This window comes from Capsicum annuum, chromosome 3 (genome assembly GCF_002878395.1).
Source record: "Capsicum annuum cultivar UCD-10X-F1 chromosome 3, UCD10Xv1.1, whole genome shotgun sequence".
NCBI classification, from domain to species: Eukaryota; Viridiplantae; Streptophyta; class Magnoliopsida; order Solanales; family Solanaceae; genus Capsicum; species Capsicum annuum.
In genome coordinates, this window is record NC_061113.1 from 11,407,926 (window position 1) to 11,480,014 (window position 72,089).

The 72,089-nt window shown below is 34.5% G+C and overlaps 3 protein-coding genes across 3 annotated transcripts; 2 read left to right on the forward strand and 1 right to left on the reverse strand.

The window, feature by feature from the left end:
- The first annotated feature begins 16,530 nt into the window (after positions 1-16,530).
- On the forward strand, positions 16,531-27,776 carry LOC107864235 (pre-mRNA-processing factor 19). The gene is made up of 18 exons (XM_016710561.2): positions 16,531-16,785; positions 16,893-16,978; positions 19,215-19,286; positions 19,388-19,450; positions 20,095-20,181; positions 21,576-21,717; positions 21,933-22,054; positions 22,230-22,346; positions 23,320-23,415; positions 23,567-23,626; positions 24,612-24,686; positions 25,547-25,651; positions 25,752-25,868; positions 25,987-26,064; positions 26,178-26,274; positions 26,793-26,844; positions 27,106-27,176; positions 27,282-27,776. The coding sequence occupies exons 1-18, from the start codon at positions 16,773-16,775 to the stop codon at positions 27,392-27,394; spliced, it is 1,566 nt and encodes a 521-aa protein (XP_016566047.2). The 5' UTR covers positions 16,531-16,772; the 3' UTR covers positions 27,395-27,776.
- Positions 27,777-29,415: 1,639 nt separating this feature from the next.
- Positions 29,416-36,002, reverse strand: LOC107864234 (oxidation resistance protein 1). The gene is made up of 8 exons (XM_016710560.2): positions 35,201-36,002; positions 33,308-33,792; positions 33,138-33,210; positions 32,931-33,011; positions 32,609-32,672; positions 30,816-30,903; positions 30,651-30,735; positions 29,416-29,746 (listed from the first exon to the last, which is right to left on the reverse strand). The coding sequence occupies exons 1-8, from the start codon at positions 35,285-35,287 to the stop codon at positions 29,696-29,698; spliced, it is 1,014 nt and encodes a 337-aa protein (XP_016566046.1). The 5' UTR covers positions 35,288-36,002; the 3' UTR covers positions 29,416-29,695.
- Positions 36,003-47,940: 11,938 nt separating this feature from the next.
- Positions 47,941-52,164, forward strand: LOC107866476 (putative disease resistance protein RGA1). Its single transcript, XM_047409043.1, has 2 exons — positions 47,941-51,371; positions 51,744-52,164. Exon 1 carries the CDS (start codon positions 50,156-50,158, stop codon positions 51,131-51,133), a length of 978 nt encoding a protein of 325 aa, XP_047264999.1. The 5' UTR covers positions 47,941-50,155; the 3' UTR covers positions 51,134-51,371; positions 51,744-52,164.
- The last annotated feature ends 19,925 nt before the right edge of the window (positions 52,165-72,089 follow it).

The window sequence follows — 72,089 nt, forward strand, 5'->3', positions numbered from 1 at the left end:
TAGTTATTAAACGATGACTTTAGTTTACTATAGAGTCATCAACATATTGTTTTAGTTCGGTAAATATAAAATCTTTTTCCTTAGGATCCTATTAAATAGTTATAGAGAATGTTAACTAAAAAATTCGTTAAAATCCTTAGTTTTTTCCTAGAAGGATTATCTACAAATTAGTCATTCACTTTATTTGTATCAAACCAAAATTAAAACACACATAGATGTTATATGTAGAAATTTTTCCCCTCAAATTTTGCCACTTCTTAGACCTATAAATCCACTTATCTCATAAATGAGCCTAATAGAACTAAAGTTTAATGTTCGATTTTGAATTAGAGTCGTTAACAGATAATGAATTGACGTCGATTATAATATAATCTCAAAGTTAATAATAGGGGTCCGATTCCTGCTATTCACTCTATTTTTGAAGCTATAAGAGCATATTATTGAAGATATATAAGAAGTTTAAAGTTAAATAATTTTTAAACATTGTATAAAAAATAACTTGTTCTTTTTAAAAATGATAATATGGATAAAATTGTCAAATGATACGGAACAAAAATCATATTAACTCAACGCTTCATCGTGAAATTTACATGATTAAGGTGAGAATACATGCATTCATTGGATTGTCTATGATTGATATAAAGTTATAAACATACATCAAAATTGAATAAATATTTACATTCCATGAAACATTATCATGAGAGGAAGCAAAAATGTCAAAGCATAATAAGACATAATAAACATCATCCCTAGGACTAGCATATAAGTTTCTTATTCTTTGATATTATCAGTCTTACAAATAAAAGGTATCAAATTACGTATCTACCTTAAACATCATCTTCATAAGTGTAACATGTTCAATGAATCTCAAATATTTTATTTTGTGGAACCTACGAAAATTCACAGTTGTTATTCTTCGGGTACATAGAGAATAAACTGGCTCTTGTATGTACAATAGCTAGTTCGCAAACCACATGGAAGATCAGATATAAACTGGGTGTTAACTTCTTCAAATTTAAATAGGTTTGTACCATACTAAGGTCTTGTAGTTCAAGATAAAAAGAGACCATCTTAAATAATTCGTTATTCCAAAAGTCTAGCCAACACTTTGGAATAAAATACCTAGTCCTAACTAGGTTACTTTGCATGAAAAATCACCTTTATAGGTAGTGCAGAGTGGCAGGCAAAACACACCCCACCCCCTATTCCCCCTACCCCATCGACATCCAGGAGCGGAGCCAGCCTTTGGATATGGGGTTCATCCGAACCCTTTTTGGCTGAAAATTATACTATATAAGTATATATATATATAACTAAAATTATTTTTATGTATATATAATAGATTCGAACCTCCTTCGATTAGTTTTTTTTTTAAATTTTAAACCGCTTTAGTGAAAATTCTGGTTCCGCCTCTGTCCCCACCCCCGAAAACAGAAAGAAGAAGATAAGAAATTGCTTGAAATTAACAAGAAAATCTCGAGCTATAAGGTACCAAAGAGGTTATTTTACTCTTTATCTAACCGAAAATAAGCGAGGCGTGTGGATTCAGAATTTGAATATTATGGGATCGAATTAGAAATTTTTGCCATCACTCATATGCTTTACTAGATCCGAAATCTATATCTTATACTTGGGAAGTTGTTTAATACCTATACACACGGTTTGAGCTAAAATTATTGAATTTGAATGAAATCATGTTTTATACACTAGATTCGCCCTACGAACAGATATATATTGTCGTTTAGAATCACGCCCAAGAGTGTGGCCTGACTATCAATGATTTTGATTGGGAACCACGCAGATATGAACTTCGAGCTTTAAAATCGAGCTAAGGCGCATGTGATTTTCCATTTATTCAAGTCTTAGTGGGTAGAGTTACTAGATAATTTATGTTGGTGTGAGAGGTAACGTTACCAAATATAGTTGTTTAAAAAAAGGGATGGTCTTGTACCCTTTAAAATATCCCTTAAAATTAATCAAGGTGTGTGCAGGTTGATCCGGACATGTAAAAAAAAAACATAGTTGTTCAAAAAAGGGATGGTCTTGTATCCTCATTGTCTATTGTTTAGGCTTATAATTTGGTTCATGTAATTCATAATAATACTAAAAATAGCAAGCAAACCTTTATAGGGACATCTTCCTTTTTACTAATTATGGAAAGATTCTAGCTCTTCCAATAGCTTGATGAAGTATATAAATCTGAGCAATATATAATAACTAGGAATCAAGACTAAGGTTGTACATGTTTGTTCTTTTTATCATTGATGAGATGGTTGTAAACTGTATAACCAAAGGTTTTGTTGTATGTGTTGTTTATGTCAAAGACTTTTATGAGCACTATTTCATCACACATGGCTGCATCAATGCCAAGAAGTATATGGAGGTGGGCATCAAGACTCTTGCTTTAGGGGGTAACAACAATGAATTATTCTAACATGAAATGACACTAAAGGCATTCTGGTGGTTTAAACCTCCCGTTATGCGTAAGGTCCGGGGAAGGTCTTGATTATAGGGGTCTATTGAATGCAACCTTATCTTGCATTTCTATAAGAGATCATTTTCAAGGCTTGAACCCGTGACATTCTGATCACATGACAACAACTTAACCAGTTATTGTTGTTGTTGTTAAACCCGTAGCGTTCTGATCACATGATAACAACTTAACCAGTTATTCTAAGACCCTTCTAACATGAAATGACACTATGATTCATTAATTCAATATTGAGGTTTGTTGTTATTTTTGATACGATGGAGCACCACCCAATGAGATTAGAGCCTGAATTATTCATCAAAGCCCTATACCCTACAGACTGATTTCTTCTCATGGGCTAAGTCGGTCCAAAGATATTCTTAGCGTAATTTTGATTTTAGTCAAACTAAGTAGTGACGTTCTCTTAATAAGTCTCACATTATTTAGAGTATCCAACACATACTTTGTATATGTAGTTTTTATTTTTATTTTAAATCTCTCTCTCAAACTAAATATCACATGTCGCAATCGTCACCGGGCTTTATGAGTTATTTATAATCGGCATAGACTTATGATGTTCATATTGGTCTATTATACGCGCGTCTCCCATTGGTCCTTTCCTTTTTATAGGTTAGGACTTGGAAAATGAACCTAGCCCAATGTACAATGCTTATAACTTCCCTGTTTGGTGTATATAAAAGAAGATAATTCTTGTATTACAATGGAAAAACTTTGAAGCTTCCTATCTTAAGAAAAATGAAAATCATAAGAATGGATTCACATACAATATTGGAAATACACAAAAGCCTATTATAATTTGCCTCATGTATTAATATAGAGAGATATAAAAAGGGTAGTCTGGTACACTAAAGTTTTTGCTATGCGCGCGGGGTTTGAAAAAGGTCAAACTACAAGGATTTATTGTACACAATGTTACTCCACAGTTCTGTAAGAGATTGTTTCCAATAAGCTTAAACCCCTGACCTCCTAACTAGGGGCGGCTCAAACATATGTGTGGCCTAAGGCCATAATCAAATGGAGGCCTCATATTTTTCAAGAAAAATAATAAAAATTATAAGGTTAATTTTTAAAATTATATAATCTACTTTTTTAATAATTCTTTTTAATTAATTATATGATCAACACGTTTAATATTTAATACTCTAGATATATCAAATTTCTTTTAATAATTCTTTTTCTTTATGTAAAAAAATAGTTTTTATACAGATAATATTTATTATTTTGTAAAAACATTCTAAAATATATTATTACTTAAAGAACTGAACCCCTTCAAATTTGGAGGCCAAACGCGATCGTCTTTTTTCTAAAAGGATTGAGCCGCCCCTGCTCCTATTTAACACATTATAACAACTTTACCAGTTACTTGGTACTCAAAGGCTTCCTTTGATATAGACAATTTATATATTGAAAAATTCGTTTGTATGGAAATAGTAATGTGTACAGGTTACTTAGCTAAATTAGTGTAGACAAAAAATAAAAATAAAATTGCCCACTATTGTATGGATCGGATGAAATTTTGGCTGAACAAGATTTGGTGCCTCTAATCACATCTTGGAGAAAAGTAAAATTCTAATTAAGCTGTTGATTCTATTTAATTTAGAATATCAGACAGACTTAATTAGCTTTATTCCTTATGCTCCCTAATTCTAAAAGAAATTTTAAAAGGTCTCAAATGGACTTAAACAATTGAATCAAAGATGATTTTACTACGTATCAAAGCCTTAGATATTGTTTAAAGTATCATTGATCTATTGGAGTCTAGAGACAATCAAGTCTTCTTTGACCTTTGGATTCTGCTTTTCCATATAGGAGTATCATTATGGTTTTACTATCAACCTGAATTATGATGATGGGATGATTTAAATTTGCTCATTCTTAAATAAAACATTTGTTAGGTTTTTGTCCTAATTTTTTTACCAAAATTAAATTTTACTTTTTCTTATAAGAAAAAATAAAAGTAACCATAAATACTTTTATCGAAAATATAAAACTTTTTTATATTTGGCACCTCCTTTTAAGAGGAAAGGTTTTGAAACTCTATAAAATATGATACAAGAATAATCACGGATATGAACTTATGAGAGTGCATGTTGGGTCCGAGACTCGGTGTGTGCAATTGAAGAGCCAAAGAGGACCTAATTATGCACCAAAAAACTGTCCAAGCACTACACTTGGCTACACTTGATGGGCGCCCATCACTTAAGGGTCTTTTGGTCATTTTAGTTTCTATTATGTAATACACTATATAAAAAACAATGTAGGGTTTCATTAGTTAGTTTTTTGGAAGATATTTGTGAGTGTAGAACTCTTGTAACAAGCTCTCTCTAGTAGAGAAGAGTGCCCACCCAAAACTAGGATAAGAAACTAGTGTGGATTCACTAGTGATTGTGTTTTGCTTGGAAACATCAATGCTTGAGAGGTGAAATCCGATCTTGTGTCACGTAAGAGGTAGGTTTTTGTTGTGTGTGGTGTTAAGGGTCCTAGAGTTATTCAAAATCTAGGGTTCTTAAGATTATACCATCAATTGTCTATCCATTTATCCCTTTACTTTTATTGTAATCTTGTTAGTCTTTGTAACTTGTAACTGTTTGTTCTTGTTCCTAGTGAAACCGTGATTTGTTGTTAACTTCTTGTTGTTGTTATCTCCTTGTTCTTAACGCTTCGTGTATATTTGGTGTCAAAAATACCATTATATCTTGTATTATTGTTGGTGGTAGTGAATCCGAGAGTAGTCACCAAAGAGGTCCTCGATTTTCTTGAATTTGTTGATACGAGCCAAATGGTCATCTATGCTTTTGAAGACGCCATTGGATGCCAACGCATAAAGACTCAAGACTTGGTCATCTCGAGGACACAAGAATATGCACGGAGGACCCGTTTTGAACATAACATAAGGCCCGTGTGTGGAAGATTGCATGGGGGCTTACCTTTGATGCCAACCCGAGACTACAAGTGTTGAAGAATGACCCCAAGTTTGTGGAGCATTGAATAAGAACCCTTCATTGAGGGTGTTTTGGGGATCACACTTTGTTAGAAAGACACTTCATGGCCACCCCTTTCATTAAGGGTATTGTGGTCATTTTTGTTATGTAATAAGCTAGCCTCTATATAGTCTTCTATTAAGTCATTTGCTCTTTAGTTTTGGAAGGATAAATATATGAAAGTCTTATTCTCTCTTTGAGAGTGTAACACCCTTGGTGTAGGGCTTGGATAAGCCATTAGTGTAGAGCTTAGAAAAGCCAATATTATTCTTTGCTTGGAAACGATGGATCTTGAGGTGAGTTGATTCCCTTGGCCGTTACCGTAAGAACTTGGTACTTCTTAACTTGTTTTGTAGAGGTTTTAGAGTTTTGATACACTCTTTAGTTGCTACCTAATGGGTTTTCTTTGTGTCAAGTTAGCTATCTTTTACTCCTTTTAAGTTTATATTTGCTTCTCGTATCGTATTGTTGTTTTGTTGTTGCGGGTAAAGGCTTGTGATTGTGGGTTGTTTGCAGACTATTTTGGTATTGTAGATACCATTTGGTATCATTTAGTATCAGAGCAAGGATTGACTTTGTTCCGTTTTTGTGTTTAACTAAAATTTGAGAATTAGATTTAGGAGATTTTAGTGTATTTTGTTTGTTTCTAGTGTTAGGTTCTTGTTCCCTAACACTAAGTGAGTCTAGATCTTGAATTTGAGCTTAATCCGGGTGACTTTGAGTTGTTCACCATTGTTGAGTTTAAGGTTGAAGAAACTAGTAAGCTGAAGCTCGAAATTGGAAGGGTGGTTGTTGATATTGTGGCTTGAAAAACACATGGTTGTGTTGTGGAGTTTAAAATGAGCAAAAGGAATCTGAAACCATTCAATTTGGAGTTCATTTGGTTTAGTTTCAATCTTTTGGTGTTCTTGTTGTTCTTCATGTTCACCATTTATTGTTGAACAAGAACATTCAATAGGTGTGGCTTGATCATAAAGAGTGTAGTCTTTTGTTAGTCTTGAAACACATCCCAAAGAACATACAAAAGAAGAAAAGGGACAGTAGAACTTTCAAAAAGACTCATTACCAAAAAGGAGTAAGGGCACATACCAAGACAAACAAAAGAGGAAAGGAGACAAAGGCTTTAAAAAAGGTGTCTTGCCAAAAAGGTGCAAGGAAAGTCAAAGTCTTTTGAATTTTGAAAAAGGCTCTAAGTCTTGTGCTTTCCCTCCTTTAGCTGACTTTTCACTCTCCCAAATTAAAAATTTGACCAATCCAAAATGTAAACTGCCTTGTCACCAAAATTGTCATGTCACCAAACTGCCATGTCATCAACGTTCCAAAAAAACTTGAAGCTTAAATTTCAGATTTTAAAATTTCTTTTCCTTGTTTCGTTAGTTTCATTTCTTGATTCTAGTACTAATTAGCAACTAGTAATCACCTACTAGATTGTGAATTAGTTTCTGAATCCGTTTTTGTCGTGTCTTTGTTAGTTGTGTGTTTTTCTCATTTTTAATTCGTCGTAACTTTTTATTTCAAGTTTGTAAGTAGAATTTTTTTATTTTGTGTCTTGAGTCGATCAAACAAGAATCTATTCCGGCCGCTAAGTAGAATTGACATTTTATTGACTACCGGAGTATAAGCAACTTTCAATATTCGCCGCTCCAAGTGTGAGGATCACAAAAGTGAGTGTCTACGAGTGTTTGTGAGGAGTTTTTACTACTAATCTTATTTATTTTCTTTTATTTGTTGTTGTCTTTTTTTTGGTTAGGTACCATGGCTGTCCATAATTTCAAGGCCATGTGTAATCGCATCCATGACGATCTTGAAGATATGTAGCGGCACATTGAAATTATACGCCAATTGTTACCCAAACTCCTCCCTCAAAATCCAATTGTCCAAACAACTTGTGATGAGAGCTTCTCCAAGGAAGTTGCTGCCCAAGCTTGTGATGGACTTTCACACCGAAGTAAAGATGAACATACTCATGAATGTCAAGGTAAAATAGCTAATTCTTACACTTTTGTACATGTGAATGATAATTGTGTGACTAGTAGCCCATTGAGTGTGAGTTGTAGCTTCCTTATATGTGAGTTTATTGTTTCTTTACAACTTGATGATGATGTACTTGTTGTGAGTATGGATACACTAGTTGATCCTATTGATGACCAAATCGACCCTTCTTGTAAGATCGATTTATATCCACCTGGTGTTAAAATCATTGTGTTGAATGAAAGTACATCGTCTTGTAAAATTTATGTTGATCAACTTTTTTGTGAAAATTGCCCACCACTCAAGGATGTGTGTGATGTGATTAATGAATCTCAAGTGTGTGATGATGTTGAAAATATTGATCAAAGGAATAGGAGTGAACCCGTGAGCTTGCCCTTTGATTCTAATATTTGCTTGGCTCGTAGGGACAATCATATGCTTGAATCATCTTTAAAATTTGATAATGAACTTTTAGAGAGTGAACTTACTTGTTCCAAATCTGCCCGCGGGATAGATCATGCTCTCTTTAGGTATAATATCTTGTTTGAAGATGGTATAATCACTCCCAATGAACCTAGTGGTGAGAATGATGGTATAGCTTGTCTTGAAGGCTATAGCCTATATGCTAACCCACTATGGAGTGACAACATTCCTCCTAAAGATGGAAATCTCTTTTTGCAAGATGAAAGTACTCTTAAGGGTAAGGAATGTATAGTCCTTCTTGACAACCCGAGGGCAAAGGTGTCATTGATTCCTTAGGGTAATGTTTCTAAATGTGCATCCTTGCTTGATACACTTTTGCTTAAATTGCATCCCAACTTGTAGATGTCAAGTTGTCCATTTGTTTGAACAAAAGAGAATGTGTGCTTAAATGCTTTGTCTTCACCCGCGCATGTCTTTACACTTGATTCTTTCCTATACTACCTTTTTTCCTATGATGACATCCATGCTAGTTTTGGGTTTACATTAAGTAAAGGTATAGGTCTTGTTGGTTGGTCCACTTGTTTGAATGACAAAGTTATGTGGGATTGGAGGACTTTGATACCAATAGTGGCACTACGTTTGATGAGGCCACTTAAAGAAGTAATGAAACAATTGTGCTTTATGGTTCCTAAGACAAGGGTAGCCTTACTCTTTGGACTTAGTGATACCATTACGACCTTTGTAGTTTCTTTATCTTTTGATACTTGTCAAGTATGTATCACCTTGGTTATATCTAATACAAAGGATTCATGGTTATATCTCAAGTATGTATCACCTTGGCATGATGATGTTATTTGTTGTACTAACCTTAACCCTTATGCCATGAGGAAATTGTGCTTGTTCGTCCTTTCTTTAGTTTTACAAGGTATGGATTCGAGGTTGAATCCTTTTCAAGAAGGGGAGGATGATACGAGCCAAATGGCCATCTATACTTTTGAAGACGTCATTAGATGTCAATGCATAAAGACTCAAGACTTGGTCATCTCGAGGACACAAGAACATGCATGGAGGACCCGTTTTGAACATGACATAAGGCAAACCCATATGTGAAAGATTGCGTGGGGGCTTACCTTTGAAGCCAACCCGAGACTACAAGTGTTGAAGAATAACCCCACGGTTGTGGAGCATTGAATAAGAACCCTTCATGAAGGGTGTTTTGGGGGTCACACTTTGTTAGAAAGACACTTCATGGCCCCCCCCTTTCATTAAAGGTATTGTGGTTATTTTTGTTATGTAATAAGCTAGTTTTGGAAGGATAAATATATGAAAGTCTTATTCTCTCTTTGAGAGTGTAACACCCTTGGTGTAGGGCTTAGAAAAGCCAATATTTGAAAATGGTGGATCTTGAGGTGAGTTGATTCCCTTGACGGTCACCATAAGAACTTGGTACTTGTTAACTTGTTTTGTAGAGGTTTTAGAGTTTTGATACACTCTTTAGTTGCTACCTAATGGGTTTTCTTTGTGTCAAGTTAGCTATCTTTTACTCCTTTTAAGTTTATATTTGCTTCTCGTATCGTATAGTTGTCTTGTTGTTGCGGGTAAAGGCTTGTGATTGTGGGTTGTTTGAGGACTATTTTGCTGTTGTAGATACCATTTGGTATCATTTGTGGACTAATTTTGGTGTTTCGTGTTTCCTTATTTCTATCGTATCATTTGGTATCAGAGCATGGCTTGATCTTGTTCCCACAAGATCAATCTTGGGTTCGTAAACTTGAAAATAAAAAAAATGTTGAAAAACTGAAAATTCCATAAAAAGGTGCAATCTGTCCGTTTTTTGTTCTTAGCTGAGAAATTGTTGTTCTTGTTGTTGTAGTCTTGGCCGAATTATGGAGTCTAGGTTTAGGGATTTTTTTTTTTTTGTTTCTATTGTTAGTTTTCTTGTTCACTAACACTTTGAGTCTAGATCTAAACTTTAGCTTGAACTTGTTGAAGTTGTTGTTATCAACCCAAAAGTGGCTGTGAGTTAAAGTTGTTGTGCTTGGCCATATGGTGACATTTTTGTGGACTTGGGCTGGACGTTGTTGGTGTTGTTGTTGTTCTTGAAAAGTTGTTATTGTGTTCTTGTTGTTCATCACAACCTTCACCCATTGTTAAGACCCAAATACCACACTAAAAGGACTTGGCCATTTGTTAGAGGTTTTATAGTTGACCTTGTTGTTGTGAAATTGTTGTTGTTCTTGGAGATTGTTGTTGGTTGTTCTTGTTGTGGTTGTTGTGTTCTTGAAATTCTTCACCATATTCATCACCTTGTTAACATTAAAGTGAACTTTAGATCTTAGAAAGGTGAAAGACAAGGTGTAGTACTTGTTAAGTATTGAAAGACCCCAAACCACCAAAAGACTTTACATCAAATCTTAACCACTTTCCATAAAACAAGGGTCCATGTTTTAAGGAGAAGTACAAGTCTAGTCAAAGACTTTTGAATCTTGAAATTTGAATTGAAAAAGGAGCTCCAAAGACTAGTTTGTATTTCCCTCCACTGAACAATTTCCACCAAAGTCCAAATTGTGAATTAAAATTTGTCAAGAACCTAACCACTAGTGGACTGCCACGTCACTAATTACTGTTCACACGATAAATTTTAAGGTTAAATTTTGATCTTCTAGTTTTCATTTGTTGTTCTTTAGTCTCATTTGTTGATTCCATTACTAATTTACAAGCTAATACTAGATTGTAAGTTAATTTTGAAACTGTTCTTCGTGTTAACTTTCCTTTGTGTGTCTTAATTCTTTTGAGTCATTGTAATACATCATTGTGTTTTTCTTACTCTTTAGAGTCATTGTATTCACTTCTCAACACCTCTCAAAGTACAAACAAGCTTACAACACTTGTTAGATTGAGTGTGAGGGATATGAGAGACAAGAAATGAAAAGAGAGAGTGGGGATATTTTTGTACAACTAACGTGTTTTTTTTGTTTTGTAGGTAACTTCTTGGCCATAATGGAAACCATTTTGGCCCACCTTGATTCTATTTCCTGAGACATAGATAGGGCGAATCCGGTTCTTGAAAAATTAGGCTCGAATATGTCTACTATACTTGAGAGGTTGGATCGAGTGGAGAGTCGAAGGAACTTTCATGTTTCTACTCCCGAAACTTTACCTCAAATGATCAATCCTCCAAGATCACCACCAAATGACATAGACATAAGTCAAGCCATTAAATATCCTCAAACCCGAGACCTAAATAAGTCACTTCCCCCTCAGTTCGATCAAGTCCAACAAGAAGGACTTGGAAGTCAATTTTCTCCCATCCAAGCTCCGCAACCGAAGCTCCACTTTACCAAATCATTCCTCTCAACAGAAACTCCACTTCACGAAAGCCGACATATCCATGTAGATGAATATGGTAGAAAGGAACATGAAAGACATAGAGTCTACAATGATGCTTATATGATGGTAGAAAAGTTGAGGGAAAGGCGTAGAGATCCACAAGGAACCCACTACCAAGAAAAGAGGTAGGATGTGTTTCAAATAAGATTGAAGACAAGGCTTAAGATGAAAAGAAATCCGAGGTTCAAAATGAAGATGTTGACCGAGACTTGTGTTATTGAGCTATCGGGTTCCTCATGTTTTTTGCGGACTATTTTATGCCATCTCATGTTTTCCAGGCTTTTTTAAGTAGTTTCTTTTGAAATGGCCGATTGAACAAGGTGAAGACGTGAATTTATGGGCAAATTCCTCTCAAGATGGAGAAGATGATACAAGAATAATCATGGATATAAACTTATGGGAGTGCATGTTGGGTCCGAGACTCGGTGTGTGTAATTGAAGAGCCAAAGAGGACCTAATTATGCACCAAAAAATCGTCCAAGCACTACACTTGGCTACACTTGATGGGCTCCCATCACTTAATGGCCTTTTGGTTATTTTAGTTTCTATTATGTAATACACTATATAAAGAACAATGTAGGGTTTCATTAGTTAGTTTTTGAAAGATATTTGTGAGTGTAGAACTCTTGTAACAAGCTCTCTATAGTAGAGAGGAGTGCCCACCCGAAACTAGGACAAGAAACTAGTGTGGATTCACTAGTGATTGTGTTTTGTTTGGAAACGTTGATGCTTGAAAGGTGAAATTTGATCTTGTGTCATGTAAGAGATAGGTTTTTGTTGTGTGTGGTGTTAAGGGTCCTAGAGTTATCCAAATTCTAGGGTTCTTAAGATTATACCATCAATTATCTATCTATCTATCCCTTTACTTCTATTGTAATCTTGTTAGCGTTTGTAACTTGTAACCGTTTGTTCTTGTTACTAGTGAAACTATGACTTTTTGTTAACTTGTTGTCGTTGTTGTTGTTCTTATCTCCTTATTCTTAAATGTTTCGTGTCTGTTTGGTGTCAAATACACCATTATATCTTGTATTCTTGTCGTTGGTAGTGAATTCGAGAGTGGTCACCAAAGAGGTCCTCGATTTTCTTGAATTTGTGGACTGATTTTGGTGTATGTTTTATGCTTCCTTGTTTCTATCGTATCAAAATAGAACACCCTCCCTTCTCGTATAATAACACAATATAATCCACAATGTAATCTTCAAAGAGTCTTGTTTAGGGGGAGATTTCTCCCAATAGGTTTTATTTTTTTTTCAATATTTGTTTTCAATATGTAGGTGGTTTGACCAAATCATATCAATAATATATCCTTTTTAGTATTATTTTATGTTGTCATCTGAATTATCATTGTCTTGATTTGCAAACTATGAGCTTCCAAATGACGCTCTCTCAATTTGAAACCCAACAAGTGGTATTAGAAATCATGGTTCAATGGTCCAATAGTATTTCGAACCCAATAAGTGGTATCAGAGATCATGGTTCAATGGTCCAATGGTTCAGACTGAGGACATGTTAAGATCAAAGTTGCAACAATTTGATGATAATAAAGATCTTTGTTTAGCCACATGTGGAGAAAAGTTTCTAATAAATTTTCAACAATCCTGCTGCTAATCCATTTTTAAAACAAAAATAAATTTTCAACTCATGTTTATAGGCTCCAACTTCTAACCCTTGCTAACTTTTATGCTTGAGCTCCTTTCAACTCGTGCATATACTTTTAATGCATGAGCTTCAATTATAACGTGTGCTCACTTTCAATATACAAGGCTCCATTTTCAACCTTGTTTACTTATAACACAAGACTCTAATAATATCAATCCATGCTTTTATTTTTAATGCATAGCGCTCTAATTTTTAATCCATATCAACTTTTAATCATGATAAGTAGCAGTGATGTATGAAAACATGTGAAGAAGGTGGATTAAGTGAAGAAAATCAAGCCAAAAATGAGAGATTTGTTAGGGTTTTTGCCCTGACTTTCTTACCAAAATTAAGTTTTACTTTTTCTTGTAAGAAAAATAAAAGTAACCATAAATACTTTTATGGAAGATATAAATATTTTCATATTTGGCTAACCTCTTTCTAAGAGGAAAGATTTTGGAACTCTATAAATAGAAGACCCCTTCTCATATAATAACACAATAGAATTCACAATGTAGTCTTCAAAGAGTCTTGTTTAGGGAGATATTTCTTCCAATATGTTTTAAGTTTTTTCAATATCAGTTTTCAATATGTAAGTCGTTTGACCAAACCATATCAATAATATGTCTTTTTTAGTATTGTTTTATGTTGTCATCTGAATTATCACTGTCTTGATTTGCAAACTATGAGCTTCCGCATGACGCCCTCTCAATTTCGAACCCAATAAATTTTATGGTTCAAACCACTAAAAATGAAAAAAGATTCTGCTAGAGGTGCCTTATCCAAAAATGGATTGACAATACACGAATTTAAATTTAGTCGAATCTTAATACAAATATTAAATACCAAATAATAAACCTAAAAGGTACGATAAAGTAGGAGGGCGGTTTGATACGCAAACTAAATTATTCTGGAATTATAGTCATGAGATTATAATTCGTGAACTAATTTATATAATATGGGAGGTGGGATAGTACAATCCCATGTTGGATGAGATAACCTGGGATCTCCCAAGATTAAGTAGGCGTTTGACCAAGAGAATTTTGTGTACTTTTTTTCAAAATCTTATTTCACTTTGGTGAAGATAGTAGTGTTTGGACAAAGTGAAATTGTTTTTGAAAAGTGAAAACAAGGAAAAATATGTTTTCACTTCTTTCACTCCTATTTCTCTCACAATTTTTTTTTTTTAAAACTTCAATTATATTCATGGCAAAACACAACATCAACTCCAACTTCGAAAAATTATTATTTTCATGGCCAAAGGGGGCCTAAATTTGGTATTAAATTTTATCCATATTTGATTGATGGTATAAATTAACTCGGAATAAATTTATACCTTCAACCAAATATGATATAAATTTGGTGTGAGGTCTAAGGTATTATAGTCTCCTATTAAAATACAAGATTATTTTATCTTGCATTTGACTGGAGATATTAATTTGTTTCAGAATTTATTTTATGTATAAATAACATAAATCCCATCATTTTGAAACATAATTACCTTGTCTCCCTTTTTTCAATTAAAACTTCTCTCTCCGAATTCTTATACATAAATTCTCGATCATAGACATTACTACTTGTGTATACGAACTAACTGATTTAACTTTAATGAAGAAAATAAAATATCTGCCTTAAAGTTATAACACAATTAACACTATATTTATGTAATTGTGATTAATGGATCACTTAAATTCAGTAACAGCTTTTCAATTTCAAAATTTCGAAACAACAAATCAATTTCAACGATCAGAATTAGAAATTGGGGAATCTCGGATTGATTTCGACAATTGCATTTCCCTGTAATAATATACATTGCATTCTAATATTAGTTTAATATGCACCAAAACTTAAACAAAATTTTTCAAAACTTGCAAACATAAAATCATGCTTAATATTCATGCCTAATATTCTTTCATATACAAAACAATTCTATGTATATAGGCTGAAATAAACACATCTTAGCTTGTCTAATAGAGCCATATAATACCGTTGATGCATAACATATACATAACTCTGTAATATATTTGTTCTGAAAATACAACAGTCCAACAGTGTCTGTTTCAACTATATACATAACAAAATTATGTATATGAGTTGATATACATAACTTTGTTATGTATAACGCTGTTAATGCATAACATATACATAACTTCATAAATTATATATTTGTTTCACCACGTAAATATAACAAATTTAAAGTATATGAGCTCATATACATAATAATGTCATGTATATGGGATGAAGCAACAACTTTCATACATATGTATATGGTATGATATAAAAAACCTCGGCAATGTCAAATTTCATACATATACATACCTTCTTTTTCTTCTTTTTTTTTTTCTTTTCTTCTGGCAAGAATGATATCACCAGCAGCGATTCGGATTTTTTTGTGCATGTTACCACGTATAAGACAAAGACGTTTAGTACTATCAATACACATAACTACTATCTTATAAGAAACGAATGAAACAAAAATGTTACTATCTTATTCCGTCGTACATCTATACACTCAGAAAAATCAAATTTAAAGACTGAGCGCAAAAACTTCTCTGTGCAAAAGTTGTAATATCATAACTTGTCTAATTGTACTATTTCGCCAATTGGCACTCTCCAGTGAAGGTCAACCCCTTATCAATCATGGAGTAACATTTTATAGATATCGCTAAACAAAAGGAGCAATACATTAGGAAAAAATTATAAAAAAAATCACAACTTTACAAATCGGCCATGGAGGCTGATTGGTGCGGGGTGGTGGGGGTGGGGGGAGGAGTTTCAGATAGGATTTAAGGTTGTTTTTTTGTAGGTTTTTTTATGAATTAGAAATAAGAATTTGAGGTTCCGTGATTGTAGACATCTTTTAAGGAAATAAAAGCGTAAGAAGTGGAAGGTAAAGTTATGTATGGATTATAGAGAGAGAAATTGTAAATATGAAATATTTGTAATTAGTTTAAAGATTTGGAATATTGTGTAATAAAAGAAAGTAAAGTCGTGTTTTTTTTTTTGTAATTTATACATCCACCACCGTAGTGATGAAATATGTAATTCCATATATATAGTGGGATAACTAGTTTCGGAATAACTTGCTCCAACCAAACGACCCTTATAAGTCGTTTGATTGGGAAAGAGTTGTCCCACTATTAGCCATTCTGACATTAGTTATCCCACCATGTATATGAGATAACTTATCCCATTACTATGATATAAATGATGAGATAAATAATTTCGAACTAGCTAATACCTCCAATCAATAGTGGAATAAAATAATTCTTCATTTTATCTCGGGACTATTTATATCTTATTCATCACACTGAACAACCCCTCGGGGGTCGTTTGGTGTGAGGTATAAGGTATAATAATTCGAGGATAAAATGCAGTATTATTTTATCTCATATTTGGTTGGAAGTACTAGTTAGTTCCAGAATTATTTATCTCACCACCTATACCTTAGTGATGCGATAAGTTATTCCATATAAATGGTGGAATAACTCTTCAGAGTAGCTAGTTTTGAGATTAATTATTTTGAAATAACTTATTCCCAATCAAACGATCCCTTAATACCAAACTTAATTCTAAAATATCGCACCTTATCCGTGTATCAAACCACCCTAAACAACCAATATCTAAGATGACTCTTTTTTGGTCAAATTGGTTTAGATTTTATTGTTGTAAAAATAAAAAAGATTAACCTTTTGAAAAAAGATTGGATCGGGTCGGGTCGGGTCGGGTCGGGTCGGATCATACCATATCCTAATCCCTGTAATATCCGAAACCCTCAAAAACAAAAAAAAAAATCCCCTAACTGTGCATCAGCTCCTTTTAGCTGCTTAAACCCTAACTCGCTACCTCTTTCCCCTTTTCATCTCTCTCCATCTACAATGAACTGTTCAAGTAAGCTTGTCTCTCTCTAACTATTTTTTTTTTCTATATGCATATTTTTCCATTATATACATCTATTTTTCTTTGTTTTTTTTTTTTTGCAAATTTTTTGGTTACAGTTTCCGGTGAGGTGCCGGAGGATCCAGTGGTTTCAAAGAAATCCGGACTCCTTTTCGAGAGGCGATTAATCGAAAGACACATCTCTGTAAGTTCATTTTCCGGTTTTTTTTTTTTTTTTTTAAAATTATTTATGGATTTAAATTGTATACAATTTGGATAAGTATAGGGATTTAAATTAGTAGCAAAAACACAAGATTTATAGAGATATAAGCTGTAAAAACAGCAGGACAGTCAGAAAATCGAGGCTTAAGAGACAACAAGTAGTAATATAGAAAACTAAGAATGGTATTTTTCTTAATAAAATTATATACATTGGATAAGTATATGAATTTGTACAAGTAGTAGAAACACAATATTTATGGAGATATAAGCAGTGAAAACCGAGGCGTAAGAGACAACAAGTAGTAGTAATAGAAAACTAAGAATGAGTTTTTTTTTTTTTTTTTTTAAATTATATACTTTGGACAAGTATTTGAATTTGTATAAGTAGGAAAAACACTACATTTATGGAGATATAAGCTGTAAAAACAGTAGGATAGTAAGAAAATCGAGGCGTAAGGAATTTCAAGTAGTAATAATAGAAAACTAAGAATGGACTTTTTAAAATTATATACTTTGGACAACTATACGAATTTGTACAAATTACAACAACATATCTAGTATAGTCGCGCAAGTGGGATCCGGAGAGGATAGAGTGCATGTAGACCTTATCAGGCCAGGTAGTGAGGTTGTTTTCGGTATATCCTTAGCTCAGGGAAACCAAAAAAAAATACATTTATGGAGACATAAGTAGTAATAACAGCAGGATAGTAAGAAAAACGAGGCATAAGAGACAATCAGTAGTAGTAGAAAACCAAGCACCCAAGGGTGTGGTCTAGTGGTCAATGAAGTGGGTTGCGAGCCTGAGGTCTTAGGGTCAAATCTCAGCAGAGATGAAAAAACACCAGGTGATTGTTTCCATCTTTCCCAGCCTAGGTGGACATAGTTACCTGATAGCTGCTGTCGGCTATGTTGCTCGGACTCTTTCAAAATGTCAACGGGTGCATGTCGGATCCTCCAAAAATTGTGTATTTTTGTAGGATCAGACACGGATGCGGCAACATTTTTGGAGAATCGGAGCAACTTAGGTTGCCGGTGAATCCAATGGATTTAGTTGAGGTGCGCAAAAGATGACTCGGACACCATAGTAATAAAAAAATTAGTATTAGAAAATTAAGCGAGAAATTCAGCAATCGTAAGCACCCAAGGGTGTGGGTTACTGCAATGAAGTGGGTTGAGTACCATGAGGTCTTTCTTCCCATTTGTTCTAGCATTGGTGGACAACGTCACCTCGTTCTTGATGCTAGGGGAATAAAAAAAATACAGAAGTAGTAAATAATAGAAATACTGAAAATAATACTAGTACTACTAGCATGAGAAACAAGAGACAAGACGCGAAACTATTTACTACTAGCCTTTTACCTGAATGCTGGACCTCCTCCTCCTTCTACAAACTTCAAAGTATAGTTTTTATAATTTGTTAAAAAGGTAACATTTGTATTATAAACCAGTACTTAGGTAGTACTGAAAACCCCCCTGTTATATACCTTCCTTTATAGGTGGCAAACTATACCTTTGTTTTATTCACCATCTTCTGTAGGTTATCAATCCATGCTCGCTATAGAGAGTTATCTGTAATTTATGTTAAAGTGACTAATAGCTTAAATTTTTTCTACGTTGTCAGAATATTAACCTTATCTTTTAATGGTATGTACAGTGTGTGTTCTTTTTCTTGTAGGATTTTAATTTGATTTGTGTGGTTGATTTTGTGGTCAATTTTGTAGAGAAAAATGTTGCATGTCCGAGCTTGTGTGATGTAAATTGTAAATATAGGAAGGTCTGAAGGAGAAACTTTGAAACTACTTTATTAACGAAAATTAAACCGCTGTGCCTCAATTTAGGGTCGTCATGATTCCTCCATATTCATTCTGTTCAATTGGGTTCTGTTTCATTCAAAACTTAACTGTATATTTATCCAGTGCAGAATTGAAACTGGTCACTATCCCCTCCCCGACCCCCGTTTTGCTCCTCTCCTAATGTGTTCCATAATAGTTAATAGAAACTTAAGCTGCGCAAACCCAGGCTTAATCAAGAAGTGAAAATATTGAGCAAAAAGACTAACATTCATTTAGCTTTCTTGCGGGGTGATTTTCCTTGTTGTCTGGAGGGAGATATTACCATCTTTTTGGGGTTAAGTGGTATATTTTGATCTCTAGCTGAAGGCTGCATTTTCTCAATTTTACATTCGTTTCTTAGTCTTTTCGCCCTTTTGGTTTGTGCAGGATTTTGGTAAATGTCCTGTTACTGGAGAGCCATTGACAGTGGATGACATTATCCCTGTTAAAACTGGCAAGGTAATACTGTTTTAAAATTTACAATGTGCAGGATTAGCTTTATCGCATGATCTCAAATGGGTTTATATCATGGAGCTTACTATTGTTGGTACTTGTTGCAGATAGTTAAACCCCGACCTGTACAGGCTGCTAGCATTCCTGGGATGTTGGGAATGTTTCAAATAGTACGTGTTTTTTGTTCTTTGATTTTCTGCTTCCCATTTCTAAGGTTTGTTTTCAACTTCATTAATGTGTAAAGCTGAGGAGCCGGGCTACTCAATTTTCATTTTGCTACATTATGTTTCTTAGCCATAATCCTTGAAATAGTCTGAAGCACTTCTGCGAAGATTTACCTTTATGTGTTCTGGTGGAAAATTAAGCAAATTTCTCATGGTATTTTCCGTAGCTCTAGAAGTTACTTTTTTTAATTAAAGGGATTGGACAAGCATTTGTTTTAGTTCATTGTTCAAGTAGATTGTGGCATGCCTCCCAGTTTAACATCATCATCTCGAAATTTATGCTCATAACTTAGTCTTAATGTCCCAAATAATGCCTTTGACATCATTACATATGATAAAGCAAATTCAGCAGCATAAATTTTAGCTTATTCTTGATCTTTTACTCTTTAGTATAACTGTTTGTTTATCAAGTAGTACTTTTTAAAAAAACCTTTGCGTGTTGTGGATGCTAAATTGGATTACCATTTTTCTTGGAGCATCTGTTCATTTGATGCTTCTGTAGTCTGTGGATGCTAAATTGGATTACCATTTGTCTTGGAGCATCTGTTCATTTGATGCTTTTGTGGTCTTACTTTTCTTTTATCTTGTAGGAATGGGATGGTCTGATGCTATCAAATTTTTCATTGGAACAACAATTGCATACTGCTAGGCAAGAGCTGAGCCATGCTTTATATCAGGTAGAAGTGGCCTACATATTCTTAAGCATCTACAACTCTTTATTCTAGAGAGTCATCCTTGAGGTCATCTTTGATAGCATGAAACTTTGAGTGCATCCTCAGGCTGTGGACATTAAGGCAGCCTTATGTACTATTGATGAAAGAGGAGAGAGGAAGTACAAGTTGAAGATTCTGAAAGCTAGGTCTTACAAAGCATGAATAGTACTTTTTTTGGTTGACTGAGAAATCTGTCTGGATTGTACAAATCCATGTATATTTATGATCTTGAATATAATGTATCAAAAAGACCCATTCCACCAGCTTTACAGATTATTCATGCAGCAAATATCTGAAATCATTCAACATCAAATGAAGATCTAAAGGAAATATTGCTGCAGTTCCAGATAAATATAAAATAGAATCAAAACATCTAAATATTAAATGGAAAGAAAGAAACCGGAGAATCTTTGAAGGGAAAGAATGTACTATTGAAAATATTAAATGGAAAGTTATCACTTCCTTAGGTTTTTGGTGTAAAGAACAAGATATAGATGATGAGATCCAATTAGTGGACTTTATAGGAGCTGTGTAAGTATTTCTTCTCTTACTTTCTTTGTAATACTTTTGGTGGTGGCCAGCATATCCCTTAATGCTGAAGAATACAATGTTACCATGATACCAGTTTCAAAAAATAAATAAATCAAAACATCTAAATCTAGTTGAATTTTTTCTTTGTTGCTTTACATTTTAGGGCTTGATAAACTAAAGAATTTGAAGCTAACCTATCTGAATTTTTTTTGGAAAGGGGTCTGAAGTTTTGTTTGTTGTGGTACTGACCCATTTATTTAACTATGATTCTATTCCATACAGTGGAACAAAAGATTAATGTCCCACTGGTTGCCATAAGAGTGATATGAGATATCCACTGGCGTGTTTCTGATCTGTTGATGTTTTAGGGCTTTATTTAAGTTGGTTGTTCTTCCCCAAGGGTGTAGCTAGTTGTTAATGAAGTGAGTTGAGAAGTACTAGGTGTCAGGTTCAAATCTCAATGGAGACCACAAGTACTAGATGATTTCTTCCCTTTGCCTAAGCCTTTCTGAGGTGTACACAAGCTTGCCTCGACACCGTCTTCATAACTGTTGGAGTCAAATTGAGGACAAATTAGCATCCTAAGATTTGGTACTGTTGCTTCTTGAGCCTATAATCAGGTTCCGATTCACTGTTTAATTTCATTTTGTCATCTTTTCTGTTTTCTGACCCGTCTTCAAATCCGAAGTTGTTCCCTCTTCTCAATCTCTAAAATTGACATCTGTACAAGTTTCTCCTGGTTCTCTCACTGTACATTCTTTACATTCTTGTAGTTGTTGCTTGCTTCATCTGGTACATGCCGTGATAACTTTGTCCTATCGTGGCAGCATGATGCTGCATGCAGGGTAATTGCAAGGCTGAAGAAGGAAAGGGATGATGCAAGGGCATTTCTTGCCCAGGCTCAAAGACAAATACCAATGGCAGCCACTACAGCAGTTGGCACTACTGCTTTAAGCAATGGGATAAGAGGTAGTTGATTTTTATGCTTTTATGCTAAGTTGCTCGGACTCTTCAAAAATGTCTACGGATGCGTGTCAGATCCTCCAAAAAAATAGTGTATTTTTGAAGGATCCGACACGGGTGCGGCAACATTTTTGAAGAGTCCAAGCAACTTAGCTTTTATGTGTCTTATGCCATCTTCTTTTCCCATACTTATGATTCATGTTATCAACTTGTATCAATAGCTGCTGAGGATGAGGAGATGGGCCCTGAGGGCAAGAAAATTCGCCCTGGAATATCACACTCTGTCATTGAGACTCTTACAGAATGTAATGCTGCCCTTTCACAACAGAGGAAAAAACGACAGGTACTGCTACACACGCCTACAGGGCCTTATAAGTAGTATTTTCTCCTCATTCTCTTCTGATACCGCATAGCTCCTTCCTTAAACTAATCTAAGTAGTTATTATACTTTTAACTTTTTGCTGCTGCTTCTCCCAGTTAGATGATTAATGATCATTTCACTTTCTTTTCGCACCCAGATACCAGCAACATTGGCCCCAGTGGATGCTGTGGAGAGATATACCCAATTGAATAGTTATCCTCTGCACAAAACCACTAAACCTGGCATTTTGTCTTTAGATATTCATTATGCTAAGGTAAGTTCTTTCTTCTGTTTTTTCCTTGATTTGTTGTTCATTGTCTACAAGGGAGATACAACAATATCTGTATGGGTTCTTATCCAATGCGGGTGTGTGAACCTGGCACTCGTACTTGCACTTCTCCTGCGAAGTATTAGGATAAATACACTTTTGTTGACTCAAATTAAGGATCCAATGATGTAGACTTAAAATATATTCCCATTTGGGTTTCACATTAGCTAATGAGTCATTTGTTTTTGAAATTTCTACTTGTAGCACAGTTGCATAATATTAATAGGTTCTGCATAATTCGGTTGCCATTAGAAAGTTGTCTTTGTCCCTACATTAATATTGAGTGTTTATCTAGATAAACACTATAAATTTTTTACTAGGCACAGGTGGTTTTACAGTACTATTTTCCTATAGCTATGTACTCGGAAGGTGAGCTAGGAAGTTAGATCTAGAGCTTGCTCAAACAACAGCAGTATCACTTTAGATCAATACGAAGGAATAGTTTTGGTGGAGATGAGCTTTGGTCATCTAAGTAGTCTCCGATCCCTTATTTTCTTTTGGTGCACCCATTTAGTTCCTGTTTGTATAGAGGATTTTGTAGTTCTGTTTTTTTTTTTGGTATATTCCAGACCCCACCCTGTGGGAATACACTGGGTCTGTTGTTGTTGTTTTTTTTTTTTTGGTATATCCCTTGTATGCGGCCAAGATGGCCTTGTTATTATCAGTGAAATCTTTTACTTGATCAAAAAAAAAATAGGCGACTCTTTAAAAGATGAAAAATTTGATCAATGAAATCTCTTACTTGATCAAAAAAAAAAAAATAACAGGCAACTCCTTAAAAGATGAAATATTTGATTCATGAGAAAGTCAAATGTTGCAGACGTTCAATTATTTGGGCCACTTAGATCTTATGCTTTTTTGGTCCATATTTATGGTTGAACTTCTTGCAGCATGTCTAACTTCCAGTTTATGTTGTCAGGATATAATTGCTACCGGTGGAGTTGATTCAAATGCTGTGGTCTTCAATCGACCTTCAGGACAGATCATATCAACACTAAGTGGTCATTCGAAGAGGGTTTGTCATCTTATTGATACCTCTCTCTCTCTCTCTCTCTCTCTCTCTCTCTCTCTCTCTCTTTCTCTCTCTCTCTTTTAACTACTACTTGATAATCGTTTGCTATGTTTCTTAGCAAGAATTTCTGTCTCAGTATGTTCTGCCTTTCTAGGTTACCAGTGTAAAATTTGCGGCTGATGGTGAAATAGTGGTCTCTGGTTCAGCAGATAAGGTAAACCTGTTTGTTTCTCTTTAATCCGAGTTGAACATTCATTCTCATTCAATAGTAGCCTTCATCTTCCGTCGTCCTGTTAAAGCTTATATCTTTAGCATGTTCTCCCCTTCTATGGTAGTTAGTTATGTGCTACTTTTTTGGAATTTACTGAAAATGGGTTCACTTTTAAAGAACATCTAAAGAAAAAAATGGCAGCCCGGTGCACTAAAGCTCCCGCTATGCAAAGGGTCTTGGGAAGGGCCTGACCAAAAGGATCTATTGTACGCAACCTTACCTTGCATTTCTGCCGGAGGCTGTTTCCGAGGTTTGAACCCGTGACCTTTGGGTGACATGGTAGTAACTTTACCAGTTACTCCAAAGCTCCGCTTCAAACATGAGCCAATTATATTACTCCCTCCGTTTCAAAAAGAATGACGTGTTTTGACTTGAAAATGAGTTTAAGAAAATAAAAGAGACTTTTGAATTTTATGGTCTTAAATTAAAATTATGCCAAGTGTACCAAAATGTCCTTTAATCTTGTGGTCTCAAACATGCCTTGTGGAAAGTTGGAATTTATGTATTGCCAAAAAAGGAAAGGGGTCATTCTTTTGAAACGGACTAAAGGAAAGTAGGTCATTCTTTTTGAAATGGAGGGAGTCGATGTTACTGGATGGTGCGCCTTTCAATTTTGTCACTAAATTTACTCTTTGATATGCTTCCAAGAATAGAACGGTAATAAAAAGGAAAAGGAATGTTTTTATTGATTGCTTTATCCTTCAGTTCTAGCCTCTAGGTTCGTATCTGGTTAGCAGTAGGATTTGGAAGTTTATGACTGAACAACTTTAGATTCAAAGGTTATTGTCATTTCAGATGGGTTTGGAACCCAGCTTAGTAGTAAAAAATAAGCAGTAACGCTTTTGTTTCTTAATGCACAGTTGCATGGCTAGTCTCAGTTGCATTGTTCCTTCAATGTATTACTAAACTGTGTAGCTGGGTTTTGCAGACAGTTCGTGTGTGGCAAAGTTCTGAAAATGAAAATTATGACTGTAGGCATGTCTTGAAGGATCATACAGCAGAGGTAATCTCATATTACCATCTCATTGAACAATACTGGAAGTTATATTGAAATACCTTTTTATTATCGAATATCAAAATGCAGCTAATGTCGTATTTGATTGCACAAAACTTAATATTGATTCAGGAAAACAAGCTAACGAGTTTTGTAAGTGGTGATCATCTATCTCGGTGCCCCATTCAGTATTCGATTTTTTCTGGATATTTCTTTTCTTGGCGTAGATAGGAGAATGGTAGAATAGATCTTTAAGAAGTGAAAGATGGGATGGAACTAATATATTTGGATTAATGCTTCATTATACTACAAAATTGTAGTTCTCTATATTTGCCTGTGTATTAAAAGAGTAGATTAATTTGTTTATGCATGGTAGAAAAATTGTTTTTTTTGATCCGAAATTACTTGGGAGTGTTATCTTTTTCTTTTTTCTTTTTGACAATGGTAAGGTTGACTTAGATTTTTTATCTACTGTCGGATCAACTATCAAATTGAAAAACGTTTTCTTTTGTCCTTGCTAGTTGTTATTTTGTCACCAGACTAGTTTCACAGTGAGCTTCCACCTGTTGAATGCATACCTCCATGTCTTCAAAAGTTTATCGACATTCTACTTGAAAGCAAGTTCAAAAATAAAAAAGTAAAAACATTTTTGGGAAATGAGGGGTGAGTAGGATGCTTCAAGTGGAAATCAGTGTTAGGCTCTAAATGCCATCGAATATAAGTTCTGCAGACCCGTGAAAATGCCTTCACCTTTTGCTTTTTAACATTACTTCATTTTTAGGTTGTGGCTTTCACTGAATTTACTTCATATAAGTTCATTTTCAAACCTTTTAATCAATGATTAAACATAGATCTACCAATGACTGCAGGTGCAAGCTGTCACTGTCCATGCAACCAATAATTATTTTGTGACTGCTTCTCTTGATAGCACGTGGTGCTTTTATGATCTTTCGTCTGGTTTATGCCTTACCCAGGTTTCTTTTTCCTCTGGCCTCATTCTCAATAAAAATGTTTAGATGTCTGGAATCATCAAACTTTTAAAATTTACTAGTTAAATAAAATTTCAAAATGCAGGTAGCAGATGCTTCAGAATCTGAGGGCTACACTTCCGCAGCTTTCCACCCTGATGGTCTGATCCTTGGAACAGGGACTTCAGGGTCTCTTGTCAAGATATGGGATGTAAAAAGTCAGGTCTGTTTGCCTCAAAGGCATCATGACTGCTCATGTCATTCCTCTTCTTCTATCCAAGTATTCTTACTGTTTGCTTTCTCTGCGTGTGCATGTGTTTTTTTTGGGTGCTTCTTTTCAGGCAAACGTTGCAAAATTTGATGGCCATGTGGGGTCTGTAACTGCTATTTCCTTTTCAGAAAATGGTTATTTCTTAGCAGTGAGTATTCTAACACTGAATTAAGCTTTTGATAATCTTCCTTTCATCTGTGTATAAATGCAATTTATGATTGAACTTGTGAGTGAGGTTCCCTTTTCTGTGTTAATCATCAGACTGCTGCTCAAGATGGTGTTAAACTTTGGGATTTACGCAAATTGAAGAACTTTAGAACTTTCTCTCCCTACGATGAAAACACGCAAACTCAATCAGGTATACATTTAATGCATTCTACTGAAGCTAGTCACTGAATCCATGTTACGAATCAAAGAAGCTTGGTAGTTCGTAAATAAAGATAGTTTATTATCTGCATTGAGTACTTTAGGAAGATAAAAAATTTGGTTTCATGGATTACTGTATATTGGAGCATAATAACGTAGGACTCACTGTCGTCTATGTGACATTTCCTTCTTAGTCTAGTAAGCGTTGACCTTAACCTAGCACTGTATGTGTTTAGTATGCTATCTCAGGTTCCACTGTTGTTTATGGGCCATTCACTTTCTATATTCTGTTAGCTTTCTAATTGAAAAGTCTACTTCTTTGCTTTTCAATTTTTTACATTGCGTTTGCATATTGTTTACGACTCAGGCTCCTTTCGAGTTGTGTTAGATCAACTCTTTCTTACCTTCATCTTTCGGAATGTTTTTTTTTAACTACTTGTCATAAATTTCATAGTAATTTTATATGCATATAAAGTCGTCTAATGTTTCTGCTTTTCCCTTTACTTGCAGTGGAATTTGACCATAGTGGAAGTTATCTTGCCTTAGGAGGTTCAGATATACGGTGAGACATCTACACAAATATATGTAATCGGATACTTCTCATTTTTCTCGACTTAAAAAGCATTTCCCCTTTCTGGGTCCCAAAAGACTTTAGCATAGCTCAATAATAATTAAAAAAAGTAGAAACCAGGAGACTTGGGTGGATTATTTGTCATTGTACTTCAATTATCAATATTTGAATTACCATTATGTACTCAAGTGATCCCCGGAGTTCTATTTTTATCAATTAGAGTTAATGTCATTTCTTTCTGTGCTGAATCAGAGTTTATCAAGTCGCCAGTGTCAAAGCTGAATGGAATCACATCAAAACCTTCCCGGACTTATCAGGCACAGGTAGTGTTTCCTCTCATTTTAGACTCTTAAATGTGCTTTTGGGGTTACATGTGTTGCACATGCGTTTATAAAGGTGATAATAGTTGTTGCTATCATCTAATGCAGGCAAAGCAACATGTCTGAAATTTGGTCCAGATGCATCATACGTAGCTGTTGGATCTATGGACCATAATCTAAGAATATTTGGGCTGCCTGTTGAGGATCAAATGGAGGATTAGGCGATGACACAGCTTTTGCCTTTGCATCTGCTGCAAGATTACTGTGTTCTCTCGAGGGCAGGAGGTCAATGGGTCCGGTTCTTTAGTATGTAATTCTTCTAGTTTTTGCTGAGTTTTCGGGTGGGCAGGCTAATCGACATACCATAAACTTGGGATTACATCTGAAGTGCAGAGTTTATTTAGTCGTCCCAATAACTTCCTCGGATAGTCTGTTGTATCATTCTTGTGTAACCATTGTCCGTTCTGGAAGCAAAACTCTGAATGGCTATTGATCACTTACAGTATATTGGGGTGCAAATGTTAGCGGCTAAAGTAGATATCGCATTGCGTTAATGATATACATGACATTAAAGTTTCCAATTTATACTAGTGCATTCTGTTACCTGATCTTTCCTTGCTAGACTAGCCAGAATTTGAATTTGAAACCACTGGTGTATTTAATTGTAGAAGGTTTTTAGAGTAGATTAGCATGTCTTTTTTTTGTTTGTTTGAGAATGGAGTGAATTGTGAAAGCATTCCTTGTTGCAGTGGCATCAGTGTGTTTCACATTTTCTATTTCTAGTCCATGTCTTGAGTTTCTATTGGTTGCAAAGCAGCGGAATTGTAATCACAAGGTTAAGAGTACAAAATGTATTGGTGGGTTTTGAGTGTTAACCGTCACCCCAGACCTTCTGGTCCTATAATTTATCAGCATAATACATTAAAAAACACACAAATTTGGCCTCAACTAACAATTCGATTGTGCACATCTAGGCATCTCAATTTGATGTCATGTTGACGCAATAAATAAATTTTTGATGGACACTCGATGTTGATGTGACACATTTTTGAGGCGTCCAAATGATCACATTGTTAGTTTGAGTTGTCAATTGACACCGAGGAGACGGAGACGAGCTGAGGTTCCTAGATGTGCACTCTCAAAGTTGGTGTAATTACTTGCCACTTAAGGCCAAATTTGAGTGTCTGTTATGTATGATGCCTAATTTATGCAACAAAGTATGTGGGAGGTTCCTCTGGACTAGTGTAGTTGAGATACCAAAGAAAGTATTGTTGGCTTGGCACAGATTATGTTGGCACAGACAGTAGGGGGCTTAAATTTCATCAATGTGGCACTTTGTGAAATAAGGCTGTTGTTTGCAAGTTACTGTGGAAAGTCTCTAGGAAATGGCCTGTATGGGTGCAAACTTGTACTATGTTGAAGAAGGAACAATGTGGAGTACAGGAGTAAAACAAGCCACCTGTCTAGTCCAAAAGGTGCATAAAGGTTCTCTAAAGTGGTTGTCTATGTTCAGACTGGCTATACATGGAAGGGCTATTCCCCACTCCATTGCATGATGCCTTCCGCTCATCCATTCCACCCGTCCAGATGTGGCACCCTTGCCCTACATGAGACAAGGGGCCTTGGGCTAGCCCGGTGGGGGTGTCACCTCAACCTTGACATATCGCGCATACAACACCTGCTGTTGGAATGCAGTATATCTGGCAGAATATGATAAAAGCTACTGCAATGGCATATCTGGCAGAATATGATAAAAGCTACTGCAATGGCAAGGTATCACTAGAGGTTCAGGCCAATAAAGACTGAGAAGATCGACTCAAGAACCAATTTCGTTCTGAGAGGCATTGTAGGCATAAAGGTGCTGCTATATATAGAATGACACCAGCTAGAAAGGAACAATAGAATTTTCCAAAAGAGAACACAGGAAGCCATCACAAGACAGATTATCCAGGGTTTCTTCTTTAGAGCAAGTTTGACAGACGAATTAACAGGTTATGTAACATTGTCTAAATTTCTATTCCACCTAGAATGCAATGTGATATGTTGTATAGACAGAACAAACGAAAGTGCAGCTGTAGGATGGAGTATACAGGTTGCGGCTGCATGTCCAACTCGATGAGTTTTTGTGATAAATGTTGAATAGACAGAAGAAACGAAAAAGCAGCTGTAGGATAGAATATACAGTAGGTTGCTGCTGCATGTCCAACTTGATGAGTTTAACAACAAAAAAGGCTCAACACGATACTCAAAATACTTACATGGTATGTATATAATATCACAATAATCATACACTAAAGCCTCCCCTGGCCGGAAGGATTCAGAATGTGCTAAATAGACGGATAAAGAATATCTACACGCATATCAATTCACAATTGCTATAATCTCATTCCTAGGCAGCAATTGTCACATGTACAGCACGAAACCTCCAGGATTATAACGGAGGAAGCTGCTTTTCATGGACATGAAAGAATAAATAATAGTATTCCAAAAATATAGCTAACAAAAAAATGAAAAAAAAAAATTTAGGCTGGGTATGAAGGGAGGTAACGAGACGCGTGTGCAAAACCCCATAGCTGCATAAAGAAGAACAAGAGATGGTTAAGGATTTGGTGATAGAATGTCAAATAAATTATTCAAACGTTTCATCAGTCTGCCACATAAAATACAATATCCTTAGCTCTAGAACACATTCCTAACGACCAGTGACTTTGAGAACATTTCTCACAAAGCCATAAATGATAATCTTATGCTACAATCCTTATCAATACGAAAATATGTTTTGTTTTTCTTACAGTTATTTGTCTTTGTTTCCTTTATATACGAGCCTTAAAAGTGCAGATAGGAGAAATACATTGGTTAAATTCTTTCTTAATTCTCGCCGCATATGTGCTCTTTTGCATTAGTTAAAAGTTAACCACCTGGATTTTTTGTTCTAAAAAATGAAGCAACTAAGAATTTCTAATTCTCCTTCAATCAGTCAATTAACCATGACTCAGTCCGAAACTAGGAAAACTCATTCCCATGAATACTTTATACCTATTTCATTCTATTTAGGTTCATTTCATAGTCAAAATTGGTATATAATTTGCTTTTTAAGGAAAATTAAGAGTTCTGTAGATATTACACCGATATGCAAGTTTCTTACCAAACTAAAAACACTTATCCCGAGCTTCAAGCCAATGCAAGTAAATAACAACAAATAACTCAACATTAAGGAATCATTGATCTACAGTTACATATTGGCTTAAATACACATAGTTAAAAATACATATGATACGTAAGACATGAATCTGCAAATTTATAGGTCTATATCTGTAGAGACACCAACCCGTCAAGTGCTCTCCCTCTCTCTTTAAAACAAGTTCCTCTTTCTCTGGCTCGCTCTCTTTAAGTTGATAGTACATTGAGTTCTTTGAAACTAGATTGGAAGTAGAACGACAAATGGGCACAAAGACAAAATGTTGACAAGAAAATTACCTCAACATTCTTCGGTTCAAACTCTTGATCATGTGCCAAAATGGAGTTTCCAAATGTTTCACAAGGTCCACTGCTACCACATAACCTGTGCAGAAAATTGGAAATAAGAACGGAAGAAATTTGTAACTTGCAAACAACAATGCATAGTGCAAGGCAGAGACTCACAAATCAGCGTCCAAGCTTAAAGCAAAATTTCCACCTCCTCCAAGTGCCAGGATGTCATTCAAACACAAGAGAAAATATCTATTGGCACCTATTCCAAAATGGTAATAGTTTAGCTCACGTCTGCATGGATTACTTCAGGTCGGGATTTTTGTGATTTTCTACAACTAAGATACAATGATTGCCTTTTGTAGCTTTGCATAACATGTATCATAATGGGCAATTTTCCGACATAAAGAGACTGAACAATAGAAAAGTTTGGATGTGTACCGAGAAAGAAGATTTATCATACAAAATGCTTAACAAAAACATGACCAGTCACGCTTAGACGTTGAAATTTATTTTATTTTATTTTGTAGTTGGTGGTCTGCCAGCCGTAACATATGTGTTAAGAGCAATTTGGATAGTGGAACAAAGCTAGGTAGCACATAGAAATTATTTTGAACCAATCTATTAAGTGTTAAGAAACTCTTTGAATTAACTCTTGCTACTCCTCTCATCAACCAAAAAGAATAACAACAACAACAACATATCCAGTATATTCCCACAAAATGGGGTCTGGGAAGGGTAGAATATACGCAGTCCATACCATTACCTCAGTGGTGAGGTAGAGAGGCCAAACAAAAAGAATAAGAAGAAAGAGAAAAGGGAAAAGATCATATTTGGAGATTGAAAGAATCTCATCAAGGGGTACAATAAAGGATTGGGCCGGCTTTCAGCTAAGTGGCAGCGACTTAATTTGCTGATAATGTCAGAAAGCATTATGCTTTTGAGATATGTTTATCACTTCAATTTGCCAGTGACAGTAAACAGTACCTACTAAGAAATAAGAACCAGCAGACACGTACGCCGAAAGGAGGAAATTGGGTCCTTGTAAGAATGTAAATACGCAACATAATATAACTTCCGGAAGCCTTTTCTTTTCTCTTGAGGAAAAAAAAAACAGAACTTCTGAATGTTTTATTGTGTTGCACTGTTTAAAGGCGGCCTTTGACATGCATTTTGACTCTATGCTTGGTTGGGGTGAAAAGCACACAAGGGAAAGCGTTAATCCTCTTGTTAGATAAGGAAGTGACAGAGGGGAAGGAAAAGTGGATAGGTAATTCAGTTTCATAAATCTTTCCTAAAGAAGAGAGAAAGAAGGAAATATCTCACTTTCACATACATTCCAACCATACCAAAAAAAGGGAGACAGTTATGAACTATGGACCACCCTCCCCTTCTCAGAACTAAATAAGTACTACCTCCGTTTCAATTTGTTTGTTGGTTTTGACTTGAACGAAATTTAAGAAAGTAAAGAAGACTTTTAAATCTTGCGGTCTTAAGCTAAAAATATGTAAAAATATACCAAATTTCCTTTAATCTTGTGGCCTTAAACATGCCATGAGAAAGTTAGGAGTTGCCAAAAAGGGGAAAGAGACATTCTTCTTAAATGGACTAAAAAGGAAAGTAACACAAACAAATTGAAAGGTCGGGAATATAAACTTGCGTGGATTCATTGAAGATAATTACTTCCAATCAGCTGTAACAGAGTAAAATTACTTTCAAGGGATGCAATAGGTTCATCAAGAAGGCCTCTATCTCCAACCATGATGGACAGCTTTTTCCAGACAAGTCATGAGTCTAAATTACCATATAACACAATGCAACGGCTGAAGAGCCAGTTTCCATTAATTATGTTCACACAAATTGACTCGTATATTTAATTGTGAGAGCTCATAGTTAATTCATCCCTGCAGTTTCTCTCAATGGAATTTTATATTACTGCATTTACACAAACTGATATTTGTCCTTACCTGTTGGTCTAAATAACCTTGGTTCACCATATAGAGTTGTGAATACAAATGATTGATTTGTTCCCTGTCACAATAACACAATAATCACATTAGCATTAAAAATAAAATCAACATTCGGTGAGAATGGAGAAGGAAGGCATAGGCTATTTTTTTTTAACTCTTCATTTGAAATAAAGGGGGTTTGGAACCCTTTACTTGCACCAAGTCGATTACCAAGAGTAAGATTAGACCAAAAACTGGTGGTTTTCTTTTTGAACATTACTGCATCATTCGATTATATCAGTTAAAGAAAATTAAATACTGCATTTGTTTGCTTTCTTACTTGGTACTTCCTCTTTGCAGTAGGCTTTAATGGTGCCTCAAGCAACCCACCAAACACAGCACCCTGCTTGTCACCAGTAATCTGAAACAAACATGACAAAGAAATATCATCTTCAAAATAACAGATCCTTTAAAATCCTCAAAAAATTGCTAAAGAAGTCGAGAAAGCGTGCATGGCAAACATTAGCAGCACTTAAGGTGTACATACCAGCAAGCAAGGACCAGAAATATCAGCACTCTTGCGAATAAGAGTACGAAGTGATATACCGTGTCTGGCCGTACTGCCCTTCATTAGAATGAACAGGATAGATATTAATATTCAGGATACCAAAGTTGCAATAGACGTTGCAGTAGAAAATAATTTAAAATCAAGATTACCTATATAACAAGACCCATTGACAACCTTTCACTATATTAGGAAGAGAAGACTGGAAAAAATCATATAAATTTGGAGTAACGAAAACAGAATCAGTGGTGAGATAGGCCATTGACTGCTCAAAACTGTGTCTATCAAGAGCATCTTCAAAAGTTTCAGAACTGCTGCCAATGCTCCCAGAAGAATTAGGCTCTCCATTATCCTTGTCAGTATTTACTGTTTCTTTCTTCACGCAAACTGAATTCTTGATGGAGCCATTTTCACCTTCTTCTCGATGAACGTCTGGTATTTCTTTGTAATCATCATGAACCTCACAGTCATCCAGAGGCTTATCGCGCAACGAGAAACTTTTACTTCTCCAAGTAAATGAATTTGACTGAAGTGGTTTGACCTCTCTTCGATCTCTTATGTTCGCAAAATATGTTGATGGTAAAAGGAAGGATAGTATAGATGTTATAGATTTTCCATCCTTTGTATACGGCCTGGCCTAAACATAGAGAGAGGTAATGTTACAAATAGTATGCACTGCATAGTGATAATGACAACCCTCCATCAAACAATATATCTTCTTATGCAGAAAAGGAAGGGAAACTAATATAGAGCTTGATTTTTGCTCAAATAAACAAATATCCTAAATTACAACAACAACAACATACCCAGTGTATTCCCACAAGGTGGGGCCTGGGGAGGGTAAAGTGTACGCAGTCCATATCACTACTTCAGATGAAGTAGAGAGACTGTTTCCGATAGATTCCCGGCTCAGGACGGATAACAGTATAACAAACAAAAAAAATAAAAACTAACAACAAAATGAGATAACACACCGCTAGATAACAAAAAAACGAAGACACCGACAGAGTAATACTATAAACTATCTATTCGAGATTACAAACATCATCAGAAAAATATCCTAAGTTACAAAAGAACAAAAATAAGAACAATGAAGCATGAGTACTAGCTCACTCTCCATCAGGAAATCCAAACACTAAATGAATATAAATCCATCAAATAGTACATCTGATAAACGCTACTCCATTTAGTGACAAACTGCTATAAACAAACTTGACCTTGAACGTCCAGTGTTCTTTCTTGTCCAACTTTTGTTCTCATAAATATATCAAGTACTTCAAATTTTGCAAATTCCTTGGACAATATGTAGTGTTCATCATTTTTCCTTTTAGTTTCGGTGACCTCTTTCATGTTCACGTACAAATTCCTTATACATTATATAGTTTCCACCCTTCTGTTTCAATTCGTTTGTTTTACTTCCCTTTTTTATCCGTTTCAAAAAGAATGTCTCTTTCCTTTTTTGGCAACTCTTAATTTCAATCTTTCAAGTGACATGTTTAAGACCACAAGATTAAAGCTTGTTTTGGTACATTTTACATATCTTTAGTTTAAGGCTATGAGATTCAAAAGAATTCTTTTACTCTTTTAAACTCCGTGTCAAGTCAAAATCAGACAAACAAATTGAAACAGAAGGAATATCATTCTTCTCTCTCTTTTTTTTTTTTTAAAAATAACTGTGCTATCCGGCCAGCTTGTGCGCGCACATCGACTAATTCCACGGGCCACTTCCCACCACCAACAGGTACTAGTACACGTAACTCTACCAATTTCATGCTCATGTATAAATTCCATAAACATCATATAAAGTTTTTTTTTTTGTCCTATTTTTAGCTACTCAATTCCTTAAACATCATGCACAAACTAACCAGCCCAAAAATAAACATTGCCAACAAAAATAATTGAAATTACATATATACATTGGTCAACAAAAAAACCTTAAGCTTTACATACAAATCAAATCAAAGACAAAAAATACTCATAACCCAACAACCAAAACATACAAAAGATTCAACAAGCTGAAATTCCAACATAGAAAAAGGGCAAACCTGAGGTTGTTGATCAACAGATTTAGAAGGTGAAGCTGAAAATAAACGAGAAAGTTTCTCAGAAACTGTTTCCTTTACAGCATACATCTCTCTCCCTCTCTCTTTTCTGCTTGTTTTTTTCTAGACAATTACCCAATTCTGAATCTTGAAAATTGAGAACAAAAATCTATCTGTTGTTGCTCATGGAAGGTGACACGTATCCCATGAATTTAGTCCACGTGCACGAAAAGCTGTCCTCGACACCACAATTATCAAAAGAAAAGAAAAAAAGCTGATCCAGACAAAAAGGAAATTGAGAACAAAACTTGAGATTTGAGAAACCCCAAATCAAGAAAAGTGATGAAAAAGGCAATGTGAAAGCAAAAGGGGTGTTTTTCTTGAATTTAGTCAAGGAACCAAAAAAAAAACTGACCCAAATACCACGATTATTAAAAAGAAAAAAAAAGAGTTTGAGAACAAAATATGAGATTTTGGGGGTTAAATCTTGAAACTCAAATCAAGAAAAGTGATGGAAAAGGGGAATGTCAAAGGAAAAATGTGATGTTTGTTGTGCTAAAAAAAATGGAGGAGAAAGATGCAGAGCACCGACGGCTTGTAGTAACAGCTGAAAAACATGAACAAAAAAAAAACAAAAGACGATAAATTGGAAAATAATCATTCTAAAAATATTTATTTTAATTTATCATTTCTAAAAATATTTATTTGATTTATTTCTCCAGTCTATCTTTATTTATTTATTTTGTTATTTTATTTTTAATATTAAATACGATACATCACTCATTACATTTTTTAAAATAAAAAATTTATTATATTCAAACTGTGATATATATAATAAAATCACCCATTTATTTATTAACACAAAATTTTAAATAGTATTCCCGATGCATTTTTACTTGTTCAACTTAAAAGAGTACAAAATTACCTCTATTTATTGTAAGTCATATTGAAATAGATAAAAAAATTGTGTTAAATTATTTCTTGATTTTCTAAACTGAATAATTAACAATAGACATATTTTTTGTATAATACATATATATATATATATAGAAATGAATAAAAGAGATGAAGAACGCTGTTGAATGTTGTAATTTTAAATTCAAATACATAAACATACTTAAGTGTTAGTAGAAAATTAGAATTATTATTTGTAATTTTAGAATCACGTTAGTAGAAAAATGAAATAAAAATTATGAAAAAAGAAATAAAAATGGAGGGAGTAGTAGAATTTTCAGACAAGGATATTCTTATGTTGACTTTGTACCAATATTTTCCTTTTCTTTTGACTAGTTGGTAGGGACAAATAGGGGAAAGTAATGAGAAAATCATGAATTTGGGGTAGAATTTATTAATTGGGTAAATTATTTCTAAAAAATATTTTTGTTTGTGAACTAAATTTCTTTGAGGTGAAGACTTTCTATTTGCATATCCAATCTTTTTTACTCAAACTAGTCACATACTGATTATTGAAGTTTGTTTTTGTGATATATGGAGTTTACATTTTAAAATTAAATTTGTTTGGAATAAATTTAGTGTAGAATTGTGAAATTTGAAGTATAAAAAGAAAATTGACAAAATAGATTCAACTACACAAGACTGAGATCTACAACAACTTTTATACGTACAACAGACACGAATTTTCAATATCAGTCGTGTACGTTTGATTTTTTCTAACGCTGTAAACTTATAAAAAAAATAAAAAAATCACAAAGTGAACTCAAATTAAACGATGATCCAAAATCGGATATTTTTACACTTCGCCCAAACATGAAATGCAATGCACAAATTTAAATTTAATCAGATTTTAATACTAACATAAAATACCTTTTGAAAACTGCTCGAAATAAAAAAAAACACCCTTCCAAGTCTTGGTCTTTGTCAACCCTTCAAAAAATTGTGTTGAAAGTAAAGGCAGTTTGTAATCTAATTCCTACATTCCTTTTTACTTGTTATGATTTTCTTTTTGAGGGTCAAATAATATAAATTTTGATCTTTAATCATATATTAATTCATCGTATTGATCAATATAAAAAAAAAGTTATAACGTATAATACTTTGTATAATAATATTTGAATATTTAACTTTAAATTTTAAAATATTAAATTAATTTATCCTAATTTAACTTTAAAAATTAATTAAATTGACTCGAAGCATACATGACAATTATTTTGAAACAACGGGAGGGAGTAATAATAAATAAAAGTACATTTTGCAACAACAAGCTTGTTCATCTTGAAATATACCATATAGTACTAGTTACCTCTCAATATTGTGTATCATAATAAGGTAGTAATTCTTTTCTTAATACATTACCAACTCCTCAAATTTGTGAAGATATTTTATTTAGACACTCGAATAAAGTCTTGTCTCAATTGAACACGTCAACTTCCAAGATAGTGTGCCATTAGACACACTTTGGTTTAAGTTTTGGATTTTTTTATGTGTGCATGTTCTCATTGTTTATTGGAAAAAAGATTCAAATATGTCATTGAATTATTAGAAAAGGCTTATTTATGTCATCCGTTAAAAGTTTGGCTCGTTTATGCCATTGCCATTACAAAACAATCTCACTTATGCCATTATTTTTTAACAGTGGTTATGTAAAACCACCTTTGTCATGTGGCCTCTTGTTAGAGGTCCACGTCACCAAATAAGACCCACTAAAAATGTTACTCATTCAAAATAAGACTCCTAAATAACATAACCATATTTCATTTTATTCTGCCCTATATCAAATCAGATCCAATAATCAATTTTTTTTTATTTTTTTTAAATTTGAAAATCCAACGTAAATTGTTTATAAAAAAACGCAAATATTCTGGGAGGGGGGTGGTGGTTATGTGATTTCGATGAAATTGAAAACTGCAAGTATTGTGACTGTTTTGCATATTGTTGATTATCATTGATGAATTAGTTGTTTTATGGTGTATTATGGTGGAACTAATTACTCACCATTGAGTTGCTGGAAAGCAAATTAAACCCTTTGATCTCTTATTTTTCAGCTGTCCTCCGTATAATTAGCACCCTTCTTCATGTTTCCTTTGTCTTTTATAGATTAGTTTTTTTTTTTTTTTTTTCTTTTACAATTTTTTGGTTAATGAATCTGATCATTCGGGTGCTGATAAAATGAAATATGGTAATGTTATTTAAAATGGGTCTTATTTTAAATGAGTAATATTTTTAGTGGGTCTAATTTTATGACGTGGATATCTAATAAGAGGCCACATGGCAAAGGTGGTTTTACAAAACCACTGTTAAAAAATAATGGCATAGTTGAACTTGTTTTGTAACAGCAAGCGAGCCAAACTTTTAATGAATGACATAAATGAACCATTTCTAATTGTTCAATGACATATTTGAGCCTTTTCTCTCGTTTATTTAAACACATAAAATAGGTCATTACCTTTAACTACACACATTTGCCTCAATAAGTTGTAAAATCCGAGACATTTTCCACTTGAGAATGATGTGCATAACTAAAGGAGATGACATATTTTATGTGATTAACATAACTATTTAATAATATACGAATGCAAACACATATTTTTTTCTTCAAAATTTGAATCGATAAGTGTTAACACTTTATTGAGATTTAAGGTGTTCAGTTGACACAGGACTCAGCCCGAGTGTCTAAATGAAATATCCTGACAAGTTCAAATTTATCCAGTAAACTTAGTTTAAGACGATCAGTGTTCCGGAAGTTAGTTACAAATATTGTTAGGAAGTTGGTTGATGTAACAGTGTTAACATCTAGCTTTAAATTAGTTGATGTAGCAGTGTAACATCTAGCTTTAGATTCTCACTTTCCAAAATATTTAGCAGCATTAAGTGCTGAAAATTGTGGTCAAGTTTAATCATAAGATTCTTTATTCTGTCTTTTTCATAATTGTATGGTGTAATTCTTTCCTCTGGCATGGGGTATATGTCATTTGTCAGTTGATGTAACTTACATTGCAGAAAGTTGTACATTGTTTGAAAAGAAAAGGTTATCCTATATATTGATCCATACTTTCTCTTATTTATTACAAAGTATATAAGAAGGCAACTCGATGCTAAATATACAGTATAACAAAAGTTGTAATACTTCAATCACAGCCCTTTAATGCAAGTGTTCATTTATTTCTGTAGCAACTTGGTTAATATTTATTCAACCTGCTGGTGCGTATTAGTACTAAGTTGATTAGATGTAGTTATAGCATGATCTATTCATCTTTTAGACGTACAAATGACTAAGAGGTGACAAATTACAAAGAGATTTGCGTCTTCAGTTCAAATTTATGGATCAAAGAAAACAAAGGGCATTTCAACTGAGGAGATAGATCATTCTCTTTGAGAGATCGAACATTTCATGTATTTGACGAGATTTCTTCCATTCCTGCTATTGGACAATCTGAACCCTCTTCGATGGAAATTATACCATTTATTTAAGGTTAAAAGTATTTTTTATTTATTTTTGGTAGATCGATGTTGAACCCTTTTATTGAACCCTTCGACGAGTTTGCTGAACCCCCTTAGTGAAAATCCAGGCTCCACCACTATTTTGGTCGCTACGATCAGTGCAAGTGGTTCGCTAGGTGCAAGTTGAAGGCACTGGATCCCGTGTCACACCAGGCATTATTACATGGAAAATGCTTGATGGGAATTGAAGTATCTGCTAGTGCTTGATGATGTGTGCAACCAAGATAACTTGAAATGGTCGAGACTGAAGAATATGTTGATCGGTGGAACTAAGATTCTACTGACTATTCGTTCGGACGTGGTAGCACAAGTTTCAGGAAATGTTGTTCATCAACATAAATTAGGAGACCTTTCAAAGGAAGAGGCATGGAAATTAGTAAGCTTTTTCTTGTTTCTTTATTGAAATGAAAAAAACTTGAATGTGCTAATTTCTTTAATAAAATGAGTTTAATATAGCCTCTCTAAATCATTAGTATCTTAGTGATAAAACTATACTAGAATCAGAATAGAAAGTTTCACTTAAATTCAGGCATGGATATAAAGTAATTATTTTTGTTTTTTTGTAAAAGCCTAATATTTTCAAATACAAATAATTTTAATTTTTTAATTTGAAATTATTATTACAATATTTATTAACAATTCTTAAAATTGTCAAGTGACTTTTCAATAGCTTGCCAGTTTGGTTAATCACATTGCTAACTACTCACCTTCATTATATGCGATAGAACATTACTCAATTAAAAAAGAGATAAGAGTACCAAAGCTCCGAACAAGTTTTCTTTAACAGGTGTATGGTGCTTAATAGGTGATATAAGAATGACCATGGAAGGCACAAAAACTATACAAAACAGTCCACAAATTGAGAGCAACCCGAGGATCCCTTTGAGTGCTAGTTTTGGCCAACAACAATAACACAAGTATCACGAGTTTACAAGGGGTTTTAACACCAAAATCAACAACAATACAACAAGAACAAGATGAAAACAATGATCACAAGATTCGGATTCAACAAGAACAAACGATTACAAGATACAAACACTAACACAATTGCAAGAAAGGTAAAGATAGATAGTGAGATATAGATTACTACAAAGATTAGGAACTGAAGAGTATATTAAACTCAAAACCTCCTAATGAATGTAACAACAACACCACACTCTTACGGTGACCGCCAAGGGAATCAACTCACCTCAAGATCCACCGTTTCCAAGCAAAGAACAATATTGGCTTTTCCAAGCCCTAAACTACAATGGCTAATCCAAGCCCTAACTAAGAACTATAAGCATAAAACGGATTATATAAACTTAAACAATCTTATACATAAACAATCCTATCCATAATCCTTTGATTATTCAGGAACGTTGAATTTAATGATTTTCACATACACATAATAACAGTAATTCAATAAAGAATTACTTACCTGAATTCTCCATGGTTTTAGCGGAAGAAAAAGCGTAATAGCAGAAGCACTGAATTATTTCTCTCTCTTTACCTTACTTTCAGAATAATTGTGATGGATCTTATTCTTCTTTTGGCAGAGAGAGGACCCCTTTTATAATGGGAATAGTCAGTTATGTTTTCATGTTCCATCAACGTGATTGGTGGATACAATCATTAGCCTACTAGGAGTCAGTAATTGTGGATACAATCCTGCTAGGAGTCAGTAATTATCCTACTAGGTAACTTTCCATATAGATTAAGGATTTAACTTATTCAATTATTATTAAACTAATAAATAAATTAATTATGTGGGCCATAGAAATTTACATTCTCCCACTTGGCACACACAATGTTAATTTAATAGTTTAATAGGTACGTCAATCATGTGCACTATTAACGTTAAATCCAACATCATTTGTCATCGTTAAATAAATCAACTAAAATGAGTCATGGCGGTTGTACATCCCTTTACTTGACATAGTTCCTTCCATGTACTACTACCTAACATAACCTTTCAAATATATAATGGGTCCAACGATAATACTTAGAATCCTTTATCTAAGTCAGAACCTATCATCATTATTCATAATATTATGTATAGAAGAGAAAATAGGTAACAACAGAAACAGATATAATTTGAGCTCAAAGTGTCAATTTCATAAACATAATAAAGTCTTTACATAAAATCATTCATTGCTATCAATAAGACCCATCCTTTCAACATGTTCAATAAATGTTTTGGGCGGTAATCCTTTCGTCAAAGGATCAGCAATCATAAGCTTAGTGCTAATATGTTCAATTAACACTTTATGTTTCTGGACTTCTTCTTTAACCGAAAAGTATTTCAATTCCATATGCTTAGCACCTTTTGAATACTTATCATTCTTAGAGAAGAAAACTGAGGCGGTATTATCACAATAAATTTTCAGCGGCCTGGATATATTGTCGACTAGTCCAAGTCCTGAAATAAAATTTTGCAGCCAATTAGCCTGGACTGTGGCCTCAAAGCATGCCACAAACTCAGCTTCCATAGTGGATGCAGCTATAACAGACTGCTTCACACTCTTTCATGATATTGCTCCTCCAGCTAATAGAAACAAATGCCCAAATGTGGATTTTCTTGTATCCACACAACCAACATAATATGAATCTAAATATCCAACCACATCTAAATGATCAGATCTTCTATAAGTGAGCATATGATCTTTCATTCCTTGTAAGTATCGCAACACTTTCTTTGCAGTCTTCCAGTGATCCATTCCAAGATTACTTTGATATCGACCCAGCATTCCAACAACAAAATTGATGTCTGGTCTTGTACATGTTTGGGCATACATAAGACTCCCAACTATTGATGCATAAGGAATATCTTTCATTTGCTTTCGTTTCAAGTCATTCTTTGGACATTGATTGAGACTAAACTTATCTCCTTTCTGAATTAGAACGGGACTTGATGAGCATTTTTCCATTCTAAATTTCTCTAATCTTTTATTAATATAGGTTTTCTGAGACAATCCCAATAATCCTTGTGATCTATCTCAAAATATTTCTATTCCAATCACATAGGATGCCTCACCCATATCTTTCATTTTAAAGTTGTTAGAGAGATATTTCTTGGTATCATGTAACAAACCAAGATCATTAGTAGCCAGCAAGATGTCATCAACATATAAGACTAACATAATAAACTTACTCCCACTGACCTTCAGATATATACACCGATTAATAGTGTTTTCTTTAAATCCAAAGGTGACAATCATTTCATTAAACTTAAGATACCATTGTCGGGAATCTTGTTTAAGTCCATATATTGACTTCTTAAGTTTACACACCATGTGTTCCTTTCCTTTAATAGAAAACCCCTCAGGTTGATTCATATAAACTTCTTCCTCTAAATTTCCATTCAGAAAGGCTGTTTTCACATCCATTTGATGTAGCTCTAAGTCATTATGAGCTACCAAGGCCATTATAATTCTGAGCGAATCTTTTTTAGAGACGGGTGAAAACGTCTCTTTATAGTCAATGCCATCATTTTGAGTGAAACCTTTGGCAACAAGTATGGCCTTGTGACGTTCGATGTTGCCAGTTGAGTCGCATTTGGTCTTAAAAACCTATTTACACCCAACTCTTTTTCAACCTTCGGGTAATTCAACAAGGTCCCAAACTTCATTCTGTTACATAGATTTTAACTCATCTTTTATAGTATTTATTCATTTATCAGAATTATTTCTTTCAATGGCTTGTGAAAATGAAACTGGATCATCATCAATTCCCAAGTCAGTTTCTGACTCATGTAGATATACCAAATAATCATCAGAAACAGCAGATCTCTTTTGTCTTTGAGATCTTGATGCTACTTCTTGTGGTTCATCTACTACAGGTTCATCAATTATGGCTTCATTAATAGGAATATTAATTTATTGTTCTTGTTGATTACTTTGTTGTACAACATCTTCAGGAACAACAAATTTAAAAGAAGTACAGGGTAGAGAAATTCGTACTCTAACTTCTTTAATTTCCGCATTACGTGGTTCTTCACTCCCACTAACTTCGCCATTCTCAATGAATCTAGCATTTCCAGTTTCAACTATTCTCGTACTATGATTAGGACAATAAAATCTATACCTCTTTGATTTTTTTGGATAATCATGAAGAAACCATTGATTGTTCTTGAATCCAGTTTCTTTTCTTGTGGATTATAAACTCTAACTTCTGTCGGGCAACCCCAAACATGAAGGTGCCTCAAACTAGGTTTCCTACCAGTCCATAGTTGAAAAGGTGTCTTTGGGACTGCTTTACTGGGAACCCTATTTAGCAAGTAAACGACAGTCCTTAAAGCATACATCCATAAAGAAGGAGGTAAAGATGAATTACTTAACATACTCCTAACCATATCCATTAATGTACGATTATGCCTTTCTGCCACACCATTTTGTTGTGGTGTGCCAGGCATTGTGTATTGAGCAGATATGCCACTCTTTTCGAGGAATTTAGCAAATGGACCTGGGTGTTGTCCACTTTCATCATATCTTCCATAATATTCACCACCTCTATCAGACCTAATTATTTTCACTTTTCTATCTAGTTGTCTTTCAACCTTAGTAATAAATACCTCTAAGGCATTAATCGCTTGAGATTTTTCATGCAACAAATAGATATATCAATAACGTGAAAAGTCATTAATAAAAGTGATAAAATATTCTTCTTTATTGAAAGATGTGATATCAAAAGGACCACATATATCAGTGTGTATAATTTTAAGAAGCTGTGTGCTTCTTGTGGCTCCTTTCTTTGTTTGTTTTGTTTGTTTTCCTTTAATACAATCAACACAAATATTAAGGTCAGTAAAATCTAAATCTGGAAGAATTTCATTCTTAATTAATCTTTCCAGCCTTTCTTTAGATATGTGACCTAAATGTTTATGCCATAAGTAAGCAGATTGTTCATTCACGAAATTTCGTTTAATTCCAACATTATGATGCAGAGTTAGGAGTATTTCGGCAAACAGATTATCAAGATTCAATTTGTATAAATTATCACAAAGAGTACCAGTACCAATGAGATAATTATTCTTAAACAAACTAAAACATCCATTACCAAAATTAAAGGAATATCTAGTCTTATCCAACTTAGACAATGAAACTAAATTTCTCGAAAGAGAAGGAACATAATAAGTTTCAACTAAATCTAAGTGACGCCCAGAATCGAGAATCATATGATAAGTCCCGACAGCTTCAACTGGAGCCTTCACTCTGTTCCCCATGTAAACAAATCTTTCATTCTTGTTTATGATTTGGATTGTAAGGAATCCCTGCATAGTATTAAAAACATGAACAGTACAACCAGAGTTAATCCACCAAGTATTAGAAGGAACTTCAGCTAAGTTTGATTCGAGACATGTAAAAGCACAAGGCTTACCTTTCTGCTCAAACCTTGCCTTACGTTTCAGGAAATCTTTCTAAAAGTATCCAGATTTTCCACAGAAATGACACTTTGCATTCTTGTTTTCTTTCTTACGTACTTGAGATGAGGACTGATTAACATTAAGTTGCTTCTGTTGTCCCTTACCATACTTCTTTCCTTTCTTTTCAGCTCCTTGATGATTTATAAAGTTAATGGAGTGGGTTCCTTGATTCTTTAGCCTTATTTCCTCTTAAACTAGCATACCATGCAATTCATGCACGTTCCATTTGTCTTTCATGATGTTGTAGTTCATTTGGAAAGAACCATACTTAGACGGTAATGAGTTGATGAACTGCACAAGGAAATTCTGTTCCACTTCCATTCCCAATGACTTAAGTCTTGCTGCTATATTTGTCATTTCAATGATATACTCATGCATAGTACGTGAACCATCAAATTTCATGGTGGTTAAAGTACCTATTAGTGTCCCAGCAAGAGACTTATTAGCAGTTTGGGAAGACTCTTCCACAAGTTTCAAAAGTTCTTTTGCATTTTCAGTTTTGGGAAGAGTAATGTTGCCCGCAATATTCATTCATACGAACATTAGGCCTAATATGTTAGACCGATTCCAATGCTTATAATAGGACTTTTCTTCATCACTGCTAGCTTTAGTAATAGCAGTTAGCTTTTCAGAGTAAAGTGCAACATCAAGATCTAAAACCCCAAGATGGAATTTGATCTGTTCGCACCAATCTGAAAAGTTAAGTCCATTAAAAGTCGTAACAGAGGTAGAGTGCGCATGAAGGGCAAGTGCTGAATTAGAACATGCTCATTTGTTAATACTTTGAGTTACAAGTTTAAACACATTATCAAATTCAGAAATACCTTACTTTAATGTATATTGATGTTCTACTTTTGACGGAACATCAAAATACAACTTTAAACATAATGATGCTTAAAATATATTTAACACAAAATGATAATATTTAACGCATCAATTAATAATATTTATCATCTTTGGATAAATAAATAAATAAAACTAACGATACATCAAAATTATCTCTTTAATATTTATTGGTCATACGAATAAACAATCAACCTTTGGATGATCCAAAAATGTCTTATGACCAAAAATTTAATTTACCCATAATTATTAGATCAATTATAAGCATCAAGATTAATGGGTAATTAATTTAAACTTTAACCTTTATTTTGGAATTAATTTCATAAAGATTCGACCACTTTGGTGATTAATGAATTTTACATATATGATTCCAAGTTATATTAAGAAACAATAAATTTTATTATTGCATACTACAACGTTCTAACAACAAAGAGTTGTTTCTTTAATATTTAAAATAATAAAGATTAAACTCATGTTATTTTAAATAGAATCAATTATAATAATAGCAATATTTCAAATTTTGTTATTCAATAATTGTGAAATTTCTGACAAACATAATTAAAATTCAAAAGATCTGAAGAAACATTAATTTTACTGGAAAATCACTTGTTTCGAAAGTCAGTCTCTGATACCACATGTAAGCATAAAACAGATTATATAAACTTAAACAATCTTATGCATAAACAATCCTATCCATAATCCTTTGTATTATTCAGGAACGTTGAACTTAATGATTTTCACGTACACATAATAACGGTAATTTAATAAAGAATTACTTACCTGAATTCTCCATGGTTTTAGCGGAAGCAAAAGCGTAATAGCAGAATCACTGAATTGTTTCTCTCTCTTTATCTTACTTTCAGAATAATTGTGATGGAGCTTATTCTTCTTTTGGTAGAGAGAGGACCCCTTTTATAATGGGAATAGTTAGTTATGTTTTCACATTCCTTCAACGTGATTGGTGGATACAATCATTATCCTACTAGGAGTCAGTAATTGTGGATACAATCCTACTAGGAGTCAGTAATTATCCTACTAGGTAACTTTCCATATAGATTAAGGATTTAAATTATTCAATTATTATTAAATCAATAAATAAATTAATTATGTGGGCCATAGAAATTTACAAAAACTACACTAAGGTGTTCTACTCTTTCTCGAGAGGATTTTCAATGTCTCATTTTTTCATCATTAAACAACTAATGAGAGAAGACCTAAAAAGTCCTACTTATAGTATATTACAAAAGAAGACAAAAAGATCACATTGCCCTTAATGAGAGGGGCAGCCATGGTGTATAAATACACTATGTACAATGTCCAAAATACCCTTAATGAAGCGGCGGCCAAGGTGTGTTGGACTTGAATGAATGACGCCTCTTCAATGCTCTCAAAATCGAGGATGCAGGTTTATACTTCAAGGCTTGTGGTTCTCGGGTTAACAACAATGTAAGAATCTAAGCAACCTTCCACATGCGGGATTGCTTTAAGTCATGCTCAAAATGGGCCTTCCTTGCATATCCTTGTGCTCTCAGAGTGATCAAGTCTTGAGCCTTTAGGTGTTGGCCTCCAAAGATGTCATCAAAAGTTAAGGCGGCCATTTGACTTGTATCAATAGGTGTGAAAGAAAGTTCGTAAAGTCAAAGAGAGAAGTCGAATTATCAGGATAACTTCAAGGGGTAGTTTATGTATTTTCGAAGGAGTCATAAACAAGAAAAGCATAGCTCAGTATTGGGAAAAAAGAAGATTCTTATATATTGAAAAGAGATGACATCAAGACTTGAAGGTCAACATTAAATAAGTCTAACAAAACTCCCTTCTTTTCCATGTATAGTTTTGTGGGAGCTGAATGTAGGAGAAGTACGATAAATACTTACTCGCATTCAAGTCTGATTAAATAAGTTTCTACTGAAAAGTATACTAAGCTACCTTTTGTCCTAGAAGCAATGACGGAATCAAATCTGTTCAAGTATATATGTTGTTCTTGGAGGTAGAAGAACCAAGTAGTTATATTCTTTTTTCCACTTTAATACCTAATCATTCCAAAAAAAGAATTTACGAAGAAAATCTGGACAAGCAAAGAATCAACCTCACAAAAAGTTTTTGCCAGCCAATTAGCTTCGAAACTTCTCATTTGTACCACGTAAATAATCAAACAAACTTCATAAATTGTGGTTTATGGTAGGCAAAGGCAACATCTACATTTTGTTCATCTTGCTGATCATGGCTGAAATTCTGTTCGATCTCGCTACTGAAATTTTGAAAAGCATGGGTTCTCTTGCTGCTGAAGAAGTAACATCTATTTACGGGCTAGCCGATGAGCTAGACAAGCTTTCTGATACAGTTTCTTCCATCCAAGCCGTACTCATTGATGCAGAGGCGCAGCAGTAGCAACCTGGTTAGGGACTGGATAAAAAGGCTTAAGAAAGTGTTCTTTGAAGCTGATGATCTCTTGGATGATGTCGCCACTGAAGTTAAGCATCGAAAATTGTTTAATAAGGTTGGTATCTTCTTCTCAAAATCAAATCCTATAATTTATAACTGTAAGATAAGTCACCGTCTCAAGTCTATTCGATGAGACCTAGATGTAATTGCAAAAGATAAGGCCTCCTTAAACCTAGTTGAAAGGAGGCAGCAACCTTTGCTTCCAGAGCCTTATTCAGTCCAATTGAATTTGGATAGAGAGACTTATTCATTTGTGCCTGATGGAGAAGTGATTGGAAGGAGTGATGATAAAAACAAAATTGTGAATTTTCTTTTGGATTCTAAGGTTGAAGAGAATGTTGTGGTCATATCAAATGTTGGTCTTGGGGGACTAGGAAAGACCACTCTTGCACAATGTGTGTTCAGTGATGAAATAATTAAAAAGAACTTCGATAAAGCATTGTGGGTTTGTGTTTCGGACGTATTTGAAGTGAAAATGATTGCAGAAAAAATTGCTGAATCTGGGGGAGGGAAGAAGGATAAGTACCCTCAACTAGATGCGGTGCAAAACGAGCTTAGGAAAATGCTTGATGGAAAGAAGTATTTTCTAGTGCTCGATGATGTGTGGAACGAAGATCCTTTGAAATGGTCGAGACTGAAGAATATGTTGATTAGTGGAGCCAAAGGAAGTAAGATTTTACTTACTACTCGTTCAGACGTGGTGGTCAAAGTTTCAGGAAGTGTTCATAAACATAAATTGGGAGACCTTTCAGAGGAAGAAGCATGAACATTGTTTGAAAAAATGGCATTTGGATGTAACAAAGAGAGCAAAAATTCTAATTTGGTGGAAATAGAAAAGGAAATTGTGAGAAAGTGTGGAGGAGTTCCTCTTGCAATAAGGTCAGTAGGAAGCCTACAATACCTCAAAAGAACGGAGGATGAGTGGATGTATTTCAAGAATCAAGATTTGTCAAATATCACATGAGGAGGAAATGATCTAATGGCCATTTTGAGATTGAGCTATAATTACCTTCCTCGACATTTAAAGATATGCTTCGCATATTGTTCCCTCTATCCAAAGGATTTTGAAATTCAGAGATTTGATTTGGTTGATATGTGGAATGCTCAAGGCTTTATTCAATCAACTACTAGCAACAGAGATAATGTGGAGGATGTTGCAAATTCATATTTTGTGGATTTGTTGTCATTCTTTCAAGAAACTGAAGAGCATGAATCGTTTATGCAATTTTACAAAATGCACGACCTTATTCATGATCTCTCAAAAGAATTTGCAGATGGGGAGTTCTTTAGCATCATTAAACCAGAAGATATAAAGATTGTCCCTGATCAAAGTCTCCATGCTTCTTTTTTATTATGGATTAATGGTTCATCAGCATTTCCCAATTCATTCTATAGGAAGCATATGAAGTTGAGCACATTTAGTTACCTAAATAGTTATTCAATGAGTGTCATGAGCAATTCAACTTTAGAGAGAATGATTTCAAGTTTTTCACGCTTGCGCGTCCTACATCTAGGTCATCTGGGTATAGAGTTTCTGCCTCAATCTTTAGGAGTACTGAAGCATCTAAGATATCTCTCTATTTCTTCTTTGAGCATTGTTACTTTACCAAATACCATAACAAAATTGCATAATCTACAAATTCTGAAGTTGGCTGATTGCCGTAGACTCCAAAATTTGCCAAGAGATAATTGGAGATTGGTGAGCCTTCGACGTTTGTTATGTCAAGGGTGTTGGTCATTAACCCATATTCCGCCATCAGTTGACAAGTCTCGTGCATTTGGATTTTGATGGTTGCTCATCCCTAGAAGATATGCCAGCTGAAATTGGTCAAGTGACGTCTCTACGGACGTTGCCAAGTTTTATCATAGGGAAAGAAAGTTGCATATCTGGTCAGGCAAGTGACAAGTTAAATGAACTAAAAGGCCTTGTTGATCTCAGAAATAGCTTAAGCATTAAATTCATGGGACGAGTCGGTGCAATTGGAGAAAGAACACCGAAAGGTGTAGTGAAAAGGATGAAGCATCTCCGACAGCTAAATGTAGACTTTGAATATGGATATCACAGGGATGTCGATACTGGAGCTCATCTGATGATGTTGGAAGCCCTGCAGCCTCACCAAAACATTGAAGGATTGCGAATAAAAGATTACAATGGGTTGAGGTTTCCAAGTTGGTTGATGGTTGAGAATCTTGGCCTTTTGCTGCCCAAGCTTGTTGATCTACATATAGAAGATTGCCATAAATGCCAAAAGCTTCCACCGCTATGGAAACTGCCTTCTCTCCAAAGTCTTGAACCGCGGAATCTGGGCGGACTTGAAGGTTATGATGATAAATTCATGCAACCATCAAAGACTCCTGAACGCTACTACTTCTCTTCCTTAAAACAACTTGAACTGAAAGGAATAAGTGAGAAGATATCGAAGCAAATCCTTTGCCCATCACTTCATCATCCTTCTCCTCTTTGCAACTTGAAAGAGTTGACTGTAGATTCTGTTGAAGGCCTAGCAACTATGTCAGAGGATGTGTTCAAGAATCTCATGTCGCTTCAATCTTTGTCTATTAAAAACTGCGAAAATCTGATCTCTCTATCCACATGTCTAACTCATCTCACTTCTCTGGAGACTTTAACTATAGCGTATTGCCCTGAGCTCGACTTGTCCAACGAAGAGGAAATGCAATTTCAAGTCCTGGGGAACTTATCAACTCTCAATCTTTGGGAGCTTGACAAGCTAATGTCACTTCCACTTTGGCTTCGACATTTCTGCTACTTTGAAATCATTATACATTAGTGGATGTCCTAACTTCACAACAATTCCAGAATGGATAGGTGACCTCGTTGCCCTTAATTTGTTGGAGATTTATGAATGTCCTATGTTGACTTCCTTGACAGAAGCCATGCGATCTCTCACAGCATTGCAAAGGCTAAATATTTTATGGTGTTCATCAATCCTGAAGCGAAGATGCGAGAAGCAAATAGGAGAGGATTGACCTAAGATTGCTCACATCCCAACTGTGTTGACATGGGAGGTAATTATCCTTCTACATTTTGTTGGGATGCATAATTAATATGAAAAGTAAAAATAAATGTAGAGAGTAGTAATTGGTAATAAAATTGGAAATTTATAATTAGTAATTACTGATTCGTAATTGGAAATTGGAAATTAATTACTACGTTTAAACTACAAAACTACTCCTAACACTAAGTCTAAACTATCAAACTGTCTTTAAAACAACACACACCCTCTATCAGGTATTGCACATTACTATATGAAGCGTTACAAGTTGATGGCCATTAAGGTCAGGTCCGTGTAAAAGCCTCATATATCTTATATCCATTTTGGTTCAACTTTTAAATTGTATTCTATTTCGGTTACTTTTTAATTTTTGTTTGTTATTTAGGTTCCAAACTCGGATGGATTTACAGGAGAGCTTAAAGAAAAATGTTGATGTTTCAACTGTGTTTTTGGGAGTCAGTTAAAAGTTGATAATTCAGCAGAACTGCTTTGCGGCTTCCATTTTCATGATTCTCTATTGAAGTAAAGTGGATACTGCTTTTGACATTTTCTTCATTTCTCTGTTTGCTATTTAATTTCATGACGAGTTTATATAGTACTAGTTTTGCTGATTCTTTAGTTTTCACCTTGATGTTTGTTGAGGAGTAACGTATAGCTGTATATACTAGTACTATTATTATACACATAAGACAAGTTGAGTCATATATTGCTCGTCTCTTGTGTTGGTGTAATATACGACAATTACAATAAATAGTTGAAAAAATAAAATCAACAAAAATGAAGAAGATAAAATAATATTCTTTTCAGATGAGACACAAATATCTCTCTTTCTTTAAGGAGATTCAAGTTCACTGTAACATAATTTACACCGATCTAACAGTATATCTCAAGATTCAAGTCCACTGTGACATTATTTACACCGATCCAATAATATATCTCAAGATTCAAGCCCACTGCCACAAAATTTACACCTATCCAACAGTATATCTCGACTTGTCGCCTCTAGGATACAACAGTCTATCAACGATGTATAACTCAAGCAACTCCAGATTAGTTGAAGAGTCCAAAGCTCTACCATAAAAACATCTTCCTTTAATATTATTAAAAATCTCTTTATTATAGTGGATATAGTTGGAGACATAAAATATTTTCTTTGTCTCAACTCTCTCTTCCATTAACATAGTTATTCTCTGTTGTATAGTGAATAGTGAATATAGTTGGAGACTTAGAATATTTTCTTTGTCACACTCTCTCTTTCATTAATATAATTTTCACACATATCATCTTTCCATGTACCTCACAATATACTACAACTCATCTCTCCATCACAAGAACTTTCTGATTTTTTTCGGAATCAAGTTTTCATGTTATATTTACTTCTCTCTGATAACAATGACGTTTATTATGGTGGTATACTTTTTGTAAAATTACCTCTCTATAATAACATACTCAAATATATATAATATTAATATTTTCTAAAAAATATACTATATGCTGATGAAGAGCCTCAACTTACTTCTATTAGGGTGAAATAAAAGAGTCAATTGTTAAACTCTTAAACAATCTTCAGGGGAAATCGATTAAATACCATTTTTATTGAAAATTTGAATAAAAATCATTGTCTATTCAAGCATTATTTTGTTATTAAGAGATTAATAAGAATTTATGAAAGAACTTACAATTATAAAATTCTTACAACTTTCGATTAATTTTAGATGCTTATGTCCATTGGTTTTAATTCTTTTTGGGTCCGGTATATCTATTTTTTTTCGGTAATGTATTAATCCTTTGAATAATGAAAACATGCATTTTTTTTTTGTTTATAGCATAAAAGTATAGATATTATTTTTTATATTTTTATTTATAACATTTAAATATCAAATGTCATTATACATATATAACAATACCTTTTTAAAGTGATCATGAATTTTTTGGACAAGAACTGTCATTATATAGAGGTTTGATTATAGTAAGCATTTTGTCAACATAATTCACTTAGGAGTTATGAATAGATATTGAAAACGCAGCGTAGATTACTATGTGATGTACTAATGCCTAATTAAATGGCTAAATGGATGTAGTTGAATTTAGTTGCAACGAGTAAGCACTCCTATTTTGTTGGGTATTCAAGGGCAACACATTAATTTTATACTTGCATGTGATATTGGCCTAAACATTATCAGTAAGCATATGTATTTTAATTCAAGTATCAATTATAATATTTATGAAATGACAATCTTATGCAATTAATAGGGACCTAAAATAACAAATTTCCTTCTTTATGTTAGTAGTTAGTTATAACTTTCACTAATCATGGATGTTGACAAATATACAAATATCTTCAACTTATTTTTATAGGCAATTTACCTTTCCAGAGCCCTATGAATCCTCTTCATAAGCCAAACATTGAGATCATCGCAGTCTTGCAACCAATATAGAAACGAATATATTATAACATACTCATTTTTTTGAACAATGAGAAGAAGTTTGTACAAGAAAGTGTAACTTAAGAGTATTAAGTAAATCTCCATATAATAGTTATTCGTTATAGCAATATTTTACTAAAATAACACGATTTACTCTAAAATCGATTTTGTATGTTATAATATTATATTTTTCTATAACAACATTCTACCTATAACAATATAATGACATTCGTTATAGTAGTATACTCATTAATAAGTTATACCCAAAGATTTTTTCATAATATATTGTAAGAAATATATTAGGTATAAAATAAGATTTTTCATCCTCAGGCAGTAAATATCAATATGGATAAAACTATATTTAATTGGTGTCTATCGATTATGGTCATAACTTTACCATGAAAAGCTACTAATGTTTGTCTTTTTTTAACTTTCAAATTCTATCTAATTTTGCATACTTTAATTTATAATAGCTAAATAGAATCTAACGTCATTGTATACATATGTAACATTGCCTCACTGTTGTAGGCTTGTAGCTATAGAACTTTCAGACAAATATTGTCACTATAAATAACTTTGACTGTGTTAATAACTGAGTAGAATTTTTTCTCAATTCAGTCATTAGTATAGAGTCATTTTCAAAATATTAAAATATGAAAGCATTGGACTATGCCTATATATATTTTAATTTTTGAGTGAATAAACTGATGGTTGGTAATTTACTTGGATTTTCTTCCTTTCCTTGCTCAATATATCAATATGAACTTAAGTATATTTTTGCGAAAATAAAGATCACTATGTAAAAGTAGCTTTCATACTGAAAAATTGATTGCATTCATACATGACTTTATTCAATATCATTTATACTTTACATCAAAGGAAAATTAAATAAGGAGAGAAAAAAATTGTAGGCAAAAAACACATAGAAGCATGCACACAATTCATAATTTATAAAATAAGATCTATTCATCTTATTAGGTAATGAAACAATCAAATCAATATACTTTATTTAATTATCATTAATGACAACACGTAATTTGGTGAAGAAAAGTTTATAACTAATATATATTGGTGTAAAAAATAAAATATAATATTATGGGTAAAGTTTAAAGCAACAAATTAAGCCGATTGAATAAGTGACCAATGACAAAATTTTCCTTCAGTCTTTAAAAATAAAGCACCAAAAAATTGCGGAACAAACTAAATTGATAGAATAATATTGATAAACTGAGAGAGCAAAATTCACCATGATTGATAACCTCTAGTTACTTATTTAGATAGTAATAATTTATAAGTAAATAAAAGTGAACTCACAGGCTGATTTGCTGAAGATGATATCGACAAGGATTATCCCTAAAAGAATAGTTGGATCAAATAAAATAGTAAAATTAAATTTTTTACGATCAAGAGAAAAAAGTGAAAGAGGACAATGGTTGTTTAGAGTGGGTGTTATGAACTAACAGTTTCAATCGCAAATTAAGGGCTAAATTGAAATAAGACGACAAAGTTTTTTTGGAACAGTTTTCTGATTTATCAAAAGGAAATTACAATTACAACTAATTAGAGCAAAAATAGACATAAATGGGAAAATGGATCTCCATTGCTAGCTTGAATATGCAGAAAGAAGAGTGGAAGTAAAGAGTTAGGAGGGAAACTTGGAGGAGAAGAAGAAGAGAAGAAGAGGAAGAGAGAGAAAAGAATGGGCAAAGTATGACAATTACCGAAATTTTTGAATGCCCATCTCTCCCATGATAGTCTGTTGATAACAACTTCCAAATTGATCTCAGCCATAGATTCTCATTAATTAAAAATAAATCCCAACCCTTTATTTTATGTTGCAGTTAATATTGTTCACTCTCTCATCTTTATTTATTTCCACATTAACCTCTATTCATAATATTTTCCAAGCCTTGAAAACATCCTTGTCTTCAAGGATTAAAATAAGGAAACTTGACCTTGATATAGCCATAATCTTCCCATGTAGCATCCCCGGGGGAAGACTAGACCACTGGACAAGGATCTTGACAGCTGCAACATTACCCTTACATACTATTTGCCTTTGTAAAACTGTTATAAGAGTGACCAAAAATTGTCCATCATTTCTAATAGCAGGTAAACAAGTCTGAACCAGAAACTTAGAGCCTACCTTCTTCTTAAGTAAGGATACATGTAATACAGGGTGTACCAGATAAGTAGGGGGAATCTCAAGCTTGTATGCAACTGTGCCAATCCTCTCCAAGACTTTACAAGGACCATAGTACTTGGAGCTCAGCTTCACGCTCTTTCTCAATGCCATGGAAGATTGCCTATAAGGTTGCAACTTGAGGAACACTAAATCTCCTACTTGGAACTCTCTTTCAGACCTATGTTGATCAGCATATAACTTCATTCTCTCTTGAGCCTTGATAAGATAGTCTTGGAGCAGTTGTTGTATCTGTTATTTTTTCATAAGAACATCTTCAGCATTAGGGACTGTTGTCTCAATGGTTGGGCTTAATGATAAGTAGGGAGGACTATATCCATAAAGAGCCTCAAAAGGGGTGCATTGAAGACTTGTCTGAAAATTTGTATTGTACCACCATTCTGCTAGAGATAGCCATTGCTTCCATTGTAGGGGCCTTTGAGATGTCATGCACTGGAGATAGTTCTCAATACATTAATTCACTCTTTTTGTTTGTCCATCACTTTGAGGATGGTATGCAGTACTGTAATGTAATTGAGTACCTAGTACTCGAGATATAGTAATTGCCAGAAATTACTATCTCTGTTAGTGACAATAGACTCAGGCAAACCATGTAAGCTATGAACATATTTGTAGAACTTATGAGCCACAGTCACCGCTGTATAAGGATGAGACAGAGTCATGAAGTATGAAAATTTAATTTTTCTGTCCACAATAACCAGAATAGTGTCCTTGCCTTGAGACTTAGGAAAACCACCAATAAAGTCCATTGTAATATGCCTCCATGCTTGATCAGGGATGAATAAGGGTTGTAAGAGCCCAGGGTAGTGCACGTTCTTACCTTTGTTCCTCTGGCAGATTTCACAAGTAGCTACATAGTCATTTACCACTTGTCTTATTCCTGGCCAACAAAAGATAAGAGATAGTCTCCTGAAAGTTCCTGCTTGCCTTGAATGACCACCTATTAGTGAGTCATGGAAAGTAGAAATCAATTGCCTCAATTCACCAGTCGTACCAATATAAAGCTTCCCTTTTTTTATTAAAACACTAGAAGAATAATGATAGAGATGAGGCCCTAGTTGGTCAGGTATAACTTCAGCAATCATTTCCTCGGTTGGTATATCTCCTTTATAGCTGCTACTTATTTCAATAATCCATTCCGACTCTAGTATATTGATAGCTTTAGACTATCCTTCCTCTACAAGGCTGAGTTTTTTACCTTTATCCACTTCAAATTTCCTAGATAAGGCATCAACTACTCTATTCTCAGATCCTTTTTTGTACTGCACTGAATAGTCTAGGCCCAACATCTTTGTGAGACCTTTTTGTTTTATGGCTGTGATGATCTTCTACTCCAATAGAAACTTCAAGCTATGATGGTCTTTCCTGATAGTGAAATGCTTGTACTGGAGGTAGTGCCTCCATTTAACCACAACACTTAGAAGAGCCATATACTTTTTCTCATAAATAGATCTACCGTTGTGTTTGAGAGCTAGCACTTTACTGAAATAGGCAATTGGTCTATCACCCCGCATCAACACTACACCAATCCCACCTTGGTTGGCAATTTATTTCTATAATAAATTCTCTTGAGTAGTCAGGTAATACTAATACAGGGGTGTTGGACATATCCCTCTTCAATGTCTCAAAAGCTAAGGTAGCATCTTCATTCCAATGGAAGGAATCCTTCTTTAGTAACTCAGTAAGAGGCCTGCAGATACTTCCATAACCGATTAGGCCAAGAAAGTTCCTCAATGCTCTGATAGTGGTCGGTCTTGGCCAATTCAACATGACTTGAATTTTGTTAGGATTAGTTGCTACTCCATTGGTAGATATAATGTGACCAAGATATTCTGTTCTTGGTTGCCCAAAGGAACATTTTGACCTTTTGGCAAACAAAGAATGTTGTCTTAAAATTCTAAACACCTCTCCTGAATGCAACAAATGTTCCTCTAAAGAATTTCTATAAATTAATATGTCATCAAAAAATACCAAAACAAACTTTCTGAGTACGTTTTAAAATACCCGATTCATCGAAACTTGAAAGGTAGACGGTGCATTGGTCAGCCCAAAAGGCATGACCTTGAACTCATAATGACCCATATGAGTCCTAAATGTAGTCTTATGAACATCTTCCACCTTCATCGTAATTTGATGGTAACCGGCTTTCAAGTCCACCTTAGAGAAAATTACTGAACCTTGAACCTCATCCATTATCGGACTGTGGTATTTGTCTTTAACTGTAACTTCATTAAGATCCCTGTAATCAACACAGAATCTCCATGTACTATCCTTTTTCTTGACTACCAAAATAAGGGATGACAAGGCTGTCTGACTATGCTGAATAACCCCATTGCTCAACATTTCAGTGACTTGTTTCTCTAGCTCTTCTTTTTGGCAATAATTATATCTGTAAGGTCTCAAAGTTATAGGTGAAGTTCCAGGTTTGAGGGGAATCTCCATGGTGTTATGTCACGACCCAAGCCGAGGCTCTAACCGTAACAAGCATTCCAAACTATGAAGGTCCGAACTTCTTTTTCTATCTAGAAATCATACACAACATTCATACAATATAAAGAATTGCGAAAATTATACCAAAACGGAACCATGGTCAATTTCATAAATCACTTGAACAATTTGAAAGGAAATTCTTAACATTTAAAACATATGACACCTGTCTACGAAACCTCTAACTATACAAGTATCAACATACGTCTAAAACTGGGACAAGACCCCCAATCGAACCGTGGATCAAAATAAAACGACAATGTCTAATAACCACGCCTTTCGGAATAGGGGAGGCTCACCAACTGCAAATCTCAGACATACCAATCTACTGCTTAGCTGGACCCCGGGATTGTGCTTTAGATCCTGAAATATAGGGGGTCAATACAGATGTACTGGTACGCAAGCAATCCAAAATAATGAACTTTTAGACAACATAAGTGAGAGAAATTTATAAAAACTTTACATAAGATATATGAAAAATACATGGGCATATTTACAAAACTTAGAACATTTATTTTAAATCTATGACTCACTCTTTATCCTACTTCTAAGCTAGGTGGTACACCCTATGACTCTACAATCCCACGGGCTATATGGAATCCTCCCTTGACTTGGCGGCCAATCCCCCAACCCAATTTTGCCGCAAGGGTTGGAGTTTCTATCTCTAATATTCCAAGGGGAACTAGGCTAGCGTATGGTCCCTCTTGGGGACATAATAAAACCCTATCGGTAAAACACGATTTCAGCAATGAGTCCTTACACTCAAATGCCTTCTTCGAGTAACCACCTAACTCTCTTTAAGCCCATTTTTAACTCTTTAAGACATGCATTCCTTGAAATCAAGATCTAAAAAGCTTACTTTGTTATGGTATTCATCTGTTTGGTATCATTTTACTAAGACTTGCTAGTCATACCTGTGAGACATACATTACCATGTTACAACTCTCTTTCATTAAAAACAATGTTTAGACCACCAAAACATTCAAAAATTACAAGAGAACTCATATTTCCAAAACATATGTCAAACTATGCAAAAATTCTCTTTTTCAACATTTCAACAAATGGTGGTCAATTTCCCAAAATAATCATTCAATTCTTTCGATTATCATATTCAGCCTTTAAAAACAAGAAATATCCCTCTCTTTAATTCACAGTCGATATAAAATTCATAAATAATAATAAAACCCTTGGTTTATGCTTTAAAATTTGCAATTGAGTAATCCATGACTTGTCAATCAAGAATAGCACCATGAGAGGGAATACATTATTCATGCTCTCAATTTATACTTTTCAAAATGTAGAACGCGTACACACACACACACCCCCATATATATATACATAAACCAAAAATTAAATTTAATAGGGGAGGCCTCAAGACCGAAGCATTTTCATCAAAAGGGTTCACAATGCATGAGTTATTGTAAATTCAAACTCTTTGTAAACATATGAATTATCAACATTCGAAACATTATTAAAAAGATTTCACCATACCCATGTATTTTAGGAAAATCCCACGTACCTTAGGTTACTTAGTTCGAAGAAACAAAAAATCCGAATCTTGATTTGTTTCTTGAAAACCTTGACCTAAGAGCTTGATTCTTGATCTTTGGGGATTTAGGGTTTTCTTAAAGGGGAAAAGGGAATAACGATGTAACAATGCTCCTTGGGTGCCCAAATCTTATGTTTTGGACGGTTTTGGATGAGGTAAATGACTCTATTTCCCTCAAATACACAGATTCAGAAGCTGAAAAAATATGGGAGCGTGCTATGGAGCGTGCGTCGCATGCTATGGAGCACTAAAATGGAGCATCACTGCATGCTCTACCACGTGCTTTCTCAGGGATGAACTGGAGCATGTACTGCATGCTAATCGCACGCAACTACTGTTTTGGACTTCTAAACATGTCTTTACGCTTGTCCAAAAATTCTGAAACTCACTCAAGATGTACCTTTGACATCCCCGATCATGAATCAACTTTAAAATCGATGTTCTAAGGCCTGGAAGGTAAAAAATAAAATCATCAAAGTTTAGAAGCTTAAAATCTAACCAAGTCCTTTTTAACACTTAGAAAAATTTCAAGTTGTGAGCTCTTTAAGCATGCTATTAAGTGTGGTATCAAGTCAAAAAATACTATGGGGTGTTACATTATCCCCCCTTTGGGATCATTCATCCTTGAATGATGGCTCAAAGCACAGGTAAGCATGATTTCAAGCATACTAAGGAAAAGATGGAGAGAGTAAATGAGTTGTACCTTCTATGTCGTCATCCATTGTCTCAAAGAGGTTTGGGTGTCTAGTTTGCATGTCATCTTCTGACTCCAAAGTAGCTTCCTCCTCTCTTTGATTCTTCCATCTTACTTTAACCGAAACTATCTCCTTACTTCTCAACTTTTAAACTTGGTGATCCAAAAGGCAATGGTTCTTCCTCATATGACAAAGAGTCTTTCACATTGATCTCCTCTACAGGAAACACTGGGGAATGATATCCAATATACTTATTCAACATCAATACATGGAATACTTAGTGTATGAAAATCATACTTGCGGGCAAATCTAATTCATAAGCAACCCCACCTATCCTTCTCACAATCTGATATGGTTCTACTAAGTTTCCTTTTCTTTCTGAATCGTATGACTCACTTCATAGGGAAGACCTTTAGAAATACCCAATCATCAACTTCGAATTCTAAATCTCTACTTCTAACATCAGCATAAGACTTTTGGCGACTCTGAGCAGTCTTAAATCGCTCCCTAATGATCTTCACATTCTCCATCGTCTGATGAACAAGATCAGTCCAAAACAATCGGGTTTCGCCCACTTTATACCATCCAATTGGTGACCTACGCCTCCTTCTATAAAGCACCTCAAAAGGAGTCATCTAAATACTGGAATAGTAGCTATTGTTGTAGGCAAATTCTATCAACGACAAGTGATACACCCAACTACCCTTGAAATAAATCACACAAGCTCTCAATAATATTCTGAGGTATGAATGGTGCATTCAACCTGCCCATCAGTCTAAGGGTGGAAGGCATTACTTATGTTCACTTGGCTGCCTAAAACCCTCTAAAAAGATTGCCAAAACCGCAAAAAGAATTGTGTACCTCGAGTAGATATAATAGAAATAGGAGCACCATGCAATTGTACTACTTCACTAATGTACAACTTAGCATAGTCATCCCCGAATAATCTGTCCGCACCTGAAGAAAATGGGAAGACTTGGTCATCCTGTCTACAATCTCCCAAATGGAGTCATATTGATTTTGGGACCTCAGAAGTCCTGTAATGAAGTCCATGTTGATCATATCCTATTTATATATAGGTAATTCTATCTCTTATCCTTGAATGCTCTACCTTGACTTGTTGACAGCTCAAACACTTTGAAACAAAGTTAGCAATATATCTTTTCATATTATCCACAAATAAATAGTCTTAAGGTCCTGATATATTTTTGTAGAGCCTGGGTGAATAACATACCTCGAAGTAAGAGCTTCTTCAAGAATTCTTTCATGTAACCCTTCTACATTCGGCACGCACAACCTACCTTGATACCTCAAAATCCCATCACCTCCAATTTCAAATGCCATAACCTTTTTTTGACCAACATCCTTTTTAATCTGTATTAATATAGGATCTTTGCCTGCTTCTTCTTAAATTCAATACACAGGGAGAATTTATCTATCTCATGAAAAAATACTCCTCCATCTTCAAAATCTAGGAGTCGAACTTCTAAATTTGTAAGTTGGTGAATGTCTTTAACCATCTCCCTCTTCTCCTTATCAACATGAGCAAGACTTCCCATTGACAACCTGCTAAGGGCATTGGCCACTACCTTGACCTTGACCGGATGATAGTGCAGGCTCATGTCATAATTTTTCAACAGTTCTAACCACCGTCTCTGCCCGAGATTCAGTTCTTTCTGTGTGAAAACATACTGCAAACTTTTTTGATCAGTGAATATATCAACATGTACCCCATATAGATAATGCCGCCAGATCTTAAGTGCAAATACCATAACTGCTAACTCTAAGTCATGGGTGGGATAATTATTTTCGTGCACCTTCAACTGCCTAGACGTATAATCCACCACCTTACCATGCTGCATAAGCACATACCCAAGTACCACCTAGGACGTATCACAGTACACCACAAAACCATCTGTATCTTCAGGAAGGGTCAAAACTAGTGTAGTAGTTAATTTGTCCTTCAGTTTCTCAAAGCTATTCTCACAAGTGTCTGACCACAAGAATTTCACCTTTTTGTGCGTCAATTTTGTAAGTGGAGCAGCTATGGAGGAAAAACTCTCTACAAATCTTCTGTAATACCTTCCAAACCCAAGAAGCTCTGGATATCGGTTGGAGTTGTGGGTCTAGGACATTTTCTCACTACTTTTATCTTTTGGGGATCAACCTTAATTCCCTCACTAGAAACAATATGTCCCAAGAAAGCAATCGTACTAAGCCAGAATTCACACTTAGAAAACTTGACATACAGTTCATGATCTTTGAGGGTCTGAAGAATGATTCGGAGGTGATTGGAATACTCCTCCTCACTCTTGGAGTAAACCAAAATATCATCGATGAAGACTATGATGAACAAATCAAGAAACTGATGAAATACTCTATTCATTAGGTCCATGAAAGCTGTAGGGGCATAAGTCAATCTGAAGGACATGACTAGGAATTCATAATGGCCATATCGAGTTCGGAAAGCTATGTTGGGAATATCATCATCCCTAACCTTTAACTGATGATGCCCTGAACGAAGGTCTATCTTTGAGAAACATTCGACACCTTGGATTTGATCAAATAAATCATCTATTCTAGGAGAAGGATATTTATTTTTAATAGTGACCTTATTTAGCTGACGGTAGTCTATACACATACAGAGGGATTCATCTTTCTTATGCACAAAGAGTATAGGTGCACCCCAGGAAGAAACACTAGAGCGGATAAATCTCTTGTTGAGAAAATCTTTCAACTGTTCTTTCAATTTTTTCAACTCTGCAGGAGCCATTCTGTATGGCAGAATAGAGATAGGATAAGTGTCTAGCAAAAGTCAATGACAAAATCTATTTCTATGTCAGGTGGTATTCCTGGGAGATTATCGAGAAAAACTTTAGGGAATTCATTAACTACAAGGATGAACTTGAGGGAAGGACTTTCAACATTGGAATCTTTGAATCAAATCAAATGATACAAACAAACTTTGGATATAAGTTTACGGGCTCTAAGATAAGATATAAACTTCCCCATAGGTGCTAAGGAATACCCCTCCCATTCTAGCACTAGCTCATTTGTAAAGAAAAAAGTAACCTTTTAAGTTCTACAATCTAACGTGGCATAACATGAATGGAGCCAATCCATTCCTAAAATGGTATCAAAGTCAATCATATCAAGCTCTATAAGGTTTACCACAGTATCAAGATTACAAATGGACACAACATAATTTTTGTACACCCTTTTAGCCATAATAGAGTCCCCAAAAGGGGTGGAAACGGATAAAGGTTTTGGTATGATTTCAGGCTCAAACCCAAAATTGACTGCCACATATGGTGTCACATAAGACAAAGTAGACCCTGGGTCAAGAAACACATACACATTATGGGAGAAAATTTATAACATACCCATCACCATTTCTGGTTAAGCCTCTGTATCCTGGCGGTGGGACAATGTATACAACTGATTGCAATCACCCCCGGTAGCTGAAGTAATATCTTTTGGTGGTGGTGGGGCCGTGGAATTTGCTTGAGACTTAGCACTCCCAACATTACCTCTAAATGTCAGACAATCTTTGGTACCAAGTTTGTCACCACCCGAGCCGAGGCCCCTAGCCATAATGAGCATCCCAAACTATGAAGGCTCGGATGGCCTTTTTTATCTGGCAATCATACACAACATTCATACAATATAATAAATTGCAAAAAACATAACAAAATGAAACCATATTTAATCTCATAAATCACTTAAAAAATTTAAAAGAAAATTCTTAACATTTAAAATATATGAGACATGTCTGTGAAACCTCTAACCATACAAGTATCAACATACGTCTAAACTGGGACAAGGCCCCCAGTTGGACCATGAATCAGAATAAAATGACAATGTATGATAACCAGGCCTTTCGGAATAGGGGAGGCTCACCAACTGCAAATCTCAAACACACCAATCTACTGCTTAGCGGGACCCGGGACTGTGCCTCAGATCTTGAAATATAGGGGTTTAATACAGATGTACTGGTACGTAGAGCAATTCAAAATAATGAAATTTTATACAAAATAAGTGAGAGCAATTTATAAACATTTTACATAAGATATATGAAAAACACATGGGCATATTTACAAGACTTAGAACATATATTTGAAATCCACGACTCACTCTTTATCTTACTTCTGAGCTAGGTGGTACACCTTACAACTCTACAATCCCACGGGCTATATGGAATTCGTCCTTGACTCAGCGGCCAAGACTCCAACCCAAGTTTGCTGTAAGAGCTGGAGTCTCTATCTCTAATACGCCAAGGGGCACTATGCCAGCGCATGGTCCCTCTTGGGGACATAATAAACCCCTATCGTCAAAACACGATTTTCAGCAATGAGCTCTTACACTCACATGCCTTCTTTGAGTAACCACCTTACTCTCTTTAAGCCTATTTTTAACGCTTTAAGATATGAATTCCTTGAAATCAAGATCTGAAAATCTTACTTTTTTATGGTATTCATCTATTTGGTATCGTTATACAAAGACTTGCAAGTTATACCTGTAAGACATACATTACTATGTTACAACTCTCTTTCATTAAAAACAATGTTTAGACCACCAAAACATTCAAACAGTACAAGAGAACTCATATTTCCAAAACATATGTCAAACTATGCAAAAATCCTCTTTTTTAACATTTCAACAAATGGTGGTCAATTTCTCAAAATAATCATTCAATTGTTTTGATTATCACATTCATCCTTTCCAAATAAGAAATATCCCCCTCTTTAATTCACAATTGACATAAAATTCATAAATGGTAGTAAAACCCTTAGTTCATGCTTTAAGATATGCAATTGAGTAATCCATGACTTGTCAATCAAGAATAACACCATAAAAGGGAAATTCATTATTCATGCTCTCAATTTATACTTTTCAAAGCGTCGAACACATACACATATATATATAAATAATAAATCAAATTTAATAGGGAAGGCCTCAAGACGAAAGCATTTTCATCAAAAGGGTTCACCATGCATGGGTTATTGTAAAATCAAGCCCTTCATAAATATATGAATTATTAACATTCAAAACATTATTAAAAAGATCTCACCATGCCCATGTAGTTTAGGAAAACCCCACGTACCTTAGGTTACTTAGTTCGAAGAAACAAAAAACTCGAATCTTGATTTATTTCTTGGAAACCTTGACCTAAAAGCTTGATTCTTGATGTTTGGGGCTCTAGGGTTTTCTTAAAGGGGAAAAGAGAATAATGATGTAACAATGCTCTTTGGGGGCTCAAATCTTGTGTTTTGAATGGTTTTGGGTGAGGTAAAAGACCCTATTACCCTCAAATATGCGAAATCAGAAGCTGAAAAATACGGAAGCATGCGTCGCATGCTCTGGAGCACCAAAATAGAGAACGCGCCACATGCTCTATCGCGTTCTCCCTTAGGGGTGATCTGGAGACTGTGCCACACGCTAATCACGCACAGCTACTATTTTGGACTTCCAAACATATCCTTATGCTTGTCCAAAAATTTTGAAACTCACCCGAGATGTACCTTTGAAACCCCCAATCATGAATCAACTTTAAAATTGATGTTCTAAGGCTGGAAAGGTCAAAAATAAAATTATCAAAGTTATATGCTTAAAATGTGACTAAATCCTTTTTAACACTTAGAAAAATTTCAAGTTGTGAGCTCTTTAAGCATGCTACTAAGTGTGGTATCAAGTTTAGAAATACTACGGGGTGTTACATATTATCTACCTATTCTTGATCACACTCACCACTTGAATCCATGAGGAAGAGGTGAGCCAACACAACTTAGCCCTTCTTCATCAATTTACCTAGTGCGCTCTCACTGATGATACTATGTTGACTATTCACAGGGATAACATGTAGCACTACCTTGTTTCCCTTTTTTCCTACTGTAACACACTTTTTTTCATGATCAAATTTAGTTGTATTGAACTTCTTCATCATGACATTTCGTTATACAATGTCACAACCTCCAAGCTTAAGAATCCTCAAGGCTTCCTTGAAGGTTTTACCTCCCCTTTTCCAAGTAATCTTGGGGCAAGTTAAGCTGCAGTACATGTAATTTTTATCATCCATAGTAACTCTAATGGGATTAGAGTGAATAGTCTGATAGCTAGTCTCCATTATAGTTACTTCATTAACAAAATTATGAGTGCTTCCAGAATCAATTAGCACCATTAATGATATATTCTTAATAACCCCACTTTCCAAGATTGTATTAACTACATTACTACTTACTAATAGCGCATTCAAATAGACAACATCTTGGATCTCTACCTCATCCTTAGAGTTCAACTGCTGTTGATCTTGAGGCAACACTTCACTGTACCCAGTATATATTGTAGTTACTTTATTTTGCATTTATGACCTGGTAGGTATTTCTCACCACACCTAAAACAAAGGTGATTGGCTTTCCAATACTCATAAACCTCAGGACTTAGCCTGAGTGGACTAGGCTTGGGATTAGCCACCCCTGTAACCCTTGGTACCACAAGATTAATCGATGGGCTAGAGTTCACTACATGCCTCACCACAGTCTTAGCCTTTTTCTGTGCAACTTCAATAGCCCTCTCTTGCATTTTAGCTTGTTGGATGACATAGCCTAGTGTAATGACCCTTTCAGGTCATTTTTCATATTTACACTTATTTTCATCGTTTGAGCTTCTTCATAGCTGCTCCAACTCATTTATGACTTTGTAGGACTGGCGGTTCGATTACCAGACAATTCATTTGGCTTTTAGAGCCAATTTCCTATTTTGAAGCCTTTGTTGGTTTCAAATGAATACCAGACGAAAACTTCAGTGAAACAATCTTGAATGCAAATTTTGACTGGACCAGAAATTTGAAATATTGATTTTAGGCTTGGTAGACCTTTGGTTTGGGTCCCAATGAGCCCAAGCTCATTTCGACCTATTGGTCAAAAAGTTGAAAAATCGAGAATATGGGTGTGGGACTCATATTTGAATAAAAAGACCTTGAATGCAAAATCTGACTTCTCCAGTAGATCTGAAATATCGATTTTAGGATGATAACATATTTGGTATAATTTTACAGCTTTTAAATCTCATTTTGATTCTCAGTTTGGAAAATTATAATTTCGGATTTTGGGGGTCAAATTTGTGAAAACAATATTTTTTCAAAAATATGATATCTCCATTGAGTTCGGAGCATCAAATTTAGAGTGGTTACATAATTCGTTTGTGTGTATCAAACTCCAAACGAATTCCGGGCACCTCGTCGAAGTCCGTTCGGAAGGAAAAAAGTTGTGCAGATTTTTCTGCACTATTTAAAGCAGTTTTGAGCTCATTTTGCTCATTTTTCATCTTTTTTCTTGATAGTTAAACCCTAAAATAATGTGAGAGCTTAAAAGTGAAACTGGTGGAAGCTCGGAAAGCTAAGTTAACATCAACTTTTTGATTCTATTACAAATTTAAGGTAAGAATTCACCTTTTCTTAGAAATTTCTTGATTAATTTCTCAAAACTCCAAAAATCTTAGGGCTTGATTTTAAACCCTAATTTCACTCTTTTTTACTTGAATAATATTTTTATCTTAGAATTACTAGTTTTTTCATCAATTTAACCTTCAAAACAATTTTAATTCTTGATTTTAATTCGGATTTCAAAGATTTTACCTGATAAAGCTAAAAAATAATTTTTCTTTGATTTGAACCTCAGTTTTAACTCGATTTGACTTGGGTTTGCAGCTGTAAGGTTCTAAAAATGTGAGGAACATGTTTTTGAGGTAAAGTTCCAATTTTGTCCTTTTTTTGAAACCCGTTCCAGGGGTTCGTATGAACCCCAAATCAAAAGTAGTCAATATGAATATTGTTAGACACATATTGATGAGTATATTTCTATTTTGATAGTGTGATGGCATTTTGGGATTGTGAAGTAAAGATAAGCGCTTGGAGAACTATTTAAGATTTTGCGGTTCGTCCTTGAGGTAGACTTCTGTCTACTTTTCTCCGTAGATGATGTGTGACATATATTGCATGTGAATGTGAATGTTAGGTTTGATTATGCATAGAATGACTTGGTTTTGAATATTGAGTTTTGGGAATTAGATGAGGGTTTCGGACCCATAAGGTGGAATACTTATGACCTTTTAGAATCCTATTGTCTTCTCCTAAGATTGGACTAATTTGTAGCATGAATATGATATGATACTAGATTTGGGATGTGGTTAAAGTGTTGAAATCATAGTTAGTATGATTAACCTTAGTTGGGCTAGTCTAGTGGTCTTGAAACCGTAATTTAGGTAGAGTTGACTTAAATGCTCATGTTTTTAGATGAAGTTCCTATCTTAGGATTGGTTATGGTTTACTTGACATCTAGAAGTGAACTAGATACCTTAGCCTAGTTTGAGAGCTAGATTGCCTAAATATAAAAATTGAGGATTAGAAGCGAGTTCGTCCGGCCCACTTAGGCCAAGACTTGTATAAGCCCTTGTGCACTTAGTTGCGGATGTTAGGCTTAGTTGAGACTAATGAGCCTTATTTATGAGACTTTCTTGGTGAATTAATAAACTGTGATGACTTTTTCTAAATTATGATTAATGGCCAATAGAGATGCTAATTCCTCTTAGATGCGATATTGGGCCTTTAGAGATGCGATATTGGGCCTTTAGAGATGCTATTTCCTCTTAGATACGATATATGACCTATAGAGACGATATTCATCTTAGATATGATGATTATCCTAGAGAGGTGATATTTCTTATAGTCATGATGTGTGACTTATTGATGTGAGATATCCTATGTGAGAGATGATTATATGCTTATTAATATCACACCTCCTTTATGCGAGATGCCTCTTATGCGGGAGATGATTAGAGATATGCTATGGCTTATAAATATGATTACAGATATGAGTTCCATATATGTATATGTGTCAAAGGACGTGATTATGTTATTGTGATTATTCTGGATGCATTATTGGGCCGAAGACCATGTTAAGATATTGGTTGGACATCCGGGAAGTGTTTATCCTATTAACGGATGTAGTTATAGTTTATGAATTTATATGTATGTGTGTATACACATCTCTTTGATATAGGACGGAGGAAGATGTGGTATGATGCTTATTATTCCACTGATTGAATACTGGTGATGGTATGCATAGATTCGGTACATTCATGATTATTACATCGATAATTGATGTGATTTTATATACGATGTGATCTTATGACTGTTCTTCCTAATTAAGGGTTAAGCTACGTGGTAATCAGTTGCTTATTAGATGACTATAGCACTTGATGACTAGGAGTCTAATGAACTAGTTAATGAACTTTGCTTAGTTAAATTATGGTACCTAGCGATGGTTGATGCATGGTCAATGGTGTTGTCGAGTTTAGCATAGGTGAATATTAGTTGTTATTAATGACTAAGTTTGTGATGCCGCTTAGTTGTTAAATGGGGATTTGTCTATTAATGAGGTTAGATAATAAAAAAGATTACTGATAAAAGATCACTAGTTAATAATGAGTGCTGGTTAGTTAACAATGGGTAGATAGAATATATTGATGAGATAGTTGTATTTATGGTGTTACATTTATGGTTATGAGTACTTGATTTATGTCATTCTTTTACGTTAATTGATGATGATATATTGATACCCAGCAAGGCTGGAGGATACTATGATGATATATTAATAACCGGTAAGGCCAGAGGATACTATGATGATATATTGATACCCGACAAGGCCGGAGAATACTATGATGATATATTGATGCCTGGCTAAGCCGGAGGATACTATGATGATATATTGATACCGGAAAGGTCGGAGAATACTGTTGTGATACATTGATACCCAACAAGGCCAGAGGATACTATGACGAGATATTGATATCCGGCAAGGACGAGGGTTGATTATGATGATGATGGTCATGATGATGACAGTTATAATGAGTTGTGATATTGATTGTGTACCTTGTATTCATTCCTGCATGCGCATCGCCTATCACCAGTATGTACCTATGTCTATCAGTCGGTATGAGACGTTTGCATAGATATGGGTGAAGAATATGCCTTGTGTTGTTTTATGTTGATTGAACCTTCCGAGTCTGGAGAGGTGGGGGTACGCATATTTTTGGCTAGTTATTTGGTTGTTCGGAGTATCCGATTATTCACATTGATATTGATATTGTTATTATCATTGTTATGATCATTACTATGGATAACTTATGATAGCTTGGTCATTGATCTAGTATTGGGATTTGAGGTATGTATTTAGCCTCTTTTATCTTATGATTGCACTATTATGCACGATTATATCATGTCTAGTCATGTGGATTAGAATCCATAAGTATGACGGTATTAAATCCTGATAGTATTTTAATGAGGTCTTAATATGAGAATATGATGATCTAGGTTATTCTTTGAGATGACCTCGCATCTATATGTATATATATATATGTCTAGCTATACGAAGCTATGGCATTATCGTATATCCCTCCCTTCATTTTTTCTTATTGTATATTTGTTTCTTCGTCTTGTATATTGCTATATATCTTTCATTTGCCCTTTATTTGTATAATGTCTAGGGATATACTGTACAATATTGACGTCTATTCAAATATAGCTGGAATAGAATATTTCACCCTAGATGCTTCCTTAGTCTTATTATGTTAGTCTCTTGGACCTAAACAGGATAGTTGTTCCTTATTATCTCATTGACCTGTGATACGATTTCTGAGCTCTGGGGTGTAGTTCTCATTTTGTTTATATGCTGTATATATCTGCTTTATCATTGGAGCTCAGTTGGCAGTTGCTTACTGAGTATCATTTGTTTATTACTCATACTACACTTCTGCAGCTTGCAGATCATAGTATGGGTTATCTCTGTTGACGTGTGTCACGTGAGGAGCCACTATGGTTCAGAGACTTAGAGTGAGCTCCTAACGTTTAGAGTATTACTCATCTCTCTCTTATGTATTAGACTAATCTTTATGTTGTATGCAAAGATAAATTGTATTAGGGTAATTATCTCGATAGTTTATTTTTGTACTCTTATTATATTTAGATGCTCTTGTACTGATACCCCTAGATTTTGGGATTCTATTATGTAATGATCTTTATGTCATTTATTCCACATTTTTTACCTTATATTACTAAGTAGTTCATTACTAGCTATTCTGGACTATGGGTTGGCTTGCCTACTGGTGGGTATGGTAGGCTCTATCATAAACTGAGAAATTGGATTGTGACACCTAGTGTACTAGGTTAAACATTTTAACAACATACCTTATCTCCTCCTTAAGGGCACCTATGAAACTAGACAAAAATTGAATCTCATTAAGAGTAGGATTCCTGATTATCATTTGAGCCTTTAAGTCCTCAAACTTCTTTAGAAATTCATCTACGCTTCCCATT

Excerpts from the sequence above, each read along its gene's own strand:
- LOC107864235 (XM_016710561.2), top strand. Across the intron at positions 19,287-19,387 it reads TCCCTGTTAAAACTGGCAAG|ATAGTTAAACCCCGACCTGT; the intron begins GTAATACTGTTT and ends TACTTGTTGCAG. Across the intron at positions 26,275-26,792 it reads AAACACGCAAACTCAATCAG|TGGAATTTGACCATAGTGGA; the intron begins GTATACATTTAA and ends CTTTACTTGCAG.
- LOC107864234 (XM_016710560.2), bottom strand. The coding sequence starts at position 35,287 with ATGTATGCTGTAAAGGAAACAGTTTCTGAGAAACTTTCTCGTTTATTT. Across the intron at positions 33,012-33,137 it reads TTTCTGGTCCTTGCTTGCTG|ATTACTGGTGACAAGCAGGG; the intron begins GTATGTACACCT and ends TGTTTGTTTCAG. Across the intron at positions 30,736-30,815 it reads TTAAGCTTGGACGCTGATTT|GTTATGTGGTAGCAGTGGAC; the intron begins GTGAGTCTCTGC and ends TTTTCTGCACAG.
- LOC107866476 (XM_047409043.1), top strand. The coding sequence starts at position 50,156 with ATGCCAGCTGAAATTGGTCAAGTGACGTCTCTACGGACGTTGCCAAGT.